This window comes from Lathyrus oleraceus, chromosome 1, assembly GCF_024323335.1.
Source record: "Lathyrus oleraceus cultivar Zhongwan6 chromosome 1, CAAS_Psat_ZW6_1.0, whole genome shotgun sequence".
In the NCBI taxonomy this organism is placed as follows: domain Eukaryota; kingdom Viridiplantae; phylum Streptophyta; class Magnoliopsida; order Fabales; family Fabaceae; genus Lathyrus; species Lathyrus oleraceus.
The window spans coordinates 560,917-633,005 of record NC_066579.1 but is presented as its reverse complement, the minus strand read 5'-3'; the positions used below and the strand labels follow the sequence as shown (position 1 = coordinate 633,005).

Here is a 72,089-nt window from a genome sequence, read left to right as displayed (position 1 = left end):
GTAGCTTATGCTTCTAGACAGTTGAAAGTTCATGAGAGAAATTATCCTACGCATGATCTAGAACTTGCAGCTGTTGTATTTGTGTTGAAAATGTGGAGGCATTATCTGTATGGTTCCAGATTCGAAGTGTTCAGTGATCACAAGAGTCTGAAGTATCTGTTTGATCAGAAAGAGTTAAACATGAGGCAGAGAAGGTGGTTAGAATTACTGAAGGATTTTGACTTTGAATTGAGTTATCATCCCGGTAAGGCTAATGTAGTTGCAGACGCGCTGAGTAGGAAGTCTCTACATATGTCTATGATGATGGTTCGGGAGCTTGAGTTAATTGAACAGTTCCGTGATATGAGTTTGGGTTGTGAAGTTTCCGCCAATAGTGTAAAGTTGGGTATGCTGAAGTTGACTAGTGAAATTCTGAAAGATATTCGGAATGGTCAGCAAGTTGATGTCGCTCTAGTTGATCATATTACTATGGTTAACCGGGGTAATGGTGGTAATTTTGAGGTCGATGAGAATGGCATCCTGCGATTTAAAGGTAGAGTTTGTGTTCCTGAGGTGTCTGAATTGAAAAAGAGTATTCTTGAAGAGGGCCATAGGAGTGGATTGAGTATCCATCCAGGTGCAACCAAAATGTATCAAGATTTGAAGAAGTTGTTTTGGTGGGCTGGTATGAAAAGAGATGTTGCTAAGTTTGTGTATGCCTGTTTGACTTGTCAGAAGTCAAAGATTGAACATCAGAAACCGGCAGGTATGATGCAACCTTTGAAGATTCCGGAATGGAAGTGGGATAGCATTTCCATGGATTTTGTGACGGGATTGCCGAGGACGACGAAAGGTAATGATTCTATTTGGGTGATTGTGGATCGGTTGACTAAGTCGGCGCATTTCTTGCCGATGAAGATTAATCACTCTTTAGAGAAGTTGGCAGAGTTGTATGTCGAGGAGATAGTGAGGCTGCATGGTATTCCATCCAGTATTGTGTCTGATAGAGATCCCAGATTTACTTCTAGATTTTGGGAAAGTTTGCAGAAAGCGTTGGGAACTAAGTTGAGGTTGAGTTCAGCTTATGATCCTCAGACTGATGGTCAGACTGAAAGAACTATCCAATCCTTGGAGGATTTGTTGAGAGCTTGTGTGTTGGAGCAGAGTGGTTCTTGGGATAGTTATTTGCCGTTGGTGGAGTTCACTTATAATAATAGTTTCCATGCTAGTATCGGTATGGCTCCATATGAAGCATTGTATGGTAGGAGGTGTAGAACTCCATTGTGTTGGTATGAATCAGGTGAGAGTGTTGTACTCGGACCTGAGATTGTGCAGCAGACAACTGAAAGGGTTAAGATGATTCAGGAGAAAATGAAGATTTCCCAGAGTCGTCAGAAGAGTTATCATGATAACAGGAGAAAGGCACTTGAATTCCGAGAGGGAGATCATGTGTTCTTGAGAGTTACTCCGACGACGGGTGTGGGTAGAGCTTTAAAGTCTAAAAAGCTTACTCCGAGGTTTGTGGGTCCGTATCAGATTTTGAAGAGGGTTGGGGAAGTGGCGTATCGGGTAGCTTTACCGCCGTCGCTTTCTAATCTGCATGATGTGTTTCATGTATCTCAGTTGAGAAAATATATTGCAGATCCTTCGCATGTTGTTCAGTTGGATGATATCCAGGTGAGGGATAATTTGACCGTTGAGGTGTTGCCAATTCGGATAGATGACCGAGAAGAGAAGACCCTGAGAGGTAAGAAGATTGCTCTAGTGAAAGTTGTTTGGGGAGGTCCAGCTGGTGAGAGCTTGACTTGGGAGCGTGAAGATCAGATGAAGGAGTCGTATCCGACCCTATTTGCTTGAGGTATGTTTTCGAGGACGAAAACTTCTAAAGTGGGGGAGAGTTGTAACACCCAAATACTGTTAGAGTAATTTGAATATTATTTAGTATGATTATTGGAAGGTAAAAGGAATTATTAAATATATCGGGAATTATTATTATATATTATTATTATAGATGTTATTTTAATAATAATTAAATAAATAAAATAATTGGAATATGAAGGGTGGAAGGGTAAAAGTGGAAATTGGTTAAAAGAGGCCAAAGGGAGAATTCAGTTTGTTTCACGTGTTTTGTCTCAGAGTCAGAAAAAGGGGGAGAAACGCTGAAGAGAAAGAGAAGGAAGAGGAGGAGGCCAAAGATTGCTCAGAGCTTCCTTCAATCCAAAGAGGTAAGGGGTCTGAACCTTATTAAACAATGATATGTTGAAATTGGTGAAATATTGGGTGAACGAATTTGGGGTTTTTAGTCGAAGGAATTCGTAGAAATTATATGCAATGATGTTAGGATGGTGAAATCGAATAGGAGACTAACTGTACTAGATGATATGAGTGAGTTTATGTGAACTTTGGACTGTTTAAGGATGAATTTGGATAGATCTCGTAGCAGGGAAAGCCATTGCAGATCTGGAAACTTGGTCTCTGGTCATACGCGTATGGCACTAGGCAATACGCGTATGAGACTGATGGTACGCGTATGGCGCTAGGCAATACGCGTATGGATGAGGAAGATGATGTTTTGAACGTGGTTGGTCTCTGGTGGTACGCGTATGGGAATGTGATACGCGTAGCATACGCGTATGGACATGGGCAATACGCGTATGGGGTCGGTCAGACGTGGGCAATACGCGTATGAGCCTAGGCAATACGCGTATGGACAGACTTGTGGTCCTTCCTGGGCTGTTGTTGTGCAGTTTCGGTTGTTAGGCTGAGCGAGGTAACTTAGCTGATGCATAGTATACGAGGGATCATTTCCCGTTGCTTTGAGGGATATAGATATTATTAGGGTGTGATAATGCGGTGTTTGATTATGTGTCATGATGTGATATGTTTTTATGATAGAATGTGTTAATGATGATGATAACATGACTATATGATGCTGTTGTTGCTATGTTGATTATGATGCATGCTTGGTGTGCATGCATTCATGAAAGGCCGATGCCTAGTGATGAACGGACTGAGTTCCAATGATGTTGTTGACTCCGGGCTTGTTGATAGGCTTGGTTCCTTACGGGGAACTCGGATTCTATGGTGATGAATCTGGGAGTAGTGATCCTGTAGTTGGTCACAAAATGGGTATACCGAGTCGTGTTGAGTCATGCATAGGTGTGTGCATTGCATTTGATGTGTTGTGTTGTTGATGTTCATGAGTTTATGGATTATGATGATTATGATGAATTGTGTTGGCATATGTGAAATATATTTATATTTATATTTCTGTCGTTATATTATTATTTAATAATGTAATTCTCACCCCTTCTGCATGTGTTTATGTTCATCTATGATGAGCAATGTGCAGATAAAGTGGAGTAGCTATTGTTGAGGTTCGAAGAATAAGTGTAGAGTTATCCTACGAAGTCGAGTCAAATGCTCTGGTCATGTGACACCGGGGATTATGGGATTCGATAGTTAAATTATTATTATTATTTACGTTGTTTATGATGACTAATTTGTTGAGATAATGTTGAAACATTTTTATAATATTTATGTTGTTGTCCGCTGCGAAGTTTTAATAAAATAAATAATATGATTTATGTTGTGATGCGATAACTGTTATGTTTTAAGAAATGTAAACTCTTCTACATGTTGTACTCTGATAATCTATTTAAATATGTCGTTTGGGGTAGAAGGGTGTTACATTAGTGGTATCAGAGCATGGTCAGTCCAGTCGAGTCATAATGGGAGGTTTTCCCTGTAGGTCGATTAGTGTAAAGGACACTGTCGATATTTAACGGTTGTGGTTGTGTTGTGCAGAGTATGGCTGGAGAAAGCGACCGTGTGATTGCTGAGGCTTTGACTGCTATGGCACAGGCTATGCAGGCGCAGCAGAATCCGCCGGTCGACGAGTTTCGGAATTTGGGAAGGTTTCTGAAGAATAACCCTCCTACATTCAAAGGGCGCTATGATCCAGATGGTGCTCAGATTTGGCTGAAGGAAATTGAGAAGATTTTCCGGGTGATGACGTGTACTGAAGCACAGAAGGTGCAGTTTGGTACGCATATGTTATCTGAAGAGGCTGAAAACTGGTGGGATAACACTCGCCAGAGAATTGCAGTACCAGGTGCTGAGATGACTTGGGAAAGGTTCAAGACGACCTTTCTGGAGAAATATTTCCCTGCTGATGTGCGATGTAAGAAGGAGATGGAATTTCTAGAACTGAAGCAGGGTAACATGTCTGTTGCTGATTACGCTTCGAAGTTTGAGGAGCTGGTGCAGTATTGTCCTCATTATAATAATGCCGATGCTGAGGAATCCAAGTGTGTCAAGTTTGAGAACGGGTTGCGTCCCGAAATCAAACAAGGCATTGGTTACCAGGAGATTCGTAGGTTTCCTACACTGGTTAATAAGTGCAGGATATTTGATGAAGATAGCAAGGCTAGGACTGCTCATTACAAGAGTCTTAGCGAGAAGAAGAATAAGGATCGTGGTAGTCCTTATGCATCTCCAAATGGCAAAGGTAAGCAGAAAGTGGCAGATGAGAAGAAGCCAAGTGGGGGAGGATCTTCCATAGCTGGTAAATGTTTCAAGTGTGGTGAGCCAGGCCACCGTGCTGATAGTTGTACCAAGAAAGTGCTGAGATGTTTCCGATGCGGTCAGACTGGTCATAGAGTTACTGAATGTAAGGATGCTGGTCCGACATGTTTTAATTGCGGCGAGAAAGGCCATATTAGTTCGCAGTGCTCGAAACCGAAGAAGGCGGCTACTGCAGCTCATACTACTGGTAGGGTGTTTGCTCTGAGTGGGGCTGAAGCTCCTAAGGAAGATAATCTGATAAAAGGTACTTGCTTGATTAATAATGTTGAATTGCTTGCTATTGTTGACACTGGTGCTACTCATTCGTTTATTTCGTATGAGTGTGCGACCAGGATTGGTGTGATTATGTCGTCCCTAGGCGGAAGTATGGTGATAGATACTCCTGCTAATGGTTCTGTGAAAACTTCTGTTGTCTGTCGAGGTTGTCATTTGACGATCTTTGAGAGAGAGTTCGTGGTTGATTTGGTGTGCTTGCCCTTGCACCAAATTGATATTATTCTGGGAATGAATTGGCTAGAATTCTATGGCGTGTTTATCAACTGCTATAGGAAGACGGTGCGGTTTTCTGAAGTTGGTGAGAATGATGAGGCAAGATTTCTATCTGCTAGGCAGGTGGGGGAATTTGTGAAAGATGAAGCTCAGATATTCGCTTTATTTGCGTCTCTGCAAACGGATAAGAAAGTGGTGAGTGTAGAATTGCCTGTTGTCTGTGAATTTCAGGATGTGTTTCCGGAGGATGTAAGTGATTTACCTCCAGAACGTGAAGTCGAATTTGCCATTGACTTAGTACAAGGTACGAGTCCGGTGTCGATGTCTCCTTATAGAATGTCGGCAACTGAATTAGTTGAATTGAAGAAGCAACTTGAAGAATTGCTTGAGAAGAAGTTTGTGCGTCCAAGTGTTTCTCCTTGGGGTGCACCAGTATTGTTAGTGAAGAAGAAAGAAGGTACGATGAGGTTGTGTGTCGATTATCGGCAGTTGAATAAGGTGACTATCAAGAATCGGTATCCATTGCCGAGGATTGATGATTTGATGGACCAGTTGGTTGGGGCTCATGTTTTCAGTAAGATTGATTTGCGGTCGGGTTATCATCAGATCCGAGTGAAGTCAGATGATATTGCGAAGACTGCTTTCCGTACGAGGTATGGTCATTATGAATACACTGTGATGCCGTTCGGTGTGTCTAATGCTCCAGGTGTGTTTATGGAATATATGAATCGTATATTTCATCCGTACCTTGATAATTTTGTGGTGGTGTTCATAGATGATATATTGATATATTCTAAGACGGAAGAAGAGCATGCAGGACATCTGAGAATTGTTTTGCAGGTGTTAAGGGAAAAGAAATTATATGCAAAGTTATCTAAATGTGAGTTCTGGTTGAAAGAAGTGAGTTTCCTTGGCCATGTGATTTCGAGTGGTGGGATTTCTGTCGATCCTGCTAAAGTTGTTGCTGTATTACAGTGGGAGACTCCGAAGTCTGCTACTGAGATACGCAGTTTTCTGGGGTTAGCTGGTTATTATCGCAGATTTATTGAGGGCTTCTCTAAGTTGGCATTGCCGTTGACGCAGTTGACTAAGAAGGGTCAAGTGTATGTGTGGGATACAGCTTGTGAAGCGAGTTTTGCTGAGTTGAAGAGGCGGTTGACCAGTGCTCCAGTGTTGATCTTGCCTAATCCTGGTGAGCCCTTCGTTGTTTATTGTGATGCTTCTTTGATGGGTCTTGGTGGTGTTTTGATGCAGAACGGCAAAGTTGTAGCTTATGCTTCTAGACAGTTGAAAGTTCATGAGAGAAATTATCCTACGCATGATCTAGAACTTGCAGCTGTTGTATTTGTGTTGAAAATGTGGAGGCATTATCTGTATGGTTCCAGATTCGAAGTGTTCAGTGATCACAAGAGTCTGAAGTATCTGTTTGATCAGAAAGAGTTAAACATGAGGCAGAGAAGGTGGTTAGAATTACTGAAGGATTTTGACTTTGAATTGAGTTATCATCCCGGTAAGGCTAATGTAGTTGCAGACGCGCTGAGTAGGAAGTCTCTACATATGTCTATGATGATGGTTCGGGAGCTTGAGTTAATTGAACAGTTCCGTGATATGAGTTTGGGTTGTGAAGTTTCCGCCAATAGTGTAAAGTTGGGTATGCTGAAGTTGACTAGTGAAATTCTGAAAGATATTCGGAATGGTCAGCAAGTTGATGTCGCTCTAGTTGATCATATTACTATGGTTAACCGGGGTAATGGTGGTAATTTGAGGTCGATGAGAATGGCATCCTGCGATTTAAAGGTAGAGTTTGTGTTCCTGAGGTGTCTGAATTGAAAAAGAGTATTCTTGAAGAGGGCCATAGGAGTGGATTGAGTATCCATCCAGGTGCAACCAAAATGTATCAAGATTTGAAGAAGTTGTTTTGGTGGGCTGGTATGAAAAGAGATGTTGCTAAGTTTGTGTATGCCTGTTTGACTTGTCAGAAGTCAAAGATTGAACATCAGAAACCGGCAGGTATGATGCAACCTTTGAAGATTCCGGAATGGAAGTGGGATAGCATTTCCATGGATTTTGTGACGGGATTGCCGAGGACGACGAAAGGTAATGATTCTATTTGGGTGATTGTGGATCGGTTGACTAAGTCGGCGCATTTCTTGCCGATGAAGATTAATCACTCTTTAGAGAAGTTGGCAGAGTTGTATGTCGAGGAGATAGTGAGGCTGCATGGTATTCCATCCAGTATTGTGTCTGATAGAGATCCCAGATTTACTTCTAGATTTTGGGAAAGTTTGCAGAAAGCGTTGGGAACTAAGTTGAGGTTGAGTTCAGCTTATGATCCTCAGACTGATGGTCAGACTGAAAGAACTATCCAATCCTTGGAGGATTTGTTGAGAGCTTGTGTGTTGGAGCAGAGTGGTTCTTGGGATAGTTATTTGCCGTTGGTGGAGTTCACTTATAATAATAGTTTCCATGCTAGTATCGGTATGGCTCCATATGAAGCATTGTATGGTAGGAGGTGTAGAACTCCATTGTGTTGGTATGAATCAGGTGAGAGTGTTGTACTCGGACCTGAGATTGTGCAGCAGACAACTGAAAGGGTTAAGATGATTCAGGAGAAAATGAAGATTTCCCAGAGTCGTCAGAAGAGTTATCATGATAACAGGAGAAAGGCACTTGAATTCCGAGAGGGAGATCATGTGTTCTTGAGAGTTACTCCGACGACGGGTGTGGGTAGAGCTTTAAAGTCTAAAAAGCTTACTCCGAGGTTTGTGGGTCCGTATCAGATTTTGAAGAGGGTTGGGGAAGTGGCGTATCGGGTAGCTTTACCGCCGTCGCTTTCTAATCTGCATGATGTGTTTCATGTATCTCAGTTGAGAAAATATATTGCAGATCCTTCGCATGTTGTTCAGTTGGATGATATCCAGGTGAGGGATAATTTGACCGTTGAGGTGTTGCCAATTCGGATAGATGACCGAGAAGAGAAGACCCTGAGAGGTAAGAAGATTGCTCTAGTGAAAGTTGTTTGGGGAGGTCCAGCTGGTGAGAGCTTGACTTGGGAGCGTGAAGATCAGATGAAGGAGTCGTATCCGGCCCTATTTGCTTGAGGTATGTTTTCGAGGACGAAAACTTCTAAAGTGGGGGAGAGTTGTAACACCCCAAATACTGTTAGAGTAATTTGAATATTATTTAGTATGATTATTGGAAGGTAAAAGGAATTATTAAATAATATCGGGAATTATTATTATTATTATTATTATAGATGTTATTTTAATAATAATTAAATAAATAAAATAATTGGAATATGAAGGGTGGAAGGGTAAAAGTGGAAATTGGTTAAAAGAGGCCAAAGGGAGAATTCAGTTTGTTTCACGTGTTTTGTCTCAGAGTCAGAAAAAGGGGGAGAAACGCTGAAGAGAAAGAGAAGGAAGAGGAGGAGGCCAAAGATTGCTCAGAGCTTCCTTCAATCCAAAGAGGTAAGGGGTCTGAACCTTATTAAACAATGATATGTTGAAATTGGTGAAATATTGGGTGAACGAATTTGGGGTTTTTAGTCGAAGGAATTCGTAGAAATTATATGCAATGATGTTAGGATGGTGAAATCGAATAGGAGACTAACTGTACTAGATGATATGAGTGAGTTTATGTGAACTTTGGACTGTTTAAGGATGAATTTGGATAGATCTCGTAGCAGGGAAAGCCATTGCAGATCTGGAAACTTGGTCTCTGGTCATACGCGTATGGCACTAGGCAATACGCGTATGAGACTGATGGTACGCGTATGGCGCTAGGCAATACGCGTATGGATGAGGAAGATGATGTTTTGAACGTGGGTTGGTCTCTGGTGGTACGCGTATGGGAATGTGATACGCGTAGCATACGCGTATGGACATGGGCAATACGCGTATGGGGTCGGTCAGACGTGGGCAATACGCGTATGAGCCTAGGCAATACGCGTATGGACAGACTTGTGGTCCTTCCTGGGCTGTTGTTGTGCAGTTTCGGTTGTTAGGCTGAGCGAGGTAACTTAGCTGATGCATAGTATACGAGGGATCATTTCCCGTTGCTTTGAGGGATATAGATATTATTAGGGTGTGATAATGCGGTGTTTGATTATGTGTCATGATGTGATATGTTTTTATGATAGAATGTGTTAATGATGATGATAACATGACTATATGATGCTGTTGTTGCTATGTTGATTATGATGCATGCTTGGTGTGCATGCATTCATGAAAGGCCGATGCCTAGTGATGAACGGACTGAGTTCCAATGATGTTGTTGACTCCGGGCTTGTTGATAGGCTTGGTTCCTTACGGGGAACTCGGATTCTATGGTGATGAATCTGGGAGTAGTGATCCTGTAGTTGGTCACAAAATGGGTATACCGAGTCGTGTTGAGTCATGCATAGGTGTGTGCATTGCATTTGATGTGTTGTGTTGTTGATGTTCATGAGTTTATGGATTATGATGATTATGATGAATTGTGTTGGCATATGTGAAATATATTTATATTTATATTTCTGTCGTTATATTATTATTTAATAATGTAATTCTCACCCCTTCTGCATGTGTTTATGTTCATCTATGATGAGCAATGTGCAGATAAAGTGGAGTAGCTATTGTTGAGGTTCGAAGAATAAGTGTAGAGTTATCCTACGAAGTCGAGTCAAATGCTCTGGTCATGTGACACCGGGGATTATGGGATTCGATAGTTAAATTATTATTATTATTTACGTTGTTTATGATGACTAATTTGTTGAGATAATGTTGAAACATTTTTATAATATTTATGTTGTTGTCCGCTGCGAAGTTTTAATAAAATAAATAATATGATTTATGTTGTGATGCGATAAGTGTTATGTTTTAAGAAATGTAAACTCTTCTACATGTTGTACTCTGATAATCTATTTAAATATGTCGTTTGGGGTAGAAGGGTGTTACACATGCAAGCATAGGAGGCGCCACTTTGATTGGCGCTAGCATGTGACAATTGCAGACGGGCGCCAAACCATTTGGCATGTCACACCATTATCCATGCATTCATACTTTTGCATGTCACACCTTATGAATAGCAAAGCAAGTCTCACATTTTTTTCCACCAACAATCACTTCTTCCTCAACAACAACAACTCTTTCATCTGCAACAACCACTATTCCAAATATTTACTCTAACAAGATGTCTCTCCTCATAATGGATGAATCGCATAGAGGCACAATTGCAAGCATAACAACTTATGTAAGCGTTTAATTCTTCTATTATTTGTCTAGAATAATTTTAAATAACGATACTTAATTTGTTGTTTATCTTTTATAAGTTGTTTCTAGATTTCGAACTCGGGTCCACGAATTTTTACACATGGACACGATGATTCAACAGTATGTCGAACTCGCCGATTTTGGACATATAAACAAAATAATATCTTGGTCGGTGGATAATAAATTTATTCTTGCGTTATGTGAAAGATGGCGTCCCGAGACACACACATTCTGGTTTCTAACCGGTGAATGTACCGTGACGTTAGAAGATGTCTACATGTTATTGAGACTGCCTATCGAAGGTAAGGAGGTAAATGGTAAAACCAATTCTGCGAATTCAATTTGCATGGACCTCTTGGATGCTGATTTGTTAGATGATAACTTGAGAGGTTAAGGTATACTCCTTTCACTCCTTAAGGCATATTATAACAACTTACGGTTATATTAGAATTCTACCGAAGATGCTCGAATAATAAAAACTAGGTGTTAGATTATGCTTTTAATTGGTTCATTTTTATTTCCCGAAGGTAGTCGTTCTAGTATGCATGTTATGTATTTACCTTTACTAAGACATGTAGATAGAAAAGAAGTTACAATTAGGGGTCCGCTTGTTTGGCTTATCTTTATATCTCTTTGTGTAAAAATGCACACAAAGACACATCTCCATTTTCTAGATGTGCTATTTTGCTCAAAGCATGGGGTTGGTCCAGACTACCGTCCATAACTCCCGTCAATAACAACCCATTCACATTCCCGTATGCACAAAAGTAAGCTCTTAAAAATGGACTATATTTATTTACTTTACCGATTATTATCTCTAAATAATATCTTTACTTTTATGGTGCAGATGATCGACACGTGGTATGAGTTATAACAGATGTCCTAGACACTGTATTACCCAATATCGCAATCTCTTGGATCATCTTCGACCGACAGATGTATGGCCATTAACCTAATTATTTCGTAATAATTATTAATTTATTCTACCAAATTTATAATGTAATATATGTTCACATTTCAGTTCATTTGGCGACCATATCTAAATTTGGATCATGACCATGAAATCAACGAACAAGACGCAACTGTTTGGACTACGTGCACACCGATCATAAGATTCACCACTGTGGAGACGCATAATAGTGATCGTGTTAAATTGCAGTTCGGTATGCTTCAACACATCCCAGATCCCCCGACAAACCTAGGAGAATGACATCTACGCAAAGTTAACGACCAATGGAACTTTAACCCATGGCAAAGCTTTGTTAGATCTGAGTGTCGCAAATAGAAGCACCGCCAAGACCATGTCTTAACAGACGTTGTGATGTCAACTGAAGAAAAACCAAGTCGTAATTATATGACTTGGTACATATTAATTAGATTTGAGTTCATCGCCGAGGATATGTACCTATACGACCCACGCCAGGAAACTTACACATCAGAAGGCTCAACATATAACCCCCAACAACATTGTCAGACCGACTACTCACAACCCCCTATCCATCAAACTTTTTGATCCACAAACACATAAACATACAATCCTAACATACCATACACCCAACCACAATACCAAGAGCATACTCCGTACCACCACCAACAACTAGATCATCATCAAGAGACCCAACATCGCTATGCACCCAACACATCACCCTACCATAACTACCTTAGCCAAAACACTCAACGATCATTTAACATCAACCGTCCCTCCTCCTGCCATAGCCAAGAAGCCCAAACATCTCAAAACCAAAATCTTCAACAACCATATGTCTACCAAACACCACACCAATCATTTCAACCTTTCCTCGACGCATCATTCACACCAATGTCTCCATTCAATCGTCCCGGTCACCCTCCAACAACTCAAACACAACCCAACTACTCTGGCATGAGTCATGAACTCAGCTATGGCGGTACCCCTTCTATGCATACACAAGACTACACTGATTTGTCTGACTATCTGAGGCAATCTCCTGTAGTTGGTGGTGATGTTTCTGGTTCCTCAAATACTCAAACATCCGGGGTGAATCATCAACGTGGGTTAGGGCCATAAGTTCGGGTAGTTAGAGGATGTGGGGCCGGAGGTCGGTTAGGTGATCCCGATCATCGACATTAGTTTTTTTTTTGTAAACGGGTATTAATATTAATATGAATTGGTCTGATTTCGACTTTATCTATCATGTACAATATTTTTCAAAAAAAAAATTACAAAACACACACAGGTGCCAGACCAATTGACGCTTCCTTTAAAGCTTAACACATAGGCGCCAATTGGATTGGCAACACAAGGAGCACTAGCCAATCTAATTGGCATCTCCTCTCTAAATTTAAGAGCAGACGTCAATTCATCTGACGCCTCCTCTTCAAAGTGGGGTAGATTGAGATTTTTTTTGAAAACAGAGTTATTTTGGATTCTTTTTTGAAAAATAGAGGTATTTAGGTAAAAAAAAATCAAATAATCGACCATACATTCTCATTTTACAATATATTTATTTTCTAACTTTAAAATTTCAATATTTAAATAAAATAAATCTTAAAAATATTTTAAATTCTTTTATTCATTTGACAAACATAACTTTTCATATAAATACAACATAATCAACCATAATTTTTATTTTTACATCATATTTGCTTTTCAATTTTAAAGTTTCAAATTTTGAATAAAATAAAAATATTTTTGAAAATTTTATTCATTTGACAAACATATTTAGGAATTAAATTCCTAACAATAATTTCTTAAAAAGAAATATTCTCAAAATTATAATTTTAATCAATAATACAAACACATCCTAATTAAAAAAAATCTCATTTATTTAATTTGTTAAGTAGTATATCTTTATTGTGCTATTTTAGAGTTTGAGTTTCTAAGATATTCTATATCTCTAAAATGAAGCCAATTATTTTACTTACATTAAACTCACTTAAAACTTAAATTTTGCAAAAGAAATAAATTGACCAAAATATCTTCATCTATCAAACAAAACATTCTTTATAAAAATCATAACATTTGTCAACAAAAAAGTGCTTTTAATTTTAACATCCCCGTGAGTCTCTGATCTCTTTGTATTTTCGAATTTGTTAGTTATTTATATTAAAGTTTTTTTTTCTTTCTTAAATTTAAAATCTTTCCATTTTTCCTACGGCGGCGGCGGCTACACGACACGACACGAGACAGCCCTCGTACCTCTTTCTCTTCGTTTCTGGGAAATTCATGTTGTCTGAAATGCCATTCTTAATTGAAACATTTTGATTCACTTTCTCTTGTTGTTCTATTTGTTATTCAGGTCTTAATGGGTGTGATTCATTTTCAAAATTCATCCATTTTCTGCTCCAATTTGCAGCATCAAGTGAATCGAAGGAAATTTCTGACCATGGCTTCAACCATTCCTGTTGAACAAGTCAACAGTGGTCCGCTTCAGGTTACTGGTGACTCCTTTATCAGACAACATCTTAGGAAATTGGCTCCTTATCAACCCATTTTGCCTTTTGAGGTTTGTCTCCTCAAACTCAATTCCGTTTTGTAGCACCCACACTTTTCAGACTAGCTTGTAGGTGTCTGGGGTTGGACCGACACCACACTACAAGATATGTTTACATTCAATTGATTTAATATCTTATATTACTATTGGTGTCAATACATCGCGTCTGGTATCCGTGTCTGTGTGTTGAAGTTGAAGTAGTAGTTTGATAGCTACTTCAATGCTTTAGTGTGAGTCTGGTATCCGTGTCTATGTCAGAGTTGAAGTAGAAGTTTGATAGCTTCAATGCATTAGTGTGTCCCAGTTGTCGAATACCTGTTCAACAACCTTTGTCTTTGCAATCCACGCTTTCTTTTAAGATGAAGTAAAATTATATCTTGTGACGATATGAGATATTATTATACTCACATTCATTGATGGGTCTTTGTTAACAAGTGGCAAAATATCTTGACATATCAATTCAACGCTTAATTTACGGTGATCTTGTTTAATATTGGTTGTAATGCAACTGTGAGGTGGGTCTATAGAAGCTATCTCCCAAGAGTCGCTTCTCTTTTTGTGAGACGCAGCCAACCGAAACTTGCAAAGGATGTTACAAAATTCGATGACATACCTTCTCGAATCAGTGCGTTTCACAGTGAAATCAACAGAGTTATTCCTGTGAAATTTTTTGATATCTCGCACACATTCTTCTTTAGTGTGGAACATGTCTCCCACTTTTAAGTCACCCTCTGATCATGGATACAGGTTATATAAAAACACTATTGGATGTTTCATCGTCATGCATATCCATGTTTGTCATATGTTAAGGCGGATTATATACATGACTTGAAGGTAATGACGCTGGATGATCGTCGTCTTCAATGTTGTTGTTCAACATATGATCGACCTGTGTCTCAGTCTCTTCTTCTTCATCAACGATGTTGACTTTTGCTTCTACTTCTGGGTCGGCGTCATATGAGTTTTTTGAATCAAATTTAACTTGATTAGTTATCTGAGATTGCTGAGATGGTATACATGGTTGAAGAGTAATATATAACTCAATAGAGTTGTAATCAGAATGTTCATGACTAACAAACATGTATTCAACATCTTCATCGTCCCGTACCTTTAGAGGGAAAATTTGCATTGACTGTTCTAAAAAAAGGATTTTGATACATGATCTGTGACACAAAACCAGATCCTATGCATGATTCAATTTGTTTTTTCAGATGCAAGAAATTTGAATTTCTCTTGATTGTAAGTCAGATAGTATCGGTGTTTCAAAACTAAAACCCGTATAAATCAGACTCATATGTCTCACCATTGCAGTGAGCATTGACAATATATTTCTTGTGCAGATGACATTGTAATATTTCTTATGTAGATGAAAAGTAATTTTTGGGTGCAGATGAATTTGTGTTGATTGTTGGATGTAGATAGTAAGACACTTAAATAGGTAAGTGATGTGTCAAGCATGCAAGCTAGAGGGAAGTGATGTGTCAAGCATGAAAGCAAGACGGAAGGGATGTGTCAAACATGCAAGCTAGATGGAATTCATATGTCAATCATGCAAGCCCTAGTGTCAGTCCAATTGACGCTATCTTGTATCCCTTGTACATGGGTGCCAGTCCAATTGGCGCTACCTTGTCTTCCATGCAGACCTCGAAACTAAGCATGCAGAGCCATGCATGCGCCAACCTAGGTTAAGATGAAGCATGCATGCAAGCATAGGAGGCGCCACTTTGATTGGCGCTAGCATGTGACAATTGCAGACGGGCGCCAAACCATTTGGCATGTCACACCATTATCCATGCATTCATACTTTTGCATGTCACACCTTATGAATAGCAAAGCAAGTCTCACATTTTTTTCCACCAACAATCACTTCTTCCTCAACAACAACAACTCTTTCATCTGCAACAACCACTATTCCAAATATTTACTCTAACAAGATGTCTCTCCTCATAATGGATGAATCGCATAGAGGCACAATTGCAAGCATAACAACTTATGTAAGCGTTTAATTCTTCTATTATTTGTCTAGAATAATTTTAAATAACGATACTTAATTTGTTGTTTATCTTTTATAAGTTGTTTCTAGATTTCGAACTCGGGTCCACGAATTTTTACACATGGACACGATGATTCAACAGTATGTCGAACTCGCCGATTTTGGACATATAAACAAAATAATATCTTGGTCGGTGGATAATAAATTTATTCTTGCGTTATGTGAAAGATGGCGTCCCGAGACACACACATTCTGGTTTCTAACCGGTGAATGTACCGTGACGTTAGAAGATGTCTACATGTTATTGAGACTGCCTATCGAAGGTAAGGAGGTAAATGGTAAAACCAATTCTGCGAATTCAATTTGCATGGACCTCTTGGATGCTGATTTGTTAGATGATAACTTAAGAGGTTAAGGTATACTCCTTTCACTCCTTAAGGCATATTATAACAACTTACGGTTGTCATACGGTGAACTGGACCTCATTGGATTTGTAATCGCAATGTCGCGGTTAGCAAGAGTCGCCACCGACTTTTCTTTTATCCCTTAAGGAAAGGTGGAAAAGAACAGGAAAGACCTTAATTTTAAATTCTTAGGTTCGGGAGGTACTTTATACAAAGGGAAGGTATTAGCACCCTTTGTATCCATGGTTATCCATGGGCTCTTAATTGCTCAATCATTTATGTTTTCTAGTTTGAAAAAGATGGTTGAGAACTGTGTGAAAAATGTTTTGAAAAGGAGAATTTAACTTTGTAATGATTCTTGCATGAATGTATACAAAGTGGTTATCTCGTTGGATTTTTTGAAAGTAGTTTAGAAAAATATAACTCGGCAATGATCCTAGTATGGATGTATGCTGAGTGGTGATTTTCCAAAAGATATTTGAAAGGTGTGGGGTGTGAAAAGCATTTTTTTTTGTTATGAGTGAGCAATTAAGGTTATACCTGTCCGAGGTCTTTCTGGGCATTTCCCATCCTTATGAGGGTAAAACTGTCCTTACTATTGAGAAGTAAGTAGTTTTATCCTGGGGATGTATAAGGGTCATCGTAGGGTCATCGATAGGTCATTGAAGGCAACAGTTGTGAGGATACCTTAGCATTCGAAGGGACTATCATCATTTAACCGTAGGCTACACCGAAGGGTCATCGAGGGACAAAATCGTAATTTCGAAGGCAACATCCGAGGGACTATGATGATTTTACCGAAGGGTCTTTGCTAAAGGTATCCCCACGTTCGCGGGACATGACCGTAATATTGTAATCGTGGGGTAATAAAGAGAGGTCCGATGTCATTTATTTAAAGTCCATGTTTTAAGTCCATTAGGTAATTATGATGATACCGCATTAAATCGATACATTAAAATCAACATTACATTAAAAATTAATGTAGTAAAATTAATTAGGCACTCAATATGAATCTTCACATTAAAGTGAAATAATTTAGAATCCCTCTCCATGAAGGCTTCCCATGCGTAAAGCGGAGTACCTAACTGGCTATTTCTTCGGAAGTATGCTAACCTTTACCATGAACACACGGATTAAAGCATAAAATACAATTGGAAATTGCATCATAAGATAAATATAGCAGCCAAGAATTTAGGCCAAATAATGCAGAATCATCATTAGGTAAACATGAAATAGGCAGCAAAAAGCAAAGCAGCCCCTGGCCCGGTCGCCTCTGCTTCGCCTAGCGAAGGCTCAGCGAAGGCTCGCTGCGGGCTCGCCTAGCGATGAGCTAGCGAGCGGCCACGGGTTTGAAATTTGAAAACATTATGACCTCAACCTGCAGCATGGCTTATGGCATCCAACATACAATTATATGGTTCAGTTTCACAATAGGCAAACACATGTAAATTCTCATGCAAGACCTCAAGATGTTTATGAATTCAATTATAATCCACAAATTAAGAACATGAAGTGGTACCATATGCCAATTGAAAATATAAAACGATATCACATGCAAATTAAGATACTAAAATGATACCACATGCAAAATAAGGACACCAAATGATAATCATATGCCAATTAAGAAGCTAAAGCGATAATAGTGAGGCTAACCTGTTTGCAAATCAAGTTGTAACCTTGAATTGGCGAGCCGGATTGAGTTGGACGGCGGTAGCTTCGGAGTGAATAAACGGCCTTCAGGGTTTCCGCCTTCTGAATTCTTTGGATCAGCAGGGTTTCTGTGTTTCTCCCTCTGGATGCGTGTTTCCGTCCGTCTTCGTCCGTCTGTGTGTGTTTTTTTCGTAGCAGAGGAGCAGGTATTTATAGTAGAGGTAGTAGTGACCTAATGGGCTTAAAATGAGGTCCAAAAATCTCAAACTTCGCAAGCTTCGCTAGGCGAAGGAATTGCTCGCCTAGCGAGCAAACTAGGTCTGGGCCTTTTCCTGGATCTGACGCTTCGCTGGGCGAGTGCCATGACGAAGCATTCGCTAGGCGAAGGGATTGCTCGCCTAGCGAGCAAGCTATTTTGGGCCCCTTTTGGATTGGGCCTGTTGTGAGCTGGGCTTTTGTTCACTTGATGTCGGTGCCTTGCAGAATAAGTCGGAGGGTCTTGAGAAATGCTTTGTAATACCAACGGGCAAATTTTGGGGTATGACAGCTGCCCCTGTTCAATATTCTTAAACCGAGAGAGTAGAATGGTAGGTGCCGTTCGTGGTCTGGAGGTGAAAGATTATTGAACACTTAGAATGCCCCAAAAATTTGCACTTGTTCATTTGTCTTGACGGAGATGGGCTTAAAGATGCCATCCAAGAAACTTGCTGAGGAGATTTCCAGATTGTGTCGTACATTAGACGATATCTAGAGACATGGGTGTCACACCGGGTCATACATCAGACCGTATAGTGAACCCTCCATTATGCTGTTGACTTCGTTGGGGAGTCAGAGTATGCTATACTGCTGGGGATGAAGGATCAGAATGGATCGTACGCTAGATCGTATCTGAGTTGCAGAATGAGCCGTTCATTAGGCAGATGACTCTGCTGGGGATGAAAGATCAGAATGGATCGTACGCTAGATCGTATCTGAGTTGCAGAATGAGCCGTACGTTAGGCTGAAGCTGCTGAAAAGGGAGTAGTCGTATACTAGACTACCATTCAGGAATGTACCTGTCCGAAGGTAGCACCTGAGAAAGGGAGTAGCCGTATACTCGACTACCATTCAGGAATGTACCTGTCCGAAGGTAGCACCTGAGAAAGGGAGTAGCCATATACTAGACTACCATTCAGGAATGTACCTGTCCGAAGGTAGCACCTGAGAAAGGGAGTAGCCGTATACTAGACTACCATTCAGGAATGTACCTGTCCGAAGGTAGCACCTGAGAAAGGGAGTAGCCGTATACTAGACTACCATTCAGGAATGTACCTGTCCGAAGGTAGCACCTGAGAAAGGGAGTAGCCGTATACTAGACTACCATTCAGGAATGTACCTGTCCGAAGGTAGCACCTGAGAAAGGGAGTAGCCGTATACTAGACTACCATTCAGGAATGTACCTGTCCGAAGGTAGCACCTGAGAAAGGGAGTAGCCGTATACTAGACTACCATTCAGGAATGTACCTGTCCGAAGGTAGCACCTGAGAAAGGGAGTAGCCGTATACCAGACTACCATTCAGGAATGTACCTGTCCGAAGGTAGCACCTGAGCAAGGGGAGTAGCCGTATACCAGACTACCATTCAGGAATGTACCTGTCCGAAGGTAGCACCTGAGCAAGGGGAGTAGCCGTATACCAGACTACCATTCAGGAATGTACCTGTCCGAAGGTAGCACCTGAGCAAGGGGAGTAGCCGTATACCAGACTACCATTCAGGAATGTACCTGTCCGAAGGTAGCACCTGAGAAAATGGAGGTTTAACTTGGTCGTACATCAAACCATACTTGAGTTGTTGAAGATCAGACTGGATCGTACGTTAGATCGTATCTGAGTTGAAAGAGTCATATGTTGAGCTGAATCAGAATGAACCATATGTTAGGCTGTATCTGTATACGTTGTACTTGCAATAAATGTCTGGGATGGGCTTAAAGATGCCATCGCTAGGAGGATATCGAAGTGTTGTCAGAATGAATGTTCCCCTGAATTGCATCTGGAATATGTATCTGAATCTTGTCTGTGATTGATAAAGGCGTCTGCCTGAATGAGCCTTTTACTTTGACTATATCAGGAGGATGATTAACCTGCAAAGAAAAGTTAGCTTTATGCCATGTCATGATGCATGAGATGTTTTATGCTTTCGAAAATAAATGCGAATGTTGTATGCAGGCGTATGCTGCGAAATGATGTAACGAATGAGTTATGCGTATGAGAAGTTCTGCTTGGGGACTCTACTGGGGAAAATAAATCCCCATCTACTGATTGGAGATATTCGTGTTGAGGACCCTCTCTCGGCTGGGGGTTCTGATTTCTGTCTGATGGTAGAGATATTCAACAGAGCCTGGCTAGGGATGGATGAGATGATCAATCTGCCTGATGATGCCGACCTTGGTTGGGGAATAGCTGGTTGTGCCGGGGAACATTGCCAACTTCTTCCGGGGAAAAACAGGCTTGCTGGGGGAAGAGAATTGATAGTGGATTCGTTGGAAGCATGATTAGACCTTATCCTCGATCCCGAAGTCTTGTAGTAATTGCTATTGCTATTCTATGCATGTATTTTGGTAAACATTGGTCATATTCAAATGCATATATTAATTCAAATTAAATCAATGGGCGTTTACGCAAACAAAACAGAAAAAGTAAAACTAAGGTATCTTTTTTTGAAAGAAGGTTGGGCAAATTTTGAAAGGAGGCCTATAAACAGGCAAATTGTGTACAAGGAGACAGAAATCCTAGTAAGAGGAAATTGTCAAAAACAAAGAGACAGCTATGCAGAAAAAGTCCTATTGATTTTAAGTCTACTACTGCCATTATGTCTTCAAGCATCTCATCCCCTGCTGTCGGATAGAAGTGATTGGCTTGGTCAGTCCCTGGAACTTGGATGAAAGTTGACTGAGAACGGGACATAGTCATGCGCTTTAATCCCTAATTTTTGCCTGGACCGCCTTTTCAGGTTTTCAGTCCACCAGGATACCCTTTTTTGCCCAAGCCGCCTTTTCAGGTTTTCGACTTGCCGGGTGCACGTCTTTATATGTTTATCCCTAATTTTTGCTCGAACCCTTTTGGTTCGCCGGGATGCCCTTACTTTTGCCTAGGTACGTCGACCTAGCGGGTCTCTTTTATGCGTAGTATTTTTTAACTATGTCCGCGTTCACAGGATGCGGGAAGTCTTCGCCATCCATTGTAGCAAGTATCATGGCTCCACCAGAGAATACCTTCTTAACCACGAATGGTCCTTCGTATGTGGGAGTCCACTTGCCTCTGGGGTCACCTTGGGGTAGAATGATACGCTTGATCACCAAGTCACCAATTTGATACACCTGTCTCTTGACTCTTTTGTTAAATGCCTGGGTCATGCGTTTCTGATATATCTGCCCATGACAAACAGCCGCAAGTCTCTTTTCATCAATCAAATTTATCTGATCGAGTCGTGTCTGAATCCATTCATCTTCATCTAAGCCCGCCTCTTTCATGATTCTTAGAGAGGGAATCTGGACTTCCACTGGTAAAACGGCTTCCGTTCCATAGACTAAAGAGAAAGGAGTTGCCCCTGTCGAAGTGCGTACTGAAGTGCGATAACCGTGAAGGGCAAACGGTAACATCTCATGCCGGTCTTTGTACGTTACCGTCATCTTTTGTATGATCTTCTTGATATTCTTATTAGCAGCCTCTACGGCGCCGTTCATCTTTGGCCGGTACGGAGAAGAGTTATGGTGTTTAATTTTGAACTGCGTGCAGAGTTCAGTAATCATCTTGTTGTTCAAATTAGTACCATTGTCAGTGATAATCCTTTCAGGGATGCCATACCGACAAATAAGGCTATTCTTGACGAACCGTGCCACCACATTCTTGGTGACAGAAGCGAATGAGGCTGCCTCTACCCACTTCGTAAAGTAATCAATAGCGACAAGAATGAAGCGATGTCCATTAGAAGCCGTGGGTTTAATCTCTCCAATCATATCGATGCCCCACATTGCAAAGGGCCAAGGAGCTGTTAACACGTTCAATGGAGCAGGAGGCATATGTACCTTGTCCGCATAGATCTGGCACTTGTGACAGGTTCTGGAGTGATGGTGGCAATCAGTTTCCATGGTAGACCAATAATACCCTGATCTCAGAATCTTCTTAGCCATTGTATGTCCATTAGAATGAGTCCCAAAAATACCGTCATGCATGTCTTCCATAATCTTTTCTGCTTCCGTTTTATTCACACAGCGAAGCAGAGTCGAGTCATGATTACGTTTGTATAACACTCCATTACTCAGAAAGAATTTAGCGGAGAACTTCCTCAGGAACTTTCTGTCGTTGACGGACGCCCCTTCAGGGTATTCCTGAGCTTCTAAATATCTTTTCACGTCGTGGAACCAAGGTTTCTCCTGTACCTTCTCAGTGTTAAGTCCATAACAGTAAGCTGGTTCATCTAACCGTCCGATGGTAATCCTGGGAGCTTCGCTGCCCCATCTGACTCTGAACATAGATGACATGGTAGCTAATGCGTCTGCCAACTGGTTCTCCTCTCGTGGAATATGTTCAAATGTTACCTCTTCAAAGTATGGGATTAATGTCATCACCCGCTCTCGATAAGGGATGAGATTTGGATGTTTAGTATCCCATTCCCCGTTGATCTGACTGATTACCAAGGCCGAATCTCCGTACACACTCAAAAACTTGATTCGCCAATCTATAGCAGCTTTGAGTCCAAAAATACATGCTTCATACTCAGCCATATTATTGGTACAATGGAAACATAGTCTAGCCGTGAGAGGTGTATGGTAACCTCCGGGAGAAATGAGTACAACCCCAACACCATGGCCCAATGCATTAGAAGATCCATCAAAGACCATAGTCCATCGGGATCCCCATTCGGGTCCTTCATCTGGTTTAGGTTTTTCATTATCCGTAACAAACATGACATCCTCATCTGGGAACTCAAAATTCATAGATTGGTAATCATCCACCGCTTGATGAGCCAAATGATCAGCCAACACGCTTCCTTTGATTGCCTTCTGGGTAGTGTACTGGATATCGTACTCTGTTAAGATCATCTGCCATCTCGCTATTCTTCCGGAGAGGGCAGGCTTCTCGAACATGTATTTGATGGGATCCATCCTAGAAATCAACAAAGTGGTCTGATTCAACATATACTGTCTTAGTCGGCGAGCAGCCCAGGCCAAAGCACAGCAAGTTCTCTCGAGCAGTGAGTATCTTGTTTCACAGTCGGTAAACTTTTTGCTCAGGTAGTATATGGCATGCTCTTTTCGACCAGACTCGTCATGTTGCCCCAATACGCACCCCATTGAATTTTCTAACACGGTCAAATACATGATTAGAGGTCTTCCTTCAACTGGTGGTATCAGAATCGGAGGTTCCTGGAGGTAGTTCTTGATTTTGTCAAAAGCTTCCTGGCATTCGTCATTCCATATCATCTCTTGATTCTTCCTCAGCAATTTGAAGATGGGTTTGCAGGTAGCGGTCAAGTGGGAAATAAATCGAGCAATGTAGTTCAAGCGTCCCAAGAAACCTCTTACCTCTTTCTCCGTACAGGGAACTGGCATTTCTTGAATAGCTCTCACTTTAGCCGGGTCAACCTCAATTCCTTTACCGCTGACAATAAAGCCCAAGAGTTTACCGGATCTTACTCCAAAAGTGCATTTGTTCGGATTCAATCTCAACTTGTACTTCTTCAACCTCTCGAACAGTTTGTATAAATGATCGAGATGTTCTCCTTCAGTGTGAGATCTAGCTATCATGTCATCCACATATACTTCTACCTCATGATGAATCATATCATGGAACAAAACCACCATAGCACGCTGGTACGTTGCCCCGGCGTTCTTTAGACCGAATGGCATTACTTTGTAACAAAAAGTGCCCCATTGCGTCACAAACGTAGTTTTCTCCATGTCCTCAGGTGCCATCTTAATCTGGTTATAACCCGAGAATCCATCCATGAATGAGAATACTTTGTGTTGAGCGGTGTTATCTACCAGAACATCAATGTGCGGGAGTGGAAAGTCATCTTTGGGACTTGCTTTATTCAGGTCTCGGTAATCTGCGCACATTCGCACCTTACCCTCTTTCTTCGGTACTGGTACCACATTAGCAACCCATTGAGGGTAAGAAGTAACGGCTAGGAAACCGGCATTGAACTGTTTCATAACCTCGGCTTTGATTTTCTCGGACATTTCAGGACGCATGCGACGAACCTTTTGCTTAACAGGACGACATTCTTCCTCGTTGGCAGTCGATGCACCACTATATCGGTATCCAACCCGGGCATGTCTTCATAAGACCAAGCGAAAACCTCTACATAGTCATGTAACATCCGAATCAATCTTTCTTTGACACTGTTTTCCAATCCTGCTCCTATTCTAACTTCTTTTCTTTCCACTTCAGTACCTAGATTTACGACTTCGAGTGACTCTTCATGCGGCTGTATAGTACTTTCCTCTTGCAGTAACAGTCTGGCAAGCTCTCCAGGGACTTCACAATCTTCCTCACTTCCATCTTCGGCTTGGTAGATCGGATTTTCGAAGTCATAATGAACAGTAGCGGAATTATTATCAATAGGATCCAGAGTGGATACGGATCTGCAATTTGTTACGTGAGTGTGTGTAAGAATGCATAGCTTGTTTGAAAGACGACAGGAAAAATAAAGAGCGCAATATTTGAATGTGAAAAAGTCCATTGATTTATTGAATATGAATATGCTTATGAAATGACAAACCCTTAACAAATTAGCTATTGTGCCCCGGGTATAGACACAATGCTTTTAAGAAGTTCAATTGAAAAAATAAAGGTTTGCAAAACTAAATGGACAATAGCAATTACTCCTGACTAAAGGAGATCGGGATAGTGTCTTCAGCCTTCCAATTATTGAGTCCGTTGCCAATTGTTGGGTAGATCCAGCTATCCAGGTCGCAATCACTGTCAGCATCTTCTACAACATTGATTTGATCTTTGACCATCTTTCCAGAGTTGAATCCCAGACCAGCTTTGTCAGACTTGTACGGTACGTTGATCAGTTGACCCCAGCCAGTACAGCCACCATCTTCGACCACAGCTTGAGCATCTTTCAGAGAAATCATAGCAGGAGGAGCTCGAATAACCTCGGGCACAAGGGGAGTTGGCTTAAGGACAGGACTAGGCGGAGGAACCACTTCAAATGACTGAGTTGGAGTCTCGAAGAATTCACCATCCATCTCAACGTATCTGAAGGTATGCACACTACTGACAATGTATTCTTCTTCCCCACACACAGTGACAATCTTTCCCTCTACTGGATATCTCAGCTTTTGATGGAGAGACGAAGCTACAGCACCTGCCCCATGAATCCAGGGGCGTCCCAGCAAGCAGGAATAGGCGGGGCGAATGTTCATTACATGAAAGGTAGTGTTGAAGACTTGAGGTCCTATCTTGATAGGGAGAACAACTTCACCGTGGACAACACTCTTTGCACCATCGTAAGCACGCACCACAATGTCACTAGGATTCAATTCAATGCCTTTACAGTCAAGTTTATCGAGCACGACTTTCGGTAGCACATTCAAGGAAGAGCCATTATCGATCAACACATGAGCCAAAGTGATTCCCTTACACTCAATAGAAATATGCAGGGCCTTATTGTGGTTCCTTCCTGCCGGTGTCAGGTCAGCATTGGAAAAACCTAGGCCGTCGTCAACAGTCAGGTTAGCAACATAGTTTTCGAACTGATCGACGGAGGTCTCCTGAGGTACATGGGCAGTCTTCAGGAATTTTATCAAGGCATTGGCATGAGATTCAGAAGACAACAACAAGGACAACATCGAGATTTTGGAAGGGGTATGCCCCAACTGTTCTACCACATCAAAATCACTCTTGCGGATGATTTTCAGCACTTCTTCCATTTCTCGTTTGGCAACGTCTTCAGTAGTAGCTTCGATCGGTGTCTCTGACTGAGAAGGGTTGACTGGTTCCTTTCCTCGGTTTTCGGGAACTGGAGGTGAGATCTCTGGAGAGAAGATCCTTCCGCTTCGAGTAACTTTACTAGTCCCAACAATGTCATTAGGATTAGCAGAATTGCCAACTTGCTTTACACCATGGATGTAAACATCACCTCCATAATTCCACGGAATAGCTTTGCTTGAGGAATACGGGATCGGGCCAGGTGCAGTAATGATCAGGGGAGCTACTCTGGGCTCAGCAATAATCTTTACAGGTATTCTGGGAGCAGTAATCTTCACGGGAACCTTGGACCTTGCAATCACAGATACTTCTTCAACAGGTTTTCCGTCTTAGAAACCCTTTCAAAGAGAATTGTACGATCGTCTATCAGCTGTTGAATACCATTCTTCAATTCCAAACAGTCCTCGGGCCGGAGTATGCAGAGATTGCAATCTTCCGTACAACCTGGAAATAAACCAGCTTGCAATAAATTCCTCTTTATAATTGGGAGAGGAGATGTTAAGTCTGCTACAGTAGTGATGAGAGGATTGTCATCGAGAGCATTAACAGCCTTGTCATGATTAGGCATAGGAGCGGTGATGACATTAGGAGTCTCCGGAGGCTCGAACTCAATTTCCCCAGCGTCGATCATGTCCTGAATTTTATTCTTTAACAGCCAACAATCGTTTGTATCGTGCCCGGGGCTATCGGAGTGATATGCACACCTGGCATTGGGATTATAACGAGGCGAAGCAGTGTTGACATTTGCAGGAGGACCTCTGAGAGTGATTAAATTTACCTTCAGCATGCTTTGCAGTGCTTGTGCTAAAGTCATATTGAGCTTGGTAAACTGCCTTCTTGGTCTGTCTTGTCTTTGCTGGAAGTTTTGAGCTGGCGGGGCTGCAATTGTCACTGCTCCAACGGCATGGTCACCATTTTTCTTATTATGATTCTTCTGACCATACACAGCATTCGATTCATTCTTCCCATGATAGGATTTCTTACTGCTTGTAGAAGTAGCTGCCTGTAACTTTCCACTTCGAATGCCGCTCTCCACCCGTTCACCTGTCAGTATAAGTTCAGTGAAACCTGATGAAGAACTCCCCAGTAGATGGCTGTAGAATGGGCCAGTCAGGGTACCCATGAACAGGTCTACTAACTCTCGGTCAGTCATAGGGGGTTTGACCCTGCCAGCCAAATCTCTCCATTTCTGAGCATACTCCTTGAAGCTTTCTTTAGATCCCATAGCCATATTCTGCAACTGTAGCCGAGTAGGCGCTAATTCAGAATTGTACTGGTACTGCTTGTAGAAAGCTGTTGCTAAATCAGTCCAGATGCGGATGTCAGAGCTCTCGAGCTGATAATACCATTCCAACTGAGTGCCAGACAGACTTTCTTGGAAGAAGTGGATCCACAGTTTCTTATCAGTGGGTATGCGGCTCGAATCTTTCTCACATAAGCCCTTAAATGCATCTGAGGGCAGGATGCACCATCGTACTTAGTGAAAGTGGGGATTTTGAATTTGCGGGGAATGGTCACATCAGAGACCAGACCCAGACTTTCGAAATCCAGACCAGGTGTCTTCTGACCCTACCATGGCTAGCATGCGCTCTTCCAGCAGTTTGTACTTATCATCTCTTGGAGAGTACTGTTCATCTTCATACTCTTCATCCTCATCCTCAGGGTTAGAGAAATCAGCGTCCTCCTCCTCTGAATCCTTTTCCGCCCCCTCTTCTGGGCCATTCGGGATTCCAAATTTGATTCCCGTAGCCTGTCCTTTACGCCTTCTGCCCGGGTTAATGAAGCTCACAGCTTTCTTGTCCTTCTTCTTTTCGGCCAAAAGAGCCTTCAGTTCCTCCTGTCCCTTGGATAAGCTCAGCATCATCTCCTTGAATTGAGCATTCTGAGTCTGGAGATCTTTGACAGTTTGTTCGAGATCCATTTTTCTGTTTAAGAGGCAGACCGTGAGAATATGGTCCTTTGGAATACCTGTTATGCAATGTTATGTTATGCGATGCAATGCATGAAATGTTTTCAAGGACTTTTGGGAATTTAACTTTGCGTAAGTTGCCAACAAGAGAGAAATGTTTATTGCTAATTTTTCAATGTTCATTACAAAAGGAATAATGATAAAATACAATGAAAGTTCAAGTCTCCCAGGGGCGACTTCTTTTTGGGCGAAGATATGCATTGAGTCTTCGTTCCTCATTAAGCTGACTGGTGAGCTCTAATACTTTCTTCCTTTCTGCATTGAACTGAGCTTCGAAAGTATCTCTCTCTTCTCTCTAACTGGGTCCAGGATCTTTTCAATTCCTCAACATCAGTAGGCATATCTGGGTAAGGAATGATCTGGGAAGTACCTCCTTCGACCTCTGATTCAACAATCAATGGTCCGACTGCAAGATATGGCATGACAAGTTCACGAGCTCTGGCGCGTACCCATCTGAGATAAGGCTCCATAGGAATAGAATTTTTCTTGCCTAAATTGCTTCTTTTCACCATGCCCCAAGCTCGTACAAACTTTTGACGGAGATTTTGAGGGTCATTGTCATAGTCAAACACTATACCTTGGATAATCATTTCATGTGGACCGTCTCTTCGAGCATGCCCGAACTGACGTAGGGCTAAGGCAGGATTGTAAGTAATACCTCCCCTTATCCCCATGAGGGGTACATTAGGGAATTCTCCACAACGGTCGATGATGATAACATTTTCTCTGAGGTTAGAACACCACCGGATGTCTGAATGGGAGAGTGTCATTATCCTTTGAGACCATTTCAGATTTTGATCATTCTTTAAAACTGATTGAGGAAGGTGCGAAATAAACCACCTAGACAACAAAGGTACGCAGCACATGAGAGTCCCTTGCTTCTTCATAGTACGAGTGTGAAGGGAATGCAAGACATCTCCAAGCAAGGTAGGCACAGGGTTGTGAGTGAGGAATATCTTAATAGCATTCATGTCTATGAATTGGTCCGGATTAGGGAACAACACCAAACCATAGATTAGCAATGCTAGAACGTCTTCAAAAGCATGGACATTCATAACTTTTAGGAATTCTCGGGCCTTACTTATCAGAAATTTGGCAAGTAAACCCTTAACTCCACTCCTTGTTACCCAATTAGCTTCAACGTCGGACTTCGTCATGTGTAAAGCTGCGGCAACTTCTTCAGACTTTGGCATCTTTTCTAAACCGCTGAAAGGTATTTGATCCAGGATAGGTATCCCGAGCAGCTGGAAAACTCTTCCAATGTGGGTACCAACTGATAATCTGGGAAAGTGAAGCAATGATGCTTAGGATCGAAGAACTGGAATAGGACTCTCATCATATCTTCTTTGAAACCAGTGGTAACTAAGTTGAGAAGATGACCATGTTTCTTGTTGAACTGAGCATGATCGGGGAGTTCTGACACCAAATCCTTGAGTTGAGGAGAGATTGCTACAAGATTGATCCGGATAGTCTTCCTGGAAGCCATAACCTGTTCAACAGAGCAAAGCTAAATTCCTAAGTCCTTGAAATGGTTAGTATGATGATGTTATGATGTTTATGATGTTATGATGTTATGCAAGCACAAGCATGTCACACAACAATTATTCCTAGGTTTTAAGGCTTGCATGAGTTCCATAGGTAAGTACCCTCCCCACTGAAGTTTGGTTGGTTCAACCTGTCTTAGAATAGTAACCGGGTTCTAGAAGGATCTCAGATCATCGACCTTTCTTTAGGTCCACTTCAGTGCAACACCAAGTGGTTGACCGAAGCTTCCCTAAAGTCCAATCTCAAAGAGTGTAGTATCGAGTATCAACCAACCTCAGTCGGAACCGAAGCCAGTTATCTCACTACTTTCTAATGGCTAGGATGAGTCAATTAGGGTTCTAAAGGTCTGGTTAATGCTTTGATGACACCACGCGGAAGCCAAATTTTTTCTCAAATAACATGAGGACCATCAGGACAACCAAAGTGTCACATTAACCGTAGCTATCATTTTGACCATTCCAGTATACGCCGGATAGTCGCGATGATCTATTGCTACTTACCTAAGGTACACTAGATCCGGGTGTAGGATCTTTCACTCAAAGCCCCCTTTAAAAGAAGGAATAATAAAACATAAATGATTTTTTTTTTTTTTTTAAGATGGACCTCTCTTTGTGTCCCCAGCAGAGTCGCCAGTTCTGTCATACGGTGAACTGGACCTCATTGGATTTGTAATCGCAATGTCGCGGTTAGCAAGAGTCGCCACCGACTTTTCTTTTATCCCTTAAGGAAAGGTGGAAAAGAACAGGAAAGACCTTAATTTTAAATTCTTAGGTTCGGGAGGTACTTTATACAAAGGGAAGGTATTAGCACCCTTTGTATCCATGGTTATCCATGGGCTCTTAATTGCTCAATCATTTATGTTTTCTAGTTTGAAAAAGATGGTTGAGAACTGTGTGAAAAATGTTTTGAAAAGGAGAATTTAACTTTGTAATGATTCTTGCATGAATGTATACAAAGTGGTTATCTCGTTGGATTTTTTGAAAGTAGTTTAGAAAAATATAACTCGGCAATGATCCTAGTATGGATGTATGCTGAGTGGTGATTTTCCAAAGATATTTGAAAGGTGTGGGGTGTGAAAAGCATTTTTTTTTGTTATGAGTGAGCAATTAAGGTTATACCTGTCCGAGGTCTTTCTGGGCATTTCCCATCCTTATGAGGGTAAAACTGTCCTTACTATTGAGAAGTAAGTAGTTTTATCCTGGGATGTATAAGGGTCATCGTAGGGTCATCGATAGGTCATTGAAGGCAACAGTTGTGAGGATACCTTAGCATTCGAAGGGACTATCATCATTTAACCGTAGGCTACACCGAAGGGTCATCGAGGGACAAAATCGTAATTTCGAAGGCAACATCCGAGGGACTATGATGATTTTACCGAAGGGTCTTTGCTAAAGGTATCCCCACGTTCGCGGGACATGACCGTAATATTGTAATCGTGGGGTAATAAAGAGAGGTCCGATGTCATTTATTTAAAGTCCATGTTTTAAGTCCATTAGGTAATTATGATGATACCGCATTAAATCGATACATTAAAATCAACATTACATTAAAATTAATGTAGTAAAATTAATTAGGCACTCAATATGAATCTTCACATTAAAGTGAAATAATTTAGAATCCCTCTCCATGAAGGCTTCCCATGCGTAAAGCGGAGTACCTAACTGGCTATTTCTTCGGAAGTATGCTAACCTTTACCATGAACACACGGATTAAAGCATAAAATACAATTGGAAATTGCATCATAAGATAAATATAGCAGCCAAGAATTTAGGCCAAATAATGCAGAATCATCATTAGGTAAACATGAAATAGGCAGCAAAAAGCAAAGCAGCCCCTGGCCCGGTCGCCTCTGCTTCGCCTAGCGAAGGCTCAGCGAAGGCTCGCTGCGGGCTCGCCTAGCGATGAGCTAGCGAGCGGCCACGGGTTTGAAATTTGAAAACATTATGACCTCAACCTGCAGCATGGCTTATGGCATCCAACATACAATTATATGGTTCAGTTTTACAATAGGCAAACACATGTAAATTCTCATGCAAGACCTCAAGATGTTTATGAATTCAATTATAATCCACAAATTAAGAACATGAAGTGGTACCATATGCCAATTGAAAATATAAAACGATATCACATGCAAATTAAGATACTAAAATGATACCACATGCAAAATAAGGACACCAAATGATAATCATATGCCAATTAAGAAGCTAAAGCGATAATAGTGAGGCTAACCTGTTTGCAAATCAAGTTGTAACCTTGAATTGGCGAGCCGGATTGAGTTGGACGGCGGTAGCTTCGGAGTGAATAAACGGCCTTCAGGGTTTCCGCCTTCTGAATTCTTTGGATCAGCAGGGTTTCTGTGTTTCTCCCTCTGGATGCGTGTTTCCGTCCGTCTTCGTCCGTCGTGTGTTGTTTTTTTCGTAGCAGAGGAGCAGGTATTTATAGTAGAGGTAGTACTGACCTAATGGGCTTAAAATGAGGTCCAAAAATCTCAAACTTCGCAAGCTTCGCTAGGCGAAGGAATTGCTCGCCTAGCGAGCAAACTAGGTCTGGGCCTTTTCCTGGATCTGACGCTTCGTTGGGCGAGTGCCATGACGAAGCATTCGCTAGGCGAAGGGATTGCTCGCCTAGCGAGCAAGCTATTTTGGGCCCCTTTTGGATTGGGCCTGTTGTGAGCTGGGCTTTTGTTCACTTGATGTCGGTGCCTTGCAGAATAAGTCGGAGGGTCTTGAGAAATGCTTTGTAATACCAACGGGCAAATTTTGGGGTATGACAACGGTTATATTAGAATTCTACCGAAGATGCTCGAATAATAAAAACTAGGTGTTAGATTATGCTTTTAATTGGTTCATTTTTATTTCCCGAAGGTAGTCGTTCTAGTATGCATGTTATGTATTTACCTTTACTAAGACATGTAGATAGAAAAGAAGTTACAATTAGGGGTCCGCTTGTTTGGCTTATCTTTATATCTCTTTGTGTAAAAATGCACACAAAGACACATCTCCATTTTCTAGATGTGCTATTTTGCTCCAAGCATGGGGTTGGTCCAGACTACCGTCCATAACTCCCGTCAATAACAACCCATTCACATTCCCGTATGCACAAAAGTAAGCTCTTAAAAATAGACTATATTTATTTACTTTACCGATTATTATCTCTAAATAATATCTTTACTTTTATGGTGCAGATGATCGACACGTGGTATGAGTTATAACAGATGTCCTAGACACTGTATTACCCAATATCGCAATCTCTTGGATCATCTTCGACCGACAGATGTATGGCCATTAACCTAATTATTTCGTAATAATTTATTAATTTATTCTACCAAATTTATAATGTAATATATGTTCACATTTCAGTTCATTTGGCGACCATATCTAAATTTGGATCATGACCATGAAATCAACGAACAAGACGCAACTGTTTGGACTACGTGCACACCGATCATAAGATTCACCACTGTGGAGACGCATAATAGTGATCGTGTTAAATTGCAGTTCGGTATGCTTCAACACATCCCAGATCCCCCGACAAACCTAGGAGAATGACATCTACGCAAAGTTAACGACCAATGGAACTTTAACCCATGGCAAAGCTTTGTTAGATCTGAGTGTCGCAAATAGAAGCACCGCCAAGACCATGTCTTAACAGACGTTGTGATGTAAACTGAAGAAAAACCAAGTCGTAATTATATGACTTGGTACATATTAATTAGATTTGAGTTCATCGCCGAGGATATGTACCTATACGACCCACGCCAGGAAACTTACACATCAGAAGGCTCAACATATAACCCCCAACAACATTGTCATACCGACTACTCACAACCCCCTATCCATCAAACTTTTTGATCCACAAACACATAAACATACAATCCTAACATACCATACACCCAACCACAATACCAAGAGCATACTCCGTACCACCACCAACAACTAGATCATCATCAAGAGACCCAACATCGCTATGCACCCAACACATCACCCTACCATAACTACCTTAGCCAAAACACTCAACGATCATTTAACATCAACCGTCCCTCCTCCTGCCATAGCCAAGAAGCCCAAACATCTCAAAACCAAAACCTTCAACAACCATATGTCTACCAAACACCACACCAATCATTTCAACCTTTCCTCAACGCATCATTCACACCAATGTCTCCATTCAATCGTCCCGGTCACCCTCCAACAACTCAAACACAACCCAACTACTCTGGCATGAGTCATGAACTCAGCTATGGCGGTACCCCTTCTATGCATACACAAGGCTACACTGATTTGTCTGACTATCTGAGGCAATCTCCTGTAGTTGGTGGTGATGTTTCTGTTCCTCAAATACTCAAACATCCGGGGTGAATCATCAACGTGGGTTAGGGCCATAAGTTCGGGTAGTTAGAGGATGTGGGGCCGGAGGTCGGTTAGGTGATCCCGATCATCGACATTAGTTTTTTTTTTGTAAACGGGTATTAATATTAATATGAATTGGTCTGATTTCGACTTTATCTATCATGTACAATATTTTTCAAAAAAAAAATTACAAAACACACACAGGTGCCAGACCAATTGACGCTTCCTTTAAAGCTTAACACATAGGCGCCAATTGGATTGGCAACACAAGGAGCACTAGCCAATCTAATTGGCATCTCCTCTCTAAATTTAAGAGCAGACGTCAATTCATCTGACGCCTCCTCTTCAAAGTGGGGTAGATTGAGATTTTTTTTGAAAACAGAGTTATTTTGGATTCTTTTTTGAAAAATAGAGGTATTTAGGTAAAAAAAAATCAAATAATCGACCATACATTCTCATTTTACAATATATTTATTTTCTAACTTTAAAATTCCAATATTTAAATAAAATAAATCTTAAAAATATTTTAAATTCTTTTATTCATTTGACAAACATAACTTTTCATATAAATACAACATAATCAACCATAATTTTATTTTTACATCATATTTGCTTTTCAATTTTAAAGTTTCAAATTTTGAATAAAATAAAAATATTTTTGAAAATTTTATTCATTTGACAAACATATTTAGGAATTAAATCCTAACAATAATTTCTTAAAAAGAAATATTCTCAAAATTATAATTTTAATCAATAATACAAACACATCCTAATTAAAAAAAATCTCATTTATTTAATTTGTTAAGTAGTATATCTTTATTGTGCTATTTTAGAGTTTGAGTTTCTAAGATATTCTATATCTCTAAAATGAAGCCAATTATTTTACTTACATTAAACTCACTTAAAACTTAAATTTTGCAAAAGAAATAAATTGACCAAAATATCTTCATCTATCAAACAAAACATTCTTTATAAAAATCATAACATTTGTCAACAAAAAAGTGCTTTTAATTTTAACATCCCCGTGAGTCTCTGATCTCTTTGTCTTTTCGAATTTGTTAGTTATTTATATTAAAGTTTTTTTTTTCTTTCTTAAATTTAAAATCTTTCCATTTTTCCTACGGCGGCGGCGGCTACACGACACGACACGAGACAACCCTCGTACCTCTTTCTCTTCGTTTCTGGGAAATTCATGTTGTCTGAAATGCCATTCTTAATTGGAACATTTTGATTCACTTTCTCTTGTTGTTCTATTTGTTATTCAGGTCTTAATGGGTGTGATTCATTTTCAAAATTCATCCATTTTCTGCTCCAATTTGCAGCATCAAGTGAATCGAAGGAAATTTCTGACCATGGCTTCAACCATTCCTGTTGAACAAGTCAACAGTGGTCCGCTTCAGGTTACTGGTGACTCCTTTATCAGACAACATCTTAAGAAATTGGCTCCTTATCAACCCATTTTGCCTTTTGAGGTTTGTCTCCTCAAACTCAATTCCGTTTTGTAGCACCCACACTTTTCAGACTAGCTTGTAGGTGTCTGGGGTTGGACCGACACCACACTACAAGATATGTTTACATTCAATTGATTTAATATCTTATATTACTATTGGTGTCAATACATCGCGTCTGGTATCCGTGTCTGTGTGTTGAAGTTGAAGTAGTAGTTTGATAGCTACTTCAATGCTTTAGTGTGAGTCTGGTATCCGTGTCTATGTCAGAGTTGAAGTAGAAGTTTGATAGCTTCAATGCATTAGTGTGTCCCAGTTGTCGAATACCTGTTCAACAACCTTTATCTTTGCAATCCACGCTTTCTTTTAAGATGAAGTAAAATTATATCTTGTGACGATATGAGATATTATTATACTCACATTCATTGATGGGTCTTTGTTAACAAGTGGCAAAATATCTTGACATATCAATTCAACGCTTAATTTACGGTGATCTTGTTTAATATTGGTTGTAATGCAACTGTGAGGTGGGTCTATAGAAGCTATCTCCCAAGAGTCGCTTCTCTTTTTGTGAGACGCAGCCAACCGAAACTTGCAAAGGATGTTACAAAATTCGATGACATACCTTCTCGAATCAGTGCGTTTCACAGTGAAATCAACAGAGTTATTCCTGTGAAATTTTTTGATATCTCGCACACATTCTTCTTTAGTGCGGAACATGTCTCCCACTTTTAAGTCACCCTCTGATCATGGATACAGGTTATATAAAAACACTATTGGATGTTTCATCGTCATGCATATCCATGTTTGTCATATGTTAAGGCGGATTATATACATGACTTGAAGGTAATGACGCTGGATGATCGTCGTCTTCAATGTTGTTGTTCAACATATGATCGACCTGTGTCTCAGTCTCTTCTTCTTCATCAACGATGTTGACTTTTGCTTCTACTTCTGGGTCGGCGTCATATGAGTTTTTTGAATCAAATTTAACTTGATTAGTTATCTGAGATTGCTGAGATGGTATACATGGTTGAAGAGTAATATATAACTCAATAGAGTTGTAATCAGAATGTTCATGACTAACAAACATGTATTCAACATCTTCATCGTCCCGTACCTTTAGAGGGAAAATTTGCATTGACTGTTCTAAAAAAAGGATTTTGATACATGATCTGTGACACAAACCAGATCCTATGCATGATTCAATTCGTTTTTTCAGATGCAAGAAATTTGAATTTCTCTTGATTGTAAGTCAGATAGTATCGGTGTTTCAAAACTAAAACCCGTATAAATCAGACTCATATGTCTCACCATTGCAGTGAGCATTGACAATATATTTCTTGTGCAGATGACATTGTAATATTTCTTATGTAGATGAAAAGTAATTTTTGGGTGCAGATGAATTTGTGTTGATTGTTGGATGTAGATAGTAAGACACTTAAATAGGTAAGTGATGTGTCAAGCATGCAAGCTAGAGGGAAGTGATGTGTCAAGCATGAAAGCAAGACGGAAGGGATGTGTCAAACATGCAAGCTAGATGGAATTCATATGTCAATCATGCAAGCCCTAGTGTCAGTCCAATTGACGCTATCTTGTATCCCTTGTACATGGGTGCCAGTCCAATTGGCGCTACCTTGTCTTCCATGCAGACCTCGAAACTAAGCATGCAGAGCCATGCATGCGCCAACCTAGGTTAAGATGAAGCATGCATGCAAGCATAGGAGGCGCCACTTTGATTGGCGCTAGCATGTGACAATTGCAGACGGGCGCCAAACCATTTGGCATGTCACACCATTATCCATGCATTCATACTTTTGCATGTCACACCTTATGAATAGCAAAGCAAGTCTCACATTTTTTTCCACCAACAATCACTTCTTCCTCAACAACAACAACTCTTTCATCTGCAACAACCACTATTCCAAATATTTACTCTAACAAGATGTCTCTCCTCATAATGGATGAATCGCATAGAGGCACAATTGCAAGCATAACAACTTATGTAAGCGTTTAATTCTTCTATTATTTGTCTAGAATAATTTTAAATAACGATACTTAATTTGTTGTTTATCTTTTATAAGTTGTTTCTAGATTTCGAACTCGGGTCCACGAATTTTTACACATGGACACGATGATTCAACAGTATGTCGAACTCGCCGATTTTGGACATATAAACAAAATAATATCTTGGTCGGTGGATAATAAATTTATTCTTGCGTTATGTGAAAGATGGCGTCCCGAGACACACACATTCTGGTTTCTAACCGGTGAATGTACCGTGACGTTAGAAGATGTCTACATGTTATTGAGACTGCCTATCGAAGGTAAGGAGGTAAATGGTAAAACCAATTCTGCGAATTCAATTTGCATGGACCTCTTGGATGCTGATTTGTTAGATGATAACTTGAGAGGTTAAGGTATACTCCTTTCACTCCTTAAGGCATATTATAACAACTTACGGTTATATTAGAATTCTACCGAAGATGCTCGAATAATAAAAACTAGGTGTTAGATTATGCTTTTAATTGGTTCATTTTTATTTCCCGAAGGTAGTCGTTCTAGTATGCATGTTATGTATTTACCTTTACTAAGACATGTAGATAGAAAAGAAGTTACAATTAGGGGTCCGCTTGTTTGGCTTATCTTTATATCTCTTTGTGTAAAAATGCACACAAAGACACATCTCCATTTTCTAGATGTGCTATTTTGCTCCAAGCATGGGGTTGGTCCAGACTACCGTCCATAACTCCCGTCAATAACAACCCATTCACATTCCCGTATGCACAAAAGTAAGCTCTTAAAAATGGACTATATTTATTTACTTTACCGATTATTATCTCTAAATAATATCTTTACTTTTATGGTGCAGATGATCGACACGTGGTATGAGTTATAACAGATGTCCTAGACACTGTATTACCCAATATCGCAATCTCTTGGATCATCTTCGACCGACAGATGTATGGCCATTAACCTAATTATTTCGTAATAATTTATTAATTTATTCTACCAAATTTATAATGTAATATATGTTCACATTTCAGTTCATTTGGCGACCATATCTAGATTTGGATCATGACCATGAAATCAACGAACAAGACGCAGCTGTTTGGACTACGTGCACACCGATCATAAGATTCACCACTGTGGAGACGCATAATAGTGATCGTGTTAAATTGCAGTTCGGTATGCTTCAACACATCCCAGATCCCCCGACAAACCTAGGAGAATGACATCTACGCAAAGTTAACGACCAATGGAACTTTAACCCATGGCAAAACTTTGTTAGATCTGAGTGTCGCAAATAGAAGCACCGCCAAGACCATGTCTTAACAGACGTTGTGATGTCAACTGAAGAAAAACCAAGTCGTAATTATATGACTTGGTACATATTAATTAGATTTGAGTTCATCGCCGAGGATATGTACCTATACGACCCACGCCAGGAAACTTACACATCAGAAGGCTCAACATATAACCCCCAACAACATTGTCAGACCGACTACTCACAACCCCCTATCCATCAAACTTTTTGATCCACAAACACATAAACATACAATCCTAACATACCATACACCCAACCACAATACCAAGAACATATCCCGTACCACCACCAACAACTAGATCATCATCAAGAGACCCAACATCGCTATGCACCCAACACATCACCCTACCATAACTACCTTAGCCAAAACACTCAACGATCATTTAACATCAACCGTCCCTCCTCCTGCCATAGCCAAGAAGCCCAAACATCTCAAAACCAAAACCTTCAACAACCATATGTCTACCAAACACCACACCAATCATTTCAATCTTTCTTCGACGCATCATTCACACCAATGTCTCCATTCAATCGTCCCGGTCACCCTCCAACAACTCAAACACAACCCAACTACTCTGGCATGAGTCATGAACTCAGCTATGGCGGTACCCCTTCTATGCATACACAAGACTACACTGATTTGTCTGACTATCTGAGGCAATCTCCTGTAGTTGGTGGTGATGTTTCTGGGTCCTCAAATACTCAAACATCCGGGGTGAATCATCAACGTGGGTTAGGGCCATAAGTTCGGGTAGTTAGAGGATGTGGGGCCGGAGGTCGGTTAGGTGATCCCGATCATCGACATTAGTTTTTTTTTTGTAAACGGATATTAATATTAATATGAATTGGTCTGATTTCGACTTTATCTATCATGTACAATATTTTTCAAAAAAAATTACAAAACACACACAGGTGCCAGACCAATTGACGCTTCCTTTAAAGCTTAACACATAGGCGCCAATTGGATTGACAACACAAGGAGCACTAGCCAATCTAATTGGCATCTCCTCTCTAAATTTAAGAGCAGACGTCAATTCATCTGACGCCTCCTCTTCAAAGTGGGGTAGATTGAGATTTTTTTTGAAAACAGAGTTATTTTGGATTCTTTTTTAAAAAATAGAGGTATTTAGGTAAAAAAAAATCAAATAATCCACCATACATTCTCATTTTACAATATATTTATTTTCTAACTTTAAAATTTCAATATTTAAATAAAATAAATCTTAAAGATATTTTAAATTCTTTTATTCATTTGACAAACATAACTTTTCATATAAATACAACATAATCAACCATAATTTTTATTTTTACATCATATTTGTTTTTCAATTTTAAAGTTTCAAATTTTGAATAAAATAAAAATATTTTTGAAAATTTTATTCATTTGACAAATATATTTAGAAATTAATTTCCTAACAATAATTTCTTAAAAAGAAATATTCTCAAAATTATAATTTTAATCAATAATACAAACACATCCTAATTAAAAAAAAAATTCATTTATTTAATTTGTTAAGTAGTATATCTTTATTGTGCTATTTTAGAGTTTGAGTTTCTAAGATATTCTATATCTCTAAAATGAAGCCAATTATTTTACTTACATTAAACTTAAATTTTGCAAAAGAAATAAATTGACCAAAATATCTTCATCTATCAAACAAAACATTCTTTACAAAAATCATAACATTTTTCAACAAAAAAGTGCTTTTAATTTTAACATCCCCGTGAGTATCTGATCTCTCTGTATTTTCGAATTTGTTAGTTATTTATATTAAAGTTTTTTTTTTAATTTAAAATCTTTCCATTTTTCCTACGGCGGCGGCGGCTACCAAACAGGACACGACATAACACAGCCCTCGTACCTCCTTCTCTTCTGTTTCTGGGAAATTCATGTTGTCTGAAACATTTTGATTCACTTTCTCTTGTTGTTCCATTGTTATTCAGGTCTTAATGGGTGTGATTCATTTTCAAAATTCATCCATTTTCTGCTCCAATTTGCAGCATCAAGTGAATCGAAGGAAATTTCTGACCATGGCTTCAACCATTCCTGTTGAACAAGTCAACAGTGGTCCGCTTCAGGTTACTGGTGACTCCTTTATCAGACAACATCTTAGGAAATTGGCTCCTTATCAACCCATTTTGCCTTTTGAGGTTTGTCTCCTCAAACTCAATTCCGTTTTGTAGCACCCACACTTTTCAGACTAGCTTGTAGGTGTCTGGGGTTGGACTGACACCACACTACAAGATATGTTTACATTCAATTGGTTTAATATCTTAAATTACTATTGGTGTCAATACATCGCTTCTGGTATCTGTGTCTGTGTGTTGAAGTTGAAGTAGTAGTTTGATAGCTACTTCAATGCTTTAGTGTGAGTCTGGTATCCGAGTCTGTGTCAGAGTTGAAGTAGAAGTTTGATAGCTACTTCAATGCTTTAGTGTGAGTCTGGTATCTGTGTTTGTGTCAGAGTTGAAATAGAAGTTTGATAGCTTCAATGCGTTAGCGTGAGTTTGGTATCCGTGTCTGTGTCAGAGTTGAAGTTGAAGTAGTAGTTTGATAGCTACTTCAATGCGTTAGTGTGAGTGTGGTATCCGTGTCTGTGTCAGAGTGGAAGTAGCTGATTGATAGCTACTTCAATGCGTCTGTGTGTGTCTGGTATTCATGTCTATGTTAGTGTGTGTAGGTGTAATGTAGTTTAGTAACAAAAGAAGAAGAGAGTTTATGTTTCAGGTTTTATCTTCTCGTCTTGGACGGAAGCCGGAGGATATTGTCAAGTTAGATGCTAATGAGAATCCTTACGGCCCTCCTCCAGAGGTGAGCTTTTTTGTTGTTGCTATTTTCCTCTCACTAGTGAACTATTATTAACTAGTAGTATAATGTTAAAATTGAAAAGCTCATTGTTTTTGAGTTGTGTTATTTTGACACACATTTTACATCGAATTTCAGTAACAAATTAGATCGTTAACATAGTTCAGATACGTGGTTAATCATGTTTAGTAAATGTAAAAGAATATAACAAGGTGTTGCTACTCATTAACCATCCACAGAACACAATTAGTTGCAATTTTAAATGTAATTATGTTCAAATGTACATGATATTTATTAACCATGATTTGTTTGTGTTCAAATATACACTTGAAAATTATTGTTATTGTGTTCAGTTGATATCTGACACCTTCATATATTCATTAACAGTCCACTGAAATGCGTTTCCACATATTTGTACTTCGTTAACCATCTAATTTGTTATTGAAATTGATGTCAAATTTGTGTGTCTAACTATATTTTCTCTGTTTTTCATTGCTCTTTCATCTTCCAATTTATTTATGTTTTTAAACTCTTCTCTTGGTTATGTTTAACTTTACCGTCTCTCGAGTTGACTATTGGAGGTTTGACAGGTAATGGAAGCCCTAGGGTCAATACGATTCCCATATGTCTATCCAGATCCAGAGAGCCGTCGGTTGCGTGAAGCTCTCGCTCAAGATTCAGGCCTTGAATCTGAGTATATTCTTGTAGGATGTGGTGCCGACGAGCTTATTGATTTGATCATGCGGTTAGTAGCATTTCATTTTGTGTTTTCACAGGCTTCAATTTTTTCCGTCTCTTTTTGTTAATTTTTTGCATAGCTAGCTATGACAACTCATTCTCATTTTCAGTTGTGTGCTTGATCCTGGTGACAAGATCGTCGACTGCCCTCCAACTTTCACAATGTATGAATTTGATGCCGCAGTTAACGGAGCACTCGTCATCAAAGGTAAGAATAACATTTTCAACTTTTTATCGTTGTTCCAAATCTCCTCTTAGCTGTCTTTGGTTCTGTCATCAATTTCATATTTTTCGTAATTATTCATACTGTAGTTCCAAGGAAGCCAGACTTCAGCTTGAATGTCGAACACATAATCGAGGTTGTTGAACAAGAGAAGCCCAAATGCATATTTTTAACATCTCCTAACAATCCAGATGGGAGGTAACTTTCAAAAATCTCTTTTTTCAGCATCTTTATCACATACTTAGAAATTGGTGGGATTAATGAAACAGTAAATAGAAAATTAAGAACAAAGGAGCAAAGGTAATTGTTTATAAGATGAGTAACAATTACAAGCAGCAAGAAATAGTAATGGTAGATAGCAATAATCGGAAACGTAAATTGATAACAGACTATCAATTCCCTATAGCCACACGGCCTCAATTCACAAGAGTGAATCCATGATAACAGAATACTTGCCTACCTATTCTCTCTCCTCTAACTGTCTTAATATACTCAGCTGACCTCACTCCTCATGCATCCCATGCACACGCGTTTTCCTCTTCTTTTCTCTCTCTTGCTTTCCCACGCCTCCTCTCATACACTCTCCATATCTTGGGCCTGATGTTAGAGTCCAGGCCCAACTGTGTCTCCTTCTCTCCATCAATACTCCCTCCTTCCAAATTAACCTTGTCCTCAAGGTTAAAATCCGGAAACTGCCCCCTGAGTACAGCATCATCCTCCCATGTTACATCCTCGGCAGGTCTGTTCTTCCACTGAATTAAACTTTGAGGAGTGGAAACGCCCCCTTGAACTGTCACCCTACTGCCCAACACCTGCATAGGATATATCTCATCATCTAGTACGACCTCCAACTCCTTAGGCAACTCCCCTTGCACTTGGTAATCCCCAATTGCCTTTTTAAGTAAAGACACATGGAAGACCGGGTGAATTTTAGACTGGTCAGGCAACTGCAATTTGTAGGCCACTGCACCTATCTTCGCTATAATTTGGAAAGGACCATAAAAACGAGCTGCAAGTTTTTGATTAATCCTTTTGACTACAGACTGCTGCCTATGAGGCCTCAATTTCAGAAACACCCATTCCCCGACTTCAAACTTCAAATCCCTCCTCTTCTTGTTAGCATAGGACTGCATTTGTTGTTGAGCTTTCAGTAAATGTAGTTTCAACTGGTTGAGTGCTTCATCTCTGTCCTTCAGTTCCAAAGCCACTGCTGCCACTTTGGTTTCATTGCTCAAAAATCTCAATAACTTGGGTGGTTGCCTCCCATATACCACCTCAAAAGGAGATTTTCCTATAGAGACATGATAGGTCGTGTTGTACCAGTATTCTGTCCACGGAATCCAGTAAGACCACGATTTAGGCTGTTCAGCTGCAAAGCACCTTAGATAGCTCTCAAGGCATCTGTTAATGACCTCTGTTTGTCCATCTGTCTCCGGATGGTAAGATGAACTCATTTTGAGTGCAGTCCCCTGCAATTTGAACAACTCTTTCCAGAAATAACTCACAAACAACGGGTCTCTGTCACTGACAATGGAATTGGGTATTCCATGTAGCCGAACCACCTCCCTCACAAAAACCTCTGCAACAGATTTTGCTGTGTAAGGGTGTTTCATTAAGATGAAATGACTATATTTGGACAGCCTATCAACCACCACAAACACTGCCTCGTATCCCTTGGACTTAGGTAGACCAGTAATGAAGTCCATGGAGATATCCTCCCAAACAGCATTCGGTATCGGCAACGGTTGCAACAGACCCCCAGGAGTGGTGGCTGCATACTTTTGTCTCTGACAGGTATCACAGGCCCTCACGTAGTCTCTAATGGTCCTTTGCATACCCCTCCAATAGACATTTTCAGATATCCTCCTGTAGGTTCTGAGGAATCCTGAATGGCCCCCCATGGGAGTGTTATGGCACTCCTTTAGTAGTAAAGGAATAGAGGGAGAATTTGGTCCTATTACCAAGCGACCATGATACATCAACACACCCTGTTGCAGAGTAAAACCAGGTCTGGATTGTGGATTCTTTTCCACCTCTTCTGTTAATTTCTTCACCTCATTATCCTTCTTCACCTCCTGCAGTAACCTACTGCTCTCCAGCCAGTTTGGTGTATGTAACATAGAAGCTAATTCCCCTTCATCAAAGCACCTTGACAACGCATCCGCTGCTTTGTTTTCCAAGCCCGGTTTGTATTTTACCTCAAACTGGTACCCTAAGAGTTTAGCCAGCCAACACTGTTGGTCAGGAGAGGACACTCTTTGCTGTAAAAAATGTTTAAGGCTCTTGTGGTCAGTGTAAACCACAAATTCCTTACCCAATAAATAGTGTCTCCAGTGCTGTATGGCTAGGACCAAAGCCATCAATTCCTTCTCATACACAGATTTTGCCAAGTTATTCTCAGATAAGGCCTTACTGAAGTAGGCAATGGGCTGTCTCCTTTGCATCAACACTGCTCCCACACCTCTCCCTGCAGCATCACATTCGACTTCAAACGGTAAGGAAAAATCAGGGAGCACCAAAACAGGAGGAGTGGTCATGATTCTTTTCAATTTCTCAAAAGCTTCTTTGGCACTCTCACTCCAAAGGAAATTGTCCTTCTTTGTGAGATCAGTTAGAGGCCTGGCAATTTTACCATAGTCTCTAACAAACTTCCTGTAATATCCCGTGAGACCCAAAAATCCTCTCACGCCTTTCACATTCTTAGGACTGGGCCAGTCTAAGATACATTTTATCTTTCCAGGATCGACGGCTACCCCTGCTCCAGAGATGATGTGCCCCAAATAATCAATTTGAGAACAACCAAACTTACATTTGGATTTGTTTGCCACAAACAATTACTGACCAGCACTGCCAGCACTTGTTGTAAATGTTTACCGTGTTCCTGAACATTCCTACTGTACACCAGAATATCATCAAAGAATACTAGCACAAATTTCCTCAGAAAGGGCCTGAAAATGTCATTCATTGTCGCTTGAAACGTAGCAGGCGCATTCATTAGCCCAAAAGGCATGACGAGATACTCATAATGACCATTATGAGTTCTAAAAGCAGTTTTGTGTACATCTTCTTCTTGAACCAGTATCTGATGGTAACCTGCTTTTAGATCAATTTTGGAGAAAATTGTTGAACCATACAATTCATCCAAGAGCTCATCAACAATTGGAATCGGATATTTGTCAGGTATAGTAGCCTTGTTAAGGGCTCTATAATCCACACACATCCTCCACGTGTGGTCCTTCTTCTTAACCAAAATCACCGGACTCGAAAAAGCGCTCATACTGGATCTTATGACCCCTGCCTGTAACAGTTCTGCCACCTGCCTCTCAATTTCCTCTTTCTGATGATGGGGGTACTTATAAGGTCTCACATTGACAGGACCTTGATTTGGCAAAAGAGTGATTCTGTGCACCTGCTCCCTCCTGGGAGGCAAAGTCAATTTGTCTTTAAACACCTCAGGGTACAGGTTTAAAACCTCCACCATTGTTTCTTCCTCTGTACCTTGAATTTCTTCTTTACATTGCCACCATCCACTTTTGCCCATCTCACCTTCTCTTCCTGTCAAAAAAGCATTAAGACATCCTTTTTGAATTTGTCTTTCCTTCCGTCCCTGCAAGGTAATCACTTCTCCTTTATGCCAAAACTGCATAGATAGATCCTTCCAGTCCATTATGACCTTTCCAAGCGTACTCAGCCACGAGATTCCCAACACCACATCCAATTCACCCAGCTCCAACACCAAGGCATCAATGGTGAACGTTTTAGATCCCAGTGTCAATTTGATTGCTCTGCATATACCTTCGGACAACACCCTGTGACCGTCACCCAGCTTGATTCTTTTTACCCTAGTAGGTGTAATTGTCAGCCCCAACGCCATAGCCAATTCAGGAGAAATGAAGCTATGACTAGCACCACTATCAATGAGAACCTCAACATTTACATTAGTAAGCTTCCCTTCAATTTTCATGGTATGGTGCTCTCCCATCTTACCCAGGACCCCTATAATCTTACATTCTGCTTCAACTTCTTCTTCATCCTCTGTCTCTTCCTCCTCCAGCGCCACCATCTCACCCTCTTCATTCATCGTTTCTCCATCTCCAAGTATCAACACACGTATCGAGCGCTCAGGACATTTGTGCAACGTCGGATGGTACTTTCCGCCACACTTAAAACACAAACCCTTAGCTCGCCTCTCCTCCATCTCTTCATTTCGCACCCCTTTCCAACGTTCAGAGCCCCCACTTCGCCGTTCAGAATCAGATTTCTTTCCCGTCGAACTCAGCGATGACGAGGAATTCATGTTGGACCCTACGGACCCGGTTTTTCTTGCCGGGTTGTTCCAACCCGAACTCACCCCCTTCGTTACTTCCTTCTGGGTCGAATTAAACCCGGTTCGGAATTTAAACCCGAGCCCATTCGCTTCACTACGGCCCACTATCTTCTTACTGTAGGTACGCGAACCATCATCGTCTTCTTCTCTCAGCTCGTCCTCCACATCTTTCGCCATTCGCATCATTTGCATCCGAGTTTGAGGATTCAGAGTCCTTACCCGGCGTACCGATGGGTTGCTTCAAACCACTCATGAAGTACCCTAAGTATTGTTCCTCCGGCAACCGGCCCACCTGTGATGATAGCAACTCAAACGCTTCGACAAACTCCTCGACGCTCCCCGTTTGCTTCAGAGTTGATAACTCCTCGAACGGGTTCTCCAAACGCCGACCTCCATAGCGCGCAATCAGCGCTTTCTTCAACTTCTCCCACGTGAGGTCGTCCTCTGTCTCCATAAGCAAATTAAACCAATGTATGGTAGCACCTTCCATACTCAAACGAGATAGCTTCACACGCATATCCTCAGAGGTGTTTTGTACGTCGAAATAGATCTCAGCTCGTGTGATCCACGCAACTGGATCCTCTCCTTCAAACAACGGCAGCTTCACCTTCTTTCCAGCCAAGCGAGACTCACTCTGTGACGATGCATCATCGTTCGAGTTTTCCGCGTGAGGCACAACCTTCTTCCCCATCTGTTTGCTGAGCGCAGTCAGTACAGCACTCTGTTGTTGCAGCTGCAACGCAAGTTCCTGTAACGTCGCATTAACACTTCCCATCTGGGTCTCCAACGCATCTATACGATCACCCATCTTAGGTTTCCTTGGCATCTACAGTTGCGAGATTTCTGAGGGGTTATTGATCCGGCAGGTCGGACCAATTGGTGGGATTAATGAAACAGTAAATAGAAAATTAAGAACAAAGGAGCAAAGGTAATTGTTTATAAGATGAGTAACAATTACAAGCAGCAAGAAATAGTAATGGTAGATAGCAATAATCGGAAACGTAAATTGATAACAGACTATCAATTCCCTATAGCCACACGGCCTCAATTCACAAGAGTGAATCCATGATAACAGAATACTTGCCTACCTATTCTCTCTCCTCTAACTGTCTTAATATACTCAGCTGACCTCACTCCTCATGCATCCCATGCACACGCGTTTTCCTCTTCTTTTCTCTCTCTTGCTTTCCCACGCCTCCTCTCATACACTCTCCATATCTTGGGCCTGATGTTAGAGTCCAGGCCCAACTGTGTCTCCTTCTCTCCATCAGAAACATTGTTATTATTAAATGGAATAGCGACGGAGTTTTTGACAAACAGCAAGCCAACTTATGAAGGAATGCCCGTCATGGCGGTGACGCCATATTCCACAATGCCATGTTTTTATGGCGGACTTTTGGCCTTCGGCCACATTCCGCTATCGGTTATACTAATAGCTTTTGTAAAAGTGTTCAGTGGGATAACAAAATTCGAAAAATTTAGCGCTTATTATTTTCCTTGTAATTCGTGTTTCTCTTCTGTTAGCTTCTGATCAAGTATATGGATATAACAATTTCACAACAGTGTAATTAATGACGATGATCTCTTAAAGATACTCGAGCTTCCCATACTGGTGGTGCTGGATGAAGCATACATCGAGTTTTCACAAATTGAATCAAAGATGAGTTGGGTGAAGAAACATGAGAATCTCATTATTCTTCGAACATTCAGCAAAAGAGCTGGTAATGCTTATACTTTCATTTTCCTGCCATGCTGCGTATTTAACATGGTTAGGATTCCTCGTCCTAATGTCAACCGATAAATTTTCAGGTTTAGCTGGACTTCGTGTGGGATATGGAGCTTTTCCTTTGAGTTTAATTAAGTATCTTTGGAGAGCAAAGCAACCTTATAATGTATCCGTTGCAGCCGAAGTTTCTGCATGCGCAGCACTGGAAAATCCTACCTATCTAGAGGTTTTTCTTCTTCGTCTTATATATATCTATAAGTTCGCACATGTATACTAATTCATATGCACCATCAGCGTAAAGATTACATATACGATTGGTTGTGATTTGCTGACAATGTAAAAGCTTTTATACTCGTAGCGTATTAGAATTAAACTCTAATGCAAATTGTGTCAAGAACAAGATGATTATTGCATATTATTTATTATTCGTAACGCAAGTCAAATGGCCAAATTTAAAATGTTTTAATATACAGAATGTGAAAGATGCTTTGGTGAAAGAAAGAGGGAGGCTTTTTGAGCTTTTGAAGGCAGTTCCATTCCTTAGGCCATTTCCAAGCCATTCTAATTTCATTCTTTGTGAGGTTACATCTGGATTTGATGCAAAGAAGTTAAAGGTACATTCATTTTCATATCTTCACATGTTCTGTTAAATCATCACATCTATTTCTCCCAAATCAAGAGTTACTTTATGTACATTCGTTTTGCATATCTGAAATCAACCCGTGGACTTGTACTGTTGTACGAGTTTAACTCGTTAAAATAATATTAAAAAATAATATATAGTTGAATAGATATTGAATAACATAGAATGATTTTCTTATATTCCACAATGAGGTTGTGTCAATTTATATACAAGAAAGAATCTCTCAAGAAAGAAAAAAAATAAAAAATAATGAAACTATATATCAATTCTAATAAAATAGAGAATTTTAAGCTATATCAAGCCTAATAAATAGAGAACATATATACAAGTTTGTCATAATCACAATCTATATCATTAAATTTTAGAATCGCGTGTTGTAGCCAAAGTGTGAAAAAAATCGTAAAACTATTGATTATATGCCATCTTGGCCAGTTCTGGCCACAATTAAACGTTTTCTGATCACCACCATTACAAACTGAGAAGGATGACAAGATGTCGAGGCGCAACAATTACGATTCGGCGGAGGCCATTTTCCCACCAATAGACTTGCCTACCAAAATATATATCATGTAAAGAAACTTCAAATATATAGTATTATATTTTGTTTTAGTTATATCTTACTATTTTATTTTTTGTTTTAGTTATATCTTACTATTTTTGTTACGGTCTTATGTTTTATGATGTTGCCACCCCCTTCCGATCTTACAAAAATAATCGGGTAGGATTTTCCAATCTTAGTTACGTTCTTATGCTTTAGGATCTTACTATCCCCTCCCGATTTTATGCAATATCCCGATCTTGACAATCTTATATATATATTATATATATATATATATATATATATATATATATATTATCCAGCTTTTTACATATGTAATTAATGCGAGGTACCATAGAGATTTGCTAAAAATATCGGATAACATGACAATCAGCTTCTGTGTGTTTAGTCCTCTAATGAAAAACCGGATTTGAAGATAGATACAATGGCAACTGATTATTATACAAATGTTCCATTAGACCCAATTTCAACTCTTGTAACAAGTGTTTCAACTATAAGAGTTCACAAGTAGTATGATCCATAACACATTACTTTGCCTCTGAGCTTGATCTTGCAATAATAATTTGCTTTTTACTTTTAGTCCTCTTGTCATCTCTTCCTCTCAAAGTTCCATATCCTATACTATACTTTTCTTCCTCCTGATGTCTCCATTGAGTCTGCTAGTCATTCCTCTGAATCCTCTGCTCCTGCAACAGAATTCTCAGGTCACTCTGTTATAAACCAATCGAACAGTACACACACAATTTGGTTATGCAATTAAAAATAGTACTGACAGTGCAATCAAAATGCAGTAGCAGAGAAATAGTGGTTATATTGATGGAAAATGGCTAAGCCAATTGCAAGAGGAATACAGTAACAGAAAAGCATAGAAGCTTCCAGAGAGGAGAGAGAGTCAGGATATCAATCCACTAAATTCTTCCCACCCTATCATTGCCACTCATTGTGGTACTTATTAAAATTCTGCAGCATATTTTCTGTTAGGGAATTTAGTCCTCAATCCACGTCTAGGCTCCTCAAAATGTGGATCATGTGCCACGTGTTCTTCTCCATCATTTACTGTGGTAATTTCTTTGTCCTTATTCATAACATTACTCCCCCCTTTAAAATTAACCTTGTCCTCAAGGTTAAAGTTTGGATAGTTATGGGAAAATTCCCTCCAATTTTCCCATGTAGCTTCAGAGATAGGCAAGTTAGACCATTTAATCAAGACTTGAGGCACTTCAATACCATTCTGCAATAGAACTCTAGAATCCACTGCTACCTCAGGTTGTAAAATAGGACCATTTTCAATAGTGAGTAATGGTAGAGGCAAATATTGAGTATGATGTTCTCCTTTGCACAACTTCAAATTAACAACATGAAACACAGGGTGGATTTTCGCAGAAGGTGGAAGTAAAACTTTATAAGCTACAGCACCAATTTTCTGAATGATAGGGAATGGTCCAAAGTATCGAAGTCCCAACTTTTGGTTCTGATGTAAGGCCAATGAATGTTGTCTGTAGGGTTGGAGTTTGACCAACACCATATCCCCTAATTGAAACTCAACAAATCTTCGCTTAGCATCCGCATACTTCTTCATAACCTGTTGAGCTCGGTGCAAGTTAGCTTTGAGAAGTTGTAAGGCGTTATCCCTCTCAGTGAGCAGCGTTTGCAAGGCCGGTGGATCAGCTGCAGCAGTATCGTATTTGAGAAGAATCGGAGGCTCCCTACCATAAACTGCTTTAAAGGGCGTCATGCCAATACTACACTGGTAGGAAGAGTTATACCAAAACTCGGCCCAATCTAGTAGTTTAGACCATTTCTGAGGAACCTGACCAGCAAAACATCGCAAATACATCTCAACACATTTATTAACCGCTTCAGTTTGACCGTCCGATTGTGGATGGTAGGCTGAACTCATAGCTAAAGTAGTCCCACTTAGCTTGAAAAGTTGCTTCCAAAAAGAACTTGTAAAGACTTTGTCACGATCCGACACTATACTTTTTGGAAAACCATGGAGTTTCACCACATTGTGCAAGAATGCTTCAGCTACTTTCACACTAGTGAAGTCAGATTTGAGAGTAGTAAAATGGCTATACTTTGAAAGTCTGTCCACAACGACCATGATAACCGTGAATCCATTGGATGGTGGCAACCCGGTAATAAAGTCCATGGATACGTCATCCCAAATTTGCGATGGAATAGGCAAGGGTTGCAGTAGGCCGGCTGGGGCAGCAGTAGAGTATTTAGCTTGTTGACATATTAGACATTGAGAGACAAACAAGCGAATATCTCGAGACATTGAGGGCCATGTGAACTGAGAAGCAATTCTTGCTTTGGTGCGTGCAATTCCAGCATGTCCTCCTAACATAGATGAATGGAACTCTTGCAAAATTGACTGAATAATGCTAGGCACATTGGGCACTATTATTCTGTCCTTCCAGTATAGAATGTCTTGTCTCACTTGATACAAAGGGTCTTGACAAGTTCCCTGCAAACATTGCAATTTAATCTGAGATAGAGAGGGATCAGCATTGACTGCAGTGATGATAAGTGATAACAGAGGATTGACAGGTCCCGACAAAGCCATACAAAAGGACCGAGACAAGGCATCAGCAGCTACATTGTCCTTGCCTGGTTTATATTCGATAGTGAAGTCATATCCTAGAAACTTATGCAGCCATTTTTGTTGCTCCGGGGTTTGTATCGTTTGGTCGGTTAAGGCCTTTAAGCTTTGTTGATCTGTGCGGATGATAAATTTATGACCCAATATGTAATGTCTGAACTTAGCCATAGCCTCAGTAACGGCGTAAAGTTCTCTAACATATGCAGACTTGTGTTGCATCGAGCTGTTGAGCTTTTTAGAGAAATAGGCAATTGGATGCTTGTCCTGACTCAGAATTGCACCAATGCCAGTACCCGATGCATCAGTCTCTAAAATGAAGGGTTTAGAGAAATCCGGAAGTGCCAAAACAGGAGCCACGGTGATGGCCTTCTGTAAAGCTAGAAATGCCTCAGTTGCAAGTTGGTTCCATACAAATGCATCTTTCTTCAACAATGCTGTCAAGGGTGCAGCAATAGTAGCATAATTTCGAATAAATCTGCGGTAATAACCTGAGAGACCCAAAAAACCTCGTAAGTGTTTGAGCGTTCTAGGCAATGGCCAATCCAATACAGCTTGTACTTTGGATTTGTCCATTTGTACGCCCTGGTGAGAAACCGTATGACCTAGATAATCCACTTCACTGAATCCAAAACAACATTTGGACATTTTTGCAAATAGAGAATGTTGGCGTAGGAGCTGCAACACTTCAGTCAAGTGAGATAAATGAGCTGACCACGTCGGACTGTATATAAGAATATCATCAAAGAATACCAATACGGACTTTCGGAGTTGAGCCTGGAATACATGATTCATTAAGCTTTGGAAGGATGCAGGGGCATTCGAAAGGCCAAAGGGCATGACCAACCATTCATAAAGGCCTTGATGTGTTCGGAAGGCAGTTTTATGTCGATCTTCAGGCTTGACCAGTATTTGGTGGTACCCGGATCTAAGGTCTAACTTAGAAAAATATTGCGCACCAAAGAGTTCATCTAAAAGTTCATCCACAGTTGGGATAGGAAAACTGTCCTTGATAGTGATAGAGTTTAAAGCGCGATAGTCCGTGCAAAATCTCCATGAGCCATCTTTCTTCTTAACTAGTAACACAGGGGAAGAGAAAGGACTGTAGCTAGGTTGTATAATACCTTGGTCAAGCATCTCTTTCACCATGAGTTCAATTTGTTCTTTTTGACTATGGGGGTATCGATATGGTTTCACTTTCACTGGGTTGCTACCTGCCGCCAACGGAATAGCATGATCTTGGAACCTAGCTGGAGGAAGACTTTTTGGTTCAGCAAACACATCAACAAATGCTTGTAATATAACTTCAATGTCAGGGTGTGGATCAGCGTTGACAGTGTTATCCTTAGGTACAATCTTGTCAAACTGAAGGTAAAAAGCAACATCAATAGCATGAGTATGTTGTAATCTCCTGATGTGATGGAACTGTGCCGGTCTTGGACCCTTAGATTTCTCACCATAAAGTGTAATAAAGCTATCCTTGACATAAAATTTTAAAGACAGAGCATTGTAATCAGCAATATGTGGTCCTAAGGTTTTTAACCACGGGACTCCCAACACCAAATCAGCTCCAGATATAGGTAATAAGTAAACAGGGATATGTAATGTGTTTCCTTGAATAGCTATAGGTAAGTCTTCAATGTAACCCATCGTAGTCAAGGAATTCCCATTTCCAACCATAACTTGAAACTGTGTATTAGCTTGGACTGGCAATTGCAAGGATTGAGCAATCCTTGGTTGTAAAAAATTATCAGAGCTGCCACTATCCAATAAAATTGTAACTGCAATGCCTTGAATCTGACCTTGAAAGCGCATTGTGCCCATACCATGAGAGCCATTCAATGCATTAAGTGACAAGTGATGCTCAGAATCTCCAATTGTTGGTGGTTCATGGAAAGTGGTGGCAAGGGAATCTGGTGGTGGGTCATTGTCATCCTCCTCCATTTGTAATAAGAAGTAATGACGGTTTGGACATTTGTGGGTAATGGAAAATTTCTCATCGCAGTAATAACAAAGCCCTTTTTCGCGGCGGATTTGCATCTCGGCACGAGTAATGCTTTTCACTGGGTTGTTTGGTTTAGGGTTAGGAAGTAATGGTGGATTTGTGGGGTTTCGAGGTGTGGAATTTGGGCCAGGAGAATGGTACGGCTTGTTGACGGTGGAATTGTTAGGTTTTGGTGGTGGTGTAGGGCAGTATTTGTCTTCGAAGAGTCTGGCCAAGGCGTAGGCGCGAGACAACGACGACGGTGTTTGAGCAATCACGTCACGCTTGATATCCGGTTTAAGGCCACTTATGAAACAATCAAGGGTGGCTTCAGGACTCAAACCTTGTGCTCTGTTGGCTAATGCAGTGAAAGCAGTGTAAAATTCAGAGACGGTAGTGGTTTGTGTGAGTTTGAATAGAGTGGGTCGTGGGGATTCATACGGAGATGGGCCGAACTCCATTTCCAAGGCCCGTGTAAACATGGCCCAAGACTGAAACGGCTCATTTCGAGAAATCATTTGGAACCAAGGCACAACGTCTTTTTCCATATGCACGGCGACAATGGTAAGACGGTGGTTATCCGGCGTAGCATAAAATTCAAAGAATTGTTCAGCCTTAAAGATCCAATTCATTACCTCAGATCCATCAAAACGCGGAAAATCGAGTTTGATGTTGCGCATCTGAAACGGTTGAATCGTTGGAGTTGGGGTCGCTTTGTTAGAAGAGTTTTGCGTCACATGAAGGGAGCTAAGCTGATTTTCAACCCGTTCGAATCTAGCTTGATCCAGGTGACGAGATTGCATATATTCGTTGTGACGGCGTTCTGAATCTTCAAGAAACTTCTGCAACGTTTTGTGCATATCAGCGATGGAGTTCTCCATACTCTTCATGCGTGTATTCTCAGCCATTGAAGAGCTCAATGAGAGCACCAAATGTTATAAACCAATCGAACAGTACACACACAATTTGGTTATGCAATTAAAAATAGTACTGACAGTGCAATCAAAATGCAGTAGCAGAGAAATAGTGGTTATATTGATGGAAAATGGCTAAGCCAATTGCAAGAGGAATACAGTAACAGAAAAGCATAGAAGCTTCCAGAGAGGAGAGAGAGTCAGGATATCAATCCACTAAATTCTTCCCACCCTATCATTGCCACTCATTGTGGTACTTATTAAAATTCTGCAGCATATTTTCTGTTAGGGAATTTAGTCCTCAATCCACGTCTAGGCTCCTCAAAATGTGGATCATGTGCCACGTGTTCTTCTCCATCATTTACTGTGGTAATTTCTTTGTCCTTATTCATAACACACTCCTCACCCGAATCATCTTCTTCTTCTTCTTCTTCTTCTTCTCCTCACCCGAATCTTCTTCTTCTAGCCAAGACTTGAACCCAGAAGTTCTTACTGCTCATTCTGAAGTTAAGTCCATAAAGCAAGCCCTTGCAGATCTGTAGTGGAAAGCAGCTATGCAAGAACAGTTTGATGCTTTACAAAGAAACAATACCTAGTACCCTGTTTCCCTACTTCCTCATAAAAATGTTATTGGTTGTAAATGGGTTTTTAGGGTCAAGAAGAACCCGACTCTGTCAACAGATACAAGGCCAGACTAGTTGCTAAAGGGGGGTCATCAGAGGCACAGATACAAGGCCAGACAAATTGCTAAAGGGGGTTCATCAGAGGCATGGACTGGACTTCGCCGAAACTTTTTCTCTTGTTGTGAAGCATATTACAATCAGAGTTATCCTCAACATTGCCATCACACATCATCGGTTCATTCAGCAAGGTTTTCCTGCTATCAGTTAGTTTGGGATAGTCTTTACCTGCTATAGCAGGTTTTCCTAGGTTGCACTATATAAGGCAACATGTGTTACTTTGTAACTAACTTTTCTCAATAAATGAAATTCAGTTATAACATAAATGAATAACCCCACTCCTCTTGTTGTTTGATTTCTCTCAAGATCTTTTTTAATAACTTCTCTAATAGTTTTTCTAGGTTTTTCTCTTTCTCTAGTTGTTTGATTTCTCTCCATCTGATTTACTCTCTTTATCAAAAAATCTACAAGTCTTTTCTCTACATGTCCAAACCACCTAAGTCTGTTTTTCATCATCTTTTCTATTATAAGTGCTACCCCAATACTCTCTCTAATATTGTTATTTCGAATTTTATTGTGTCTAGTCTTACCACACATCCAACGCAACATACTCATCTCTGCTACACTTTATTCTTGTGTTGATTTCTTAAGCGTCCAACGTTATGCCCCATACAACATCGCAGGTCTTACCACAATCAGATAAATTTTTCCCTTCAGCTTGAGCGGTACCTTTGCGTCACATAAAATCCCAGAAGCTCTCCTTCATCAGTCAATTTGAATTCAATAGTTTACATTCTCTTCTATTTCTCCACCATTTTGTATTACCGACTCAAGATATTTAAACCGTGTGACTTGAGGGATGATATGATCTCCAATTTTCACCTCTATGTTAGAAACATTTCTTCTTTTGTTGAACATACATTCCATATATTCTGTCTTACTTCTGCTTAGGCGAAAACAATGCGTTTCTAAAGCTCGTCTCCGAGTCTCCAACCTCATTTAAATCCTCCTCCGACTCTCCAAGTAGGAATATATCATCTGCAAAAAGCATGCATCTCGGTGTTAGCTCTAGGATGTATTCTATGAGTACATCCAAAATTAAGGTAAAAAGGTAGGGGAAACCTATTGTAACGGAGAAATCGCATGTCTCTCCACCTTGTGTCTGCACGCTAGTCGATACTCCTTCATACATATCTTGGATAACTCGAATATATGCAATCCTAACCCCTTTCTTCTCTAGGGCATTCCTCAAAATCTCTCTAAGCACATTATCATACGCCTTCTCCAAGTCAATAAAAATTAAATGCAAGTCTTGTTGGTCCATCCGATACTGCTCCATCATACGTCGTAGTAGATAATCACTTTCATGGTCGATCTTCCGGGCATAAAACCCTAATTGACTTTTAGTGACTTGAGTCTCTTTTCTTAGTTTCCGTTCAATCACTTTTTCCTACAACTTCATGGTATGATGACTCATGAGTTTTATCCCTCTATAATCTGCACAATTTGGTATATCCTCTTATTCTTATAGTTTGGAACTAAAGTGCTTCTTCTCTATTCATTGGACATTTTCTATGATCTCATAATTTTAATAAAGAGTTTGGTGAGCCACTCAATAGCTCTCAAATTTTTTTCCATACTTCAAAGCATATTGTCTCGTCCAACCACTTTACTTTTCAACGCCTAACTAAATTAAAAATTAACAAGAACAATATAAAATTATCATAAGAAAATGAATTGATTTTTTTTAATAACAAAGAGTGAACCATATATTAAAATAAACATAAAAGAGAGATAACAATATCTAAGAATGTGTAAACTAAGATGTAAATAATCAATTAATTTTTGTTAAATTCTTAAGAGCTTAACTGAGTTTAATCAAGCAAAGTTGACACTTGACTCGTGGAATCATACAAAATTTTAAGAGTGATGTTATTTCCAAAAAGATCCTAATCTATGATGCATATGCACTCGTTTGGTACAATATTTTAATAAAAATTAATGTACGAATAGTCAATAAAAAATAAGAATTTGTCAATAAAATGTATTAGCAAAGAATTAAATTACTCAATTTACAATAAAACATTATAATAAAAATTTAAATAATAAAAAATTGTGTTAGATTATCATAACAAATATTCTAAAATACATATAATAAACATATCATATTAATATATGAGAAAAGCATAAATTTCTTTCAAAATAAAATAATTAAAAAAAAAAGTTTTCTAGTATGGCACGTGCACGTGGTATGGGTGCGTATCCCGGACTAGTACGTCACCATCTTAAAATCCGTGCTTCGTAGATTTTGGTACGGGTGCGTATCGGTATTAATATGTAGGGATGTAGATGGATTGAGTCAACTCACAAAACTTAGGCAAACCCACCTAAAAGAATCCAAAAAAGTGGATTGAGTCGGGTAATTGGGTGAATATGGGTTTAAAAATTAAAAAATCCACTAAAAAAATCAGATTTCTGATAAAATCGGATCCAAACCCAAAAAACCCAATTACCCATTAATCGAACATTTATTATTACAATTTTAATCATTTTGATAAATATTATTATAGTTGTTGCAATTTTAGTCTCTTAATATTTTAGTGAATCGTGACTTTAACTAATTCTCAATGTTTCACTCTTTAATTGTTTTGATGCTAATACAATTTTATGTCATGCAACTTTAATTTAGTGTCAGTATGTTATGATAATTTTATTAGTTGATGATATCGTTTATTATTTTACGATGCTAAAAGATAGTAAAAATAAGTTATTTCGTTTTTTTTAAAGAAAATTTAAATAAATTTTTATGAAAAAAATATGATGACTCATCATTTTATCATTTAATATTAATAAAAAAAGAAAAATTATTTGGGCAAACACACTATCCAACCCAATCCAATTCGAAAATTAATGAGTTTGTCCAAACCGATTTCTGTAATGCGTAGTTATTTTACCTAATCCAAACCAGAGTGTTTTATATGGATTTGATATTGGATTTGGCTAAACCCAACCCATACCGACCCACGTACACCCCCGGCTAGTACGTTATCATTTTAAAAGTACTCGTATTTCAGAGATTCTGATAGACAATAGTACAAAATTGTTTTGTTTGAAAATTTAGCATCATTGTCACGTAAGTACATTTCAGATGCTAAAAAGTTGAGGTGACATTGAACATACAATTTCTCCCTTCTCTGTACTTAGTGTTTTGTGTATGCATTCTTTTCCAATTCAAAAGACGTTATTTTTTTTTGTGTGAACACAGGATGATCTTGCAGCAATGGGCGTGATGATTCGTCATTACAGCAGTAAAGAGCTGAAAGGCTACGTTCGAGTATCGGTTGGGAAGCCTGAACACACGGACGCGCTTATGAACGGCCTCAACAGACTATTGTAGGAGAAAAATTTCACTGTGATCGATCGATCATACAAAGAGATTCTCTTACATAACATTCAAAACTAGAGGAAAATGTATTATGAGAAGTTGAGCTAGTTTATGTTATGCAGACAATAATGAGTTCATCTCAGATATACAACACCAACGAACGTAATCTTAAGTTGTAACATTTGTATTATGTATTTTAAGGTGGTTGATTCAGGCATAAGTTACTTCCTTGTTTAATAAATTATCTTTAAGGTGAGAAATCAAAATCATTTTGTAGATAGACAAACACTTAGAAAATATAGCTTTCTGTGGAGAATGCTTGAAAATTTTCTAATGAAGAGCAACCCCAAATGGGCTAGGGTTTGAACTCTTGGAATAAGATAGTTATGGAGATTTTTTTTGGTTTGACACCTCCCACTATGTATAATTTTATTGAAATATTTTTAATAAAAGTGTTCGATTTTTTAATATCTTTTTGGTTTTTCAAAATTTTGAATATCAGATTTTTATGAAATTCTCAGTTAAATATCACATTTCGAATGATTACGAAATTTTGAATATCACATTTTTTAAATATTTAATATAAAATCATAGATTTTTGAAACATAAATTATGATTTTATATCATTTTTTCTCAAATATTTGAAAAAGGCAAAAAAAACTATCGAAAAATCAAATAGTGTTAATTTTGTTTTTTTACCGATCCATCGAATATGAATTATCGAATTTTTAAAAAATTTAAAAAATTACGAACGTATCGTGTTAACTTCGTTTTTATATATGAACTACTAGATTTTTTTTGAATATCAAGAAATTAACACATTTTTACTTGGTTTTTTAAATGTTCCATTAAAAATGTATCAAATTTTTTGTGCGAGAGAAAGAGGGATAATTTTGTTCATTTTTTATGTAAAAAATGAGGGATGTCTGATTTAATTGGAAAGCTAATAAGACAAAATCTAAAAAAAATTATTTCTTCCATTTTTATTATAAGTTGTTTTTAACTTTTTACACTTATTAAAAATATAATAATTATGGTATAAAAAAGAAAAATAATGAAATTTTTTTCAAAACATTAATGATATTGAAAAGATAAATTGACATAATTGAAAAGAGAGAATAATAAATATTTAAGAATATAATAGAAAACATAATATTAATGATCCATTGATATTATAAAACGACTTATATTATGATACACAATATTTTTTTCTAATGAAGAGCAACCCCAAATGGGCTAGGGTTTGAACTCTTGGAATAAGATAGTTATGGAGATTTTTTTTTGGTCTGACACCTCCCACTATGTATAATTTTATTGAAACATTTTTAATAAAAGTGTTCGATTTTTTAATATTTTTTTGGTTTTTCAAAATTTTGAATAGCAGATTTTTATGAAATTCTCGGTTAAATATCACATTTCGAATGATTACGAAATTTTGAATATCACATTTTTTAAATATTTAATATAAAATCATAGATTTTTGAAACATAAATTATGATTTTATATCATTTTTTCTCAAATATTTGAAAAGGCAAGAAAAACTATCGAAAAATCAAATAGTATTTTGTTTTTTTACCGATCCATCAAATATTAATTATCGAATTTTTAAAAAATTTAAAAAACTACGAACGTTAACTTCGTTTTTATATATGAATTACTAGATTTTTTTTAAATATCAAGAAATTAACACATTTTTACTTGGTTTTTTAAACGTTCCAATAAAAATGTATCAAATTTTTTGTGCGAGAGAAAGAGGGATAATTTTGTTATTTTTTATATAAAAAATGAGGGATGTCTGATTTAATTGGAAAGCTAATAAGACAAAATCTAAAAAAAACTATTCTTTCCATTTTTATTATAAGTCGTTTTTTATTTTTTACACTTATTAAAAATGTAATAATTATGGTATAAAAAAGAAATATAATAAAAGATTTTATAAAATATTAATGATATTGAAAAGATAAATTGAAATAATTGAAAAGAGAGAATAATAAATATTTAAGACTATAATAAAAAACATAATATTAATGATCCATTGATATATAAAACGACTTATATTATGATGCACAATATTTTTTTCAAAACAATTTATAATAAAAGACGGATGTAGTATTACTTAAAAGAAATTAAAGTCTTAATAGGTAACTCACTAAGATATACCTACCTATTTATAATTAGATCAAAATACATGTTTGATTTCTTTTCAATTTGCTTCTTTAACTTTTAGAAATTTAACTAAGGTCCTCCATATGATATTTTTTTAGAGAAGATACCCCAACATCACCTACAGGCTACATCCTATACGCTTACATTTTATTAGAACTACCCATTTTACCATTTAAGTAAAATAATATTTTTTTTTTACTTTAATTGCAATTATTATAAGAACACAAAATTAACACTATTAATTTTTTTTTATAAATCCAATATGTATCATAGAATGTCATTGATTTTTTTTTCTCAAAATATGTACGTGATATAGGGTGCACTAGTTTTTTTTTAAAATTCGATATGTTATTTTTTTGCAACTATTTAAAAAACACAAAGTTAATGCAATTGGATTTTTTGATAAATCTGATATATTGTAAGATGTTGTAGTGATATATTTGTAAATGCCCACAATAGGACGACATAAGACCAAACTTTATCAGACGTCTGCCATGATGAGAAACGCGGATGGTGGCGTGTACATAGTCCATAACCTCATGTGGAAGAAGTCCTGGTCACAATTCTCTAAGAAGTAGGCAATCGACAACTTCTCTAGTCAAGGTGGAACAATTACTACTTTTTAGAAGTCCCTAAATCTAGACTCACAGGCCTCTATAAATATCTCAACCTTAGAGTTAAGAAAATATATTCTGAACTCACCAAGAAATACCCCCGAAATACATAGATTCTAACCCTTGAGAGTTGGCTCTCACCTCACAAAAAACACATCAAAATAGGGCCTCTCACCACCGTGAGCTTGCCATAAACCACCACAAACACTAAAAGCCTTTACCCACCCCTTCCAGCATAGGGGTGCCACACATTTGTAATTTTTAACAAGTATAATGACATTCACTACAAGACTATTGTAAAATAGACATGGCCACACCTTCCATTATTCCACCGCTTTGGTAGTCATCAAAGTTTCCGCTCCTATCCCTAACTGTCCGAAATCACACAAGAAGATACTAGAGGTAGCAACGATCCTAACGCCATATCGGAGATGCGCGCCGCCATGAATGAGTTATGTCACCAGAATCAAATTCCGGAAGACAACATACTAAATATTCAAAAGCGCTAGCAGGAGGTTACCCTCATATAGGAGATGAAGATGCTAGATCCCCATCCTCTCTCAGACGAGATATGTGGGATACTTGTTCTCGAAGGTTTCAAGCCTCCTTAATTGGTGAACTTTGATGAACGTAGCAACCCTTACGAGAACTTCACCTTCATCAGCATACAAATGGCCATTATCAGAGAATCTGATTATCTGAAATGCAAGTTTTTTTTGAACTTTTAGAGATGCAACCCACGATGGTACATGGGCTACCACTAGCTTCCATCACCAGCTACCAGGAGTCAAAAGAAGTTGAGACCAAGGTACTAGAATTCGAGACCGCTTTTCAGAAAAGGACGTGGAAGGTGTCCATCCCCATAATGATGACCCCATGTCATCATAGTGAGATGTATGGATGGCAAGCGGGCACGTTCGCCTCGTTTAGACCCACCCCACAAAACCCCACAAAAAATTGGGCGGGACGAGGCATACATTATCGAGGGTGCATGCCCAAAATCTAGGCCCGCATACAATGCTTATTTTAACCCTAAAAATGCAAAAAGTTATGTTAGAGGGCGTGGGTCCAAACACTTGTCCTGTCCTGCACTAAAGTGCAGGCAAAACAGGCATGTCCGACGAGTCCGACATGTTTTCCACCCTTAGTGAGATGCGATGATTGAAAAATTAGAAGGGTCTTGGTAGATCAAGGAAACCCTGTATACATTCTCTACCATGATGCATTTGAGAGGCTTCACCTCGACCCAAATGACCTAAAAGCTTTGAATGAGTTGTTGGTTAGGTTTTTTAGGGAATAAAAATAAGTGAAATGTTACATAACGCTGAATACCACATTCGGAGTGAGGGAACAAGCCAAGCAGATCAAGGTCAGGTATTTGGTGATAGATACCCCCTCTTATGATAATATAATCACATGGCGACCAACTTTTAATCAATTAGGCACCATTTTGTCTACTTCATATTTGTGAACAGAATACCTGCTCTCTAACGAGCAAGTTGAAGTCATCCAAGGAGACCAAGAAATAACCAAGAAATTCTATGTGGAGAGTCTAAAGCTTAAGAGAGTCTAAAATCTAGGCGTGACCATCAAAAGCGTGGGCGATAGAGTTAAGCCACCATAAGCAGATCCAAAAGATGAAAAGGCTCCTCCTCAGAAGGGCGATAAGATAGGATAATAAAGCCTCAACGAGAAAGCTCCAGAAGCACTCTTTTTTTACCGTTGTTTATTTGGTTGTTATTATTGATATTTTAGGCGAGTATTATATCTCTAGCTTTTGTAAGGATAAGTTGTTTTTTTCTAGGGAAACACTATTTTCCCTTGTGCTTCAAGAGGGGAGCAAGGGTTTTTAATGAGGCTCCTCATTTTGTTATTTTCAATTATTTACATTGCCGTCTCCATTTTTTCGTTGCAAGAAACTTGAGGAAACTTCTCTTAGAGGAGAAATAAAATTTTGTATCCCTATGAAGAATCCTTGATTCCCTTTGTGGCAATAAAATATGCTAGATCCTCACAGAGGAATCCTTGTCACCCCAGGGCAATAAGAAATGTTGGATCCTTATGAGGGATCCTTGCCACCATTTTAGGTGATCAATCATGCCGGATCCCTATGAGAGATCATTTCCATTCTTTGAGGCAATCAAACAAGCTGGATACTCATGGAGGAATCTTCACCACCTTTTAAGGCGATAAAATACACGAATATTCACAAGATATTTGTGTTGCCTTATAGGGGAATAACAATGAAGGGCCCAAACAGAGCTCCTAAGCGATTATACAAAGTCATCTAAAGAACAATCATATCGCATTAGAAGAACGATAATAAAAGTAAGACAATTAAAACAAAGATACCTAAAAGGTGCAACAGTTCATGTTTTTACAAAATCTCCACAGAGGCAAAAATACAGAAAAAGCCATAAAGGGCTAAGGAAACAGAAACAAGAAATCCACTTATTTTCCATCCTTCTGGATTACCTCCTCCACAGATACTTCCTCTAGGTGATGAGTCGTCGTTTCTTCTTCCCTCTTTGTGTCACCATCGGGACCATCTTGAGCGCCTACAGTTGAGGGAGATCCTAAGTGCTATGAAGGGGACACCTCCTCCTCATCCACCCACTGGCCATCATGGATAAACTTGAAGATATACAACATGCTCATGTCTAGTGTATGTTAGAAGAAAGATACTTGTTCATCCGCATGCCCGAAATAGGTATCATAGTTTTGCCACCAAGTCATCCTTAAGCTCTGACACCTCGCCTTCCAATTACTTCTTTGAGAGAAGGAAGGCTTCTAAAGATGACTTCAAGGTCTCCTCTAAGGTGGAAAACTCCTTGGATTTGGTCTCCATATTACCTAACTTAGTCTCCCAGAAATCTTTGTCTATTTGCAAGAACCCCAACAACTCTTGGCTCTTGGCATAACTCTTCTCATTATGCTTGATCTTTACTCTAAGCTCATTCTTGACATGGTCTCTGTAACACCCCGATAATAATATGTATTTATTTAAATTAAATTAATAATATGTTTATTAATTTAATTAGAATATTTGGATTATTATTATTATTATTATTATTATTATTATTATTTCGGAATAATAATTATTGGGATAATCATTTAGTGGAATAATATTACTGGAGTATATAAGCTGGAATAATAAAAAGTCCCAATTTTTGGAAAAAGGTTTTCACGTGAAAAGGGAAAAGAGGCAGAAAGGGCAAAAAGCCAGAGAGCGAAGGTTGAAGGAAGGAGAAGCTTAGAGCTCGGAAGCTGCCGGATTAACTCAGGTAAGGGGGGTTTATCATCGATTAACGGGTATTATGGGATGATATGTACTGGGTAGTAATAGACCATTTGTTTTACCTCTGATTTGGATGATATATGTTGAATTTGTGAACTTTTGAGATGCACGAAATTTGGATTATAATTGACGAAATTCGTAGGAATTAGAGGTAGAGAGGTTAGCAATTTATGAAATCGAATAGGATATGATTCGTGTAGATGATATGGACGATTATTTTGTGTAAATTGGACTGTGGAAGGTTGGATCGGATAGGTTTCGTAACAGAGAAAACCATAGCAGATCTGAGAATTCTGGTCTCTGGTCATACGCGTATGGCACTAGGCAATACGCGTATGAGATGTTGGTACGCGTATGGGGGGAAGCCTTACGCGTATGGGTGGAAAAGATGACATTTTCGAACGTGCATTGGTCTCTGTTGGTACGCGTAATGGGAAGTTGTTACGCGTAGCATACGCGTATGAGACATGTGGTACGCGTATGAGTTGGGCGAGGAAATGCGCAATACGCGTATGAGAGTGGGTATTACGCGTATGAGTTTGGCCAGGCGTGGGCAATACGCGTATGGTAGAGGCAATACGCGTATGGGCAGAGTTGGGATTTTCCTGCACTGTTGTTGTGCAGTTTTTTGGTGGTTTAGGCCGAGTGATGCGACTTAGCTGAGATATGATGTGATAGGGATCATTTCCCGTTGTTTTGAGTGGTATAGGTATTAGTAGAGTGTGCTAATACTGTGTTCGATTATGTGGCATGATATGATATGCTTTTGTGATTAATTATGTTGATAATGTGTGATGGTATACATGATGATGTGAATGTATACATTTGTGAATAGACTGTATTATGGCTTAGAGTGTGAGCATGTGTCTATTCCTGATTATTGTTGATGTTGCATTGCTAGGTGATTAGCAAGCATGTTGTGGCCCATTTGGGGTGGTAGCTAATTCCCATGGTGAGGAATTAGTGAGTAGATCATTTGATTGTTGTTGTTGATGTTTGCATGCTAGGTGATTAGCGTGCATTTCATGGCCCATTTGGGGTGGTAGCTAATTCCCATGGTGAGGAATTAGTGAGTGAGTCACTATGTCTCAAATGAGTGGGACTAGTGAGCTTGGTAGCCGTGCCTGGATTTGGACGGTGAGGTTGAACTATATGTTCACAAATAGTCGGTACCGCATGCATAGAGTCTCATTGCATAATGAATGTATGGCATATGATATGAATGGATGTATTCCAGTATCATATGTGTGTTATGTGTTGTGTTGTTGTGTGTCGTGTTGTTGATGTTGATTATGGTTGAGAATCTCCTGTTGAGTATGAGGTTGAATTGTTGCTGAACGCGTAGCCTGATTAGGGTGAATTAATGTGTTAATTACTTGGCATTACATATTGTTCTATAATGCTTATTATATTGATTGAGGAACTCACCCTTACACCTATTTTTCAGGTGACGAGAAATGAGTTGAATAGAAGCTAATGCTTGGAGTTTAGAGTAGTTTCTTATGGGTCATGCTCTGATAGATGTAACATCGGGAGGGAATGTTTTTAATTAATTTGATATTGGTTGCTGAATGATTTACATGTATTGTGTTACATGTTTTACATTGATGTTGAATTTTACTCCGCTGCGAATTATGCAAAAGAACCTTATTTTGATTAAATAAATGAGCATGACAGAGTATTCTGATGATTGTTGTGAAATGATTGTGTGACACCCTTCGGGGCATAATTACTCTGATGAATATATTGTTATTTTAATTATATTAATTTGGGGTATTTAGAAGGGTGTTACATTAGTGGTATCAGAGCATAGTCGGTCGTGTCGAGTCGTAATTATTCTGTTTCCCCTGTACGGGATAGGTGTTGTTTAACCCTATCAGTACTTATTGTTTTAGTTGTTTGGGTTTTCAGAATAGAGATGGCTGGAAGAGGTAGAGATGATGCTGCGATTGCTGAGGCTCTGGGTATGCTAGCTGGAGTACTTGGAGGGAATCCGAATGTTATGGGAATGGGAGCTGCTCGTCAGTTGAGTGAGTTCCAGAAGAACAATCCTCCAATGTTCAAAGGAGCATACGATCCAGATGGCGCTCAGAAGTGGTTGAAGGAGATAGAGAGAATCTTCAGAGTAACTGAGTGTGCTGATAACCAGAAGGTCAGGTTCGGTACACATATGCTGTCAGAGGAGGCTGATGATTGGTGGGTTGCTACCCGCACTGAGTTGGAAACTGCTGGAAATGCTGAGATTACTTGGACTGTGTTCAGGGAAAGATTCCTGAGGAAGTATTTTCCAGAGGATGTCAGAGGGAAGAAAGAAATAGAATTCTTGGAATTGAAACAGGGTAACAGGTCGGTTACTGAGTATGCTGCGAAGTTCACAGAGCTGTCAAAGTATTATACTCCATATGCTGAGGCTGCTGGGGAATTTTCAAAGTGTGTAAAGTTTGAGAACGGGTTGCGTCCCGAGATTAAGCAGGCAATTGGATATCAGCGAATCAGGGTGTTTTCTGATTTGGTTGACTGTTGCAGAATATTTGAACAGGATTCCAAGGCTAGAGCAGAGAGCTATCAGCAAAGGGTTGATAGGAAAGGTAAGAATCAGATCGATCGTGGGAAACCGTATGCAGCTGGCAAGGGTTTCCAGAGACAGAGTGGGATGAAGAGGCCTAGTGGGGGAGATTCTAGTGCTCCTGTTAAGTGTTACAGATGTGGTCAGGCTGGACATCGTATCCATGAGTGTACCAGTAATGAGAAGAAGTGTTTCAAATGTGGAAAAGGTGGTCATTTGGCTGCGGATTGCAGGATGAAGACTGTGACTTGCTTTAATTGTGGAGAGGTGGGTCATATCAGTCCACAGTGTCCTAAGCCAAAGAAGGAAAATCAGTCAGGAGGCAAGGTTTTTGCTTTATCAGGTTCTGAGACTTTTGCAGATGATCGTTTGATCCGAGGTACGTGTTATATTAATGGCTTTCCTCTTGTAGCTATTATTGACACAGGTGCGACTCATTCTTTTATATCTTTGGATTGTGCTGTGAAACTTAAGTTAGAGATATCTGAGATGTTTGGTAGTATGGTGATTGATACTCCTGCGAAGGGTTCAGTGACTACTACTTCAGTTTGTTTAAGTTGTCCGTTGAGTATTTTGGTAGGGACTTTAGGATAGACCTTGTGTGTCTTCCGTTAGTGCAGATTGATGTTATCTTGGGCATGAACTGGTTGGTGTTTAACCGGGTTTCTATCAATTGTTTTGATAAGACTGTGATTTTTCCTGAGATTGAGGGAGGAAAGAGTTTGTTTCTATCAGCAAGGCAAGTGAATGAGGAAGTAGCTGATGGGGCAGAGTTGTTTATGCTGTTAGCGACTTTGGAGGCTAAAGATAAACTGGTAATTGGCAATCTAGCTGTGGTGTGTGATTTTCCTGATGTGTTTCCGGAAGAAGTGAACGAATTGCCGCCAGAGCGTGAAGTTGAGTTCTCGATTGATTTGGTACCTGGTACTAAGCCGATATCGATGGCTCCGTACCGTATGTCTGCTGTTGAGTTAGCGGAATTGAAGAGTCAGTTGGAGGATTTGTTGGATAAGAAATTTATTCATCCGAGTGTGTCACCGTGGGGTGCACCAGTGTTATTGGTTAAGAAGAAAGAAGGTACTATGAGGTTGTGTGTGGACTACAGGCAACTGAATAAAGTGACGATCAAGAATCGGTATCCGTTGCCGAGGATTGATGATTTGATGGATCAGTTGGTTGGTGCAAGTGTGTTCAGCAAAATAGACTTGAGATCTGGGTATCACCAGATACGTGTGAAAACTGAGGATATTCAGAAGACTGCTTTCAGAACAAGGTATGGACATTATGAGTATTCTGTAATGCCTTTTGGTGTGACTAATGCGCCTGGAGTATTTATGGAGTATATGAATAGGATTTTCCATCCGTACCTAGACAAGTTTGTGGTAGTGTTTATCGATGACATTTTGGTGTATTCGAAATCTGAAGAAGAGCATGCTGAGCATTTGAGAGTGGTTTTGGGAGTTCTGCGAGAAAAGAAGTTGTTTGCTAAACTCTCAAAATGTGAATTTTGGTTAGAAGAAGTTAGTTTTCTTGGTCATGTGATTTCAAGAGGTGGTGTTGCTGTTGATCCTTCTAAGATAGAAGCGGTATCTAAGTGGGAAGCTCCGAAGTCAGTTTCTGAGATAAGGAGTTTTCTTGGACTTGCAGGTTACTATAGGAAATTTATTGAGGGATTCTCCAAGTTGGCATTACCGTTGACAATGTTGACTAGAAAGGGGCAAGCGTTTGTTTGGGATTCAAATTGTGAAGAAGGTTTCCAAGAGTTAAAGAGAAGGTTAACTACTGCTCCTATTCTGATATTACCGAGTTCGTCGGAATTATTTGAGGTTTATTGTGATGCTTCATTGTTGGGTTTAGGTGGTGTGTTGATGCAGAATAAGCAGGTTATAGCTTATGCTTCGAGACAGCTAAGGGTTCATGAGAGGAACTATCCGACACATGATTTAGAGTTGGCAGCTGTGGTATTTGTTCTTAAGTTGTGGAGGCATTATTTGTATGGATCAAGATTTGAAGTTTTCAGTGACCATAAAAGTTTGAAGTATTTGTTTGATCAGAAAGAGCTGAATATGAGACAGAGGAGATGGTTAGAGTTTCTGAAGGATTATGATTTTGGTTTGAATTACCATCCGGGTAAAGCAAATGTAGTGGCTGATGCATTGAGTCGGAAATCATTACATATGTCTATGTTAATGGTTAAGGAATTGGATTTAATTGAACAGTTTAGAGACTTGAGTTTGGTGTGTGAGAGTACTCACAATAGTGTTAAATTGGGAATGTTGAAGTTGACGAGTGGTATTCTGGATGAGATCAGAGAGGGTCAGAAATCTGATATGCTTTTGGTTGATAAGTTGACTCTAATGAATCAAGGTCAAGGTGGTGAATTCAGAGTTGATGAGAATGGTGTTTTGAGATTTGGTAATCGGGTGTGTATTCCGGATGTTACTGAGCTTAAGAAGAGTATTCTTGAAGAAGGACATCGTAGTGGTTTGAGTATTCATCCTGGAGCTACGAAGATGTATCATGATTTGAAGAAGTTGTTTTGGTGGCCGGGAATGAAAAGAGAAATTGCAAGTTTTGTGTATTCCTGTTTGACTTGTCAGAAGTCGAAGATTGAGCATCAGAAGCCGTCTGGGCTAATGCAACCGTTGGCTATTCCAGAGTGGAAGTGGGACAGTATCAGTATGGATTTTGTTTCTGGTTTGCCGAGAACAAATAAGAATTTTGAGGCTATTTGGGTGATTGTTGATAGATTGACGAAGTCGGCTCATTTCATTCCGATCAGAATGGATTATCCGTTAGAGAGATTAGCCGAGTTGTATATTGAGAAGATTGTGAGTTTGCATGGTATTCCGTCTAGTATTGTTTCGGACAGAGATCCTAGATTTACATCGAAGTTCTGGGAAGGCTTGCAGAAGGCTTTGGGAACTAAGCTGAGATTGAGTTCTGCATATCATCCGCAGACTGATGGTCAGACTGAGAGGACGATTCAGTCTTTGGAGGATCTTTTGAGAGCTTGTGTTTTGGAAAAAGGAGGTGCTTGGGATTGTTATATGCCTTTGATTGAGTTTACCTACAACAATAGTTTTCATTCGAGTATTGGTATGGCACCGTTTGAAGCTTTGTATGGTAGGAGATGTCGGACACCTTTATGTTGGTATGAGTCCGGTGAGAGTGCTGTGGTTGGACCGGAGATTGTTCAACAGACTACGGAAAAGATTAAGATGATTCAGGAGAAGATGAGAATTGCTCAGAGTCGTCAGAAGAGTTATCATGATAGGAGGAGGAAGTCACTTGAGTTTCAAGAGGGAGACCATGTGTTTCTTCGTGTTACACCGATAACTGGTGTTGGTCGAGCTTTGAAGTCGAAGAAGTTGACACCTCGATTTATTGGTCCTTATCAGATTCTGGAGAGGATAGGGGAGGTAGCCTATCGTATCGCTTTACCGCCGTCGCTTGCGAACTTGCATGATGTTTTCCATGTGTCCCAGTTGAGGAGATACATTCATGATCCGTCGCATGTTGTCCAAGTAGATGATGTACAGGTGAGAGATAACCTGACTGTTGAAACATCGCCTATGAGGATCGAGGATCGAGAGTTGAAGCAGTTGCGGGGTAAAGGGATTGCCTTAGTGAAGGTAGCTTGGGGAGGACCAGCAGGTGGCAATGTGACTTGGGAACTGGAGAGCCAGATGAAGGAGTCTTATCCGGAGTTGTTCGATTGAGGTATGTTTTCGAGGACGAAAACTCTTTTAGTGGGGGAGAGTTGTAACACCCCGATAATAATATGTATTTATTTAAATTAAATTAATAATATGTTTATTAATTTAATTAGAATATTTGGATTATTATTATTATTATTATTATTATTTCGGAATAATAATTATTGGGATAATCATTTAGTGGAATAATATTACTGGAGTATATAAGCTGGAATAATAAAAAGTCCCAATTTTTGGAAAAAGGTTTTCACGTGAAAAGGGAAAAGAGGCAGAAAGGGCAAAAAGCCAGAGAGCGAAGGTTGAAGGAAGGAGAAGCTTAGAGCTCGGAAGCTGCCGGATTAACTCAGGTAAGGGGGGTTTATCATCGATTAACGGGTATTATGGGATGATATGTACTGGGTAGTAATAGACCATTTGTTTTACCTCTGATTTGGATGATATATGTTGAATTTGTGAACTTTTGAGATGCACGAAATTTGGATTATAATTGACGAAATTCGTAGGAATTAGAGGTAGAGAGGTTAGCAATTTATGAAATCGAATAGGATATGATTCGTGTAGATGATATGGACGATTATTTTGTGTAAATTGGACTGTGGAAGGTTGGATCGGATAGGTTTCGTAACAGAGAAAACCATAGCAGATCTGAGAATTCTGGTCTCTGGTCATACGCGTATGGCACTAGGCAATACGC

General features: G+C 39.4%; 1 protein-coding gene across 11 annotated transcripts; it reads left to right on the top strand.

Annotated features, from left to right (window-relative positions):
• The first annotated feature begins 13,234 nt into the window (after positions 1 to 13,234).
• LOC127076617 (histidinol-phosphate aminotransferase, chloroplastic) lies at positions 13,235 to 59,252 on the top strand. 11 transcript variants are annotated; one of them, XM_051019629.1, is made up of 10 exons: positions 13,235 to 13,345; positions 13,586 to 13,792; positions 41,174 to 41,257; positions 41,842 to 41,996; positions 42,100 to 42,197; positions 42,302 to 42,410; positions 48,103 to 48,260; positions 48,349 to 48,491; positions 48,739 to 48,879; positions 58,913 to 59,252. In XM_051019629.1, exons 2-10 carry the CDS (start codon positions 13,592 to 13,594, stop codon positions 59,042 to 59,044), a joined length of 1,221 nt encoding a protein of 406 aa, XP_050875586.1. In that variant the 5' UTR covers positions 13,235 to 13,345; positions 13,586 to 13,591; the 3' UTR covers positions 59,045 to 59,252. The 11 variants fall into 11 exon arrangements, with proteins under 11 accessions (XP_050875586.1, XP_050876554.1, XP_050874642.1 ...); XM_051020597.1 differs by lacking the exon at positions 13,586 to 13,792 and adding an exon at positions 40,390 to 40,596 and having other exon boundaries at positions 13,237 to 13,345; XM_051018685.1 differs by lacking the exon at positions 13,586 to 13,792 and adding an exon at positions 34,935 to 35,141 and having other exon boundaries at positions 13,246 to 13,345.
• The last annotated feature ends 12,837 nt before the right edge of the window (positions 59,253 to 72,089 follow it).

What these genes read in the sequence shown, in the direction of transcription:
- LOC127076617 (XM_051019629.1), top strand. Translation starts at nt 13,592, where the DNA reads ATGGGTGTGATTCATTTTCAAAATTCATCCATTTTCTGCTCCAATTTG. An exon ending in CTTACGGCCCTCCTCCAGAG is followed by an intron (nt 41,258 to 41,841) that starts GTGAGCTTTTTT and finishes GAGGTTTGACAG; the next exon opens with GTAATGGAAGCCCTAGGGTC. An exon ending in CGGAGCACTCGTCATCAAAG is followed by an intron (nt 42,198 to 42,301) that starts GTAAGAATAACA and finishes TTCATACTGTAG; the next exon opens with TTCCAAGGAAGCCAGACTTC.